General features: G+C 53.5%; 1 protein-coding gene across 1 annotated transcript; it reads left to right on the plus strand.

Annotated features, from left to right (window-relative positions):
• The first annotated feature begins 24,102 nt into the window (after positions 1-24,102).
• On the plus strand, positions 24,103-26,722 carry LOC148220690 (olfactory receptor 14J1-like). Its single transcript, XM_088154833.1, has 2 exons — positions 24,103-24,295; positions 25,101-26,722. Exon 2 carries the CDS (start codon positions 25,124-25,126, stop codon positions 26,174-26,176), a length of 1,053 nt encoding a protein of 350 aa, XP_088010959.1. The 5' UTR covers positions 24,103-24,295; positions 25,101-25,123; the 3' UTR covers positions 26,177-26,722.
• The last annotated feature ends 43,923 nt before the right edge of the window (positions 26,723-70,645 follow it).

The raw sequence follows: 70,645 nt of genomic DNA on the forward strand, positions 1-70,645 counted from the left end.
ACCACCATGCTGTAACAAAGAATACCTGCTTTCAGATATTCAAAATTGTGTTTAAAAGTTTCTATCCTGTGGGTTTCAGTATCAGTGGTGTTCCTGACTCCATAATGCCCCTTGCACAGTTTAACAATGGACCCTTGGTTCCATTTGGGTCTGTACTGTCAAAATGGCCTCCTTGGTTCTGCACTGCCACAATGCTCTCCTTGGTTCCACAAGGCCTTGGGGTGTCACAACAGCCCCTTGGTTCCATGAACTGCCATAGTGTCACCACGGTCTCTTGGATCTGCAGTATCACAATGGACAATTGGTTACAAGCAGCCCCGCTGTGTCACAATGAATATTTGGTTCCATGGGTCCCCACACTGTCACCATGGCCCCTTGGTTCCACGAGGCCTCGCTGTAGAACAATGGCCCCTCAGTTCCATGAGGTTTTGTACAGTCAATGCTCTCCTTGGGTCCACAGTGTGAAAATGGCTGCTTGGTTCCATAACGTTCCTCAGTGTCACAGTGGTCTCCTTGGTTCCTTGAGGCTCTGCAGTGTCACAATGTCCCAACATTTCCATGAGCTGCTGTCCTATCAACCATGTCCTTTATTCCAGTGAGGCCTCACAGTGTCACCATGGCCCCTTGGATCCATGAGGTTCCATAGCCTAACATGGTTTTCTTGATTCCAAGAGGTTCTGCTGTGTCACACTGGACTCTTTGTTCCATGAGGTTCTATAGCCTCACCATGGTCTCCTGGGATCCACATTGTCACAATGGACAATTGGTTCCATGGGACCCTGATGTGTCACAATAAGCCCTCAGTGCCATGAGGTTCTGGAATGTCACAGTGGTGTCCCTGGTTCAACATGGATTTGGAATGTCACAATATCTGCTTGGTTCCATGAGCTTCCATAGTGTCACAAAGGTCTCCTTCTTTCTTCTGTGTCATAGTGGACCCTCAGTTCCATAAGGTTCCTAAATGTCACAGGTCTCCTTGGTTCCATGTGGCCCTGCTGTGTCACCACAGCCCCTTGGTTCCAGGAGTTTCATGCTGTCAACAATGGCTCCTTTGTTCCAATGAGGCACCGCTGTGTCACACTGCACCCTGGCTTCCATGAAGTTCTTCAGTGTCACAGTGGCCCCTTGGATCCATGAGGTCTCACAGTGTCACCATGGCCTCCTTGGATCTGCATTGTCATAAGGGACCATTGGTTCCATGTGGCCTGGCTGTGTCACAGTGATGTGGATTCCGTAATTGCCTTCAGTGTCACAATGGAGCCTTGTTTCTGTGAGGCTCTCAACTGTCACAATTGTCTCCTTGGTTCCATCAGCCCCCGCTGTGTCACAAAGGTTTCCTTGGCTCCATGAGGATACAAAAGCTTTGAATAAACACTGAGCAACACCTGCCTCACAAACCTGGGAACATCTGTCTGTATTGAAAAGAGGGGTTAAAGGTGAGAATGGCACCAGCAGCTTCCATCCACAACAGAGACCAGGGAAAGAACAGGGACAGAGAATTCAGCTGAAAGACTCAGAGAATTCTGCTTACAGAGATCATTTCTGGTTACTCTGTCCCTTGTAGAAAGGTGATATAATTCCAGGCAGCCTGTACTGAGCATGTGGTTCCTCAGTGGGGTTTTTTGTTCAGAAAACCTGCTCAGGCTTTTCCATTCTATCCTTATAAGCAGGAAAATTTCTCCTGGGCCTGTGTGCAGGCAGAGCCCTGAGGAGAGCAGATGGGACATGGTGCAATGGGCTGGGACACCCAGCTGCAGAGCTCAGGGGACAAGGTTCTGCTGCAGGGCACAGGGATGTCAGTCCCAGGTGGGAGATGTCAGACATGGTGAGGCTGGGGGTGAGGAGCAGGTTGTCCAAACAGGGTCAGCCTGCAAGGGGCTCATTCTTCTGTGGGCCCAGACCTCCTAAGGAGACATTCAGCATCAAGACAACTTGGAGAATGATTCAATTACCTCTTCTCTGAGCTGAAAAGTAAAAAAAATTCCATTGATTAAAAACAAAAAATCATGAGGTGCACACTGAAATCTTCCTCATTAACAGAACTCTAAACTGACTCCAAACAGCTGCACAAGCCCTGGAGACTTGAAGACAATTGAAGGAAGACAAGGAGCTCCTGAGGGCTTTCTGTATTTTGATCAGTCCCATGGTGGATTTGAGGCTGAGTCCAAGACTCTTAGGCACTGAGAGAAGGTTGAAGAAGCTGCTCCAGGAGTCAGAAGCAAAACTCCAAGTCCCTTGGAGCATCACTGGCCCCACTGAGGGCAGGGAGTGCCAAAGGCTCCCCAGGGACTGGTGAGAGCAGATCCTTGAGGGCAGGATTGCAGGAGCCCGAGGCTGTGAGCAGGGAACTGCAATGCTGAGCAAGGCCTGGGCTGGGTGGAGGAAGCAGAAAGGCCAAGGCCTGAGCCCAGGCCTGGGCCAGCAGGGCCTGTCCCTCACGGGGGGCTCCTCGGGGCTGTTGCTGGGGCAGTGGGATGGCAGGGGCAGCAAGGACAAATGTCATCAGGCTGTGTGACACTCCAGATGCTCATGGAACCAAGGGCCAGTGTGACACAGCAGGGCCTGATGGAAACAAGAGGCCATGGTGAGCCTGCAGGGCTGGAACACCCCAGAACACTGAAATGCTGGCGGTGACCAAAGGTTCCTTTACTTGAGTTTGGTACAAAGGAGGAACCCCAGCCAGATATTCTCAAGAGGTCAAAATGACATAAAAATTTTGCTGGCAAAATATAGAAAATCAAGGAACTTTGGAAAAGGATTTAATACAACATCTAGTCAACATAAAACACTTATCATAGCAGTAACTTCATTAACTTTTCCCATTTTACCTTAGAAACATTTAAACACTTAAGATGTTGAGGTACCCAAAAGTCTTCTATATAAAGAGCATTAGAAGAAAAGAGAGAGACAGAAAGACAGAAGCTCTATAGAAAGACACACACATGGCTCCCAGCCCCTGGGGTTCCAGTGTGGGTGAGACACAGACCCCAGGAGCAGGCAGGGTATGGACCATGGGCTGAGCACCTGCTCCATGTTTTAAGCCCCTGGGCCTTCGTGGGCCTCCCCCAGGTGGGACTTGTGATTGCTGGGGCAATCAGAGCCTGGGTCAGCACCACCCCACTGTGTGACTGATTGACAGCTCATCCCCAGGTGTCTGGGACATTGATGTCATCCAGCCTCTGACAGCGACCATGGTGACACTGCAGAACCTCATGGAACCATGGGTCAGTTGTGACAATGCGGGCCCAAGGACACCATGGTGACACCATGGAACCTCATGGAACCAAAGAGACCATTGTGACACTCTGGTGCCTCATGGAATCAGGGCGACCAGTGTGAAAATCAGGACCCCTATGGAACCAAGGGTCAGTGATGAAGCTGTGGGGCCTGTAGAACCAAGGAGCCTTTGTTACACAGTGGGGCCACATGGAGCCCAGGGACCGTGGTGACACTGCAAGAAATTATGGAAGCACAGGGCCAATGTGAAGCAAGGAGAATATTGTGACACTAGAGGGACTCATGGAATCAAGGAGATCATGGTGGCACTGTGAGGCCACCATGGAACCAAGGGACCATGTAACAGGTCTGGCTGCTGTCACGATCCACTATTAATACAGAGCAGGGGTCGTGATGGTTCGTTTGATCTCAGAGGTGCAAACAGGCAAAATGCAGGGGACAAAATCAGTTTATTCAACAACAGCAATGCATTTTTATTAAATGCCGACAACTCAGTTGTGATAGAGGGGAGAGATATAGGAAACAAAGTAGAGAGAGAGAAAAAGAAAAAGAAGGGGATGGGAAAGTAGCTACCAACAGACGAAAGGGACATACTCACAGGCCAGCCAATAGATGAGTCTTCATCCATGGGGAGATCTCAAAGGGTGTTTTCCAGAGGGTCACTCTTTATAGTCCTTCTCCAAAGCGAGTGGCTTCTGGCCAGGAGGTGGGAAGATTTATGGACCATTGTGTGGTGCTGCAGGAGACAGGTGTGGTCATGCAGTACATGCAGTCTCCAGTTGGTACAACACAATCTCTGGTTGGTGCCACAACAGCACAGTCCAGTGAACACAATACACCAGCACACAGTCACGAGCATCCACCTTGGCCAGGCCAGTAAACCATTGTCCAGAGTCAGCCTGGGTGGGGGTCCTCAAGGTCTCCTTGTGATGGTTGGGAGGCAAAATCGAGGGGAACTTGGGACTGACCCTTACACCACCCCATGACTCACGATCGTCGTCAAGAGCTCTCCTTTGTAGAGTTGTGGTGAAGTCTTCAGTTGTGGCGTCTTCAGGACTTGTTCAAGTTGGTAGCATATCCCAGAAAACAGAGACACAAAAATAGGGGAAAAAAAAAGAAGGAAAGGAGAAAGAAAAGGAGAAAAAGAGGAAAACAAAGCAAATCAATTATATTCAATTTTTGATTGCTAACAGTTTTAAACAACTTGTTCAATTCTTTAATTTTTCATTTTTTTATTAGAAATAAATCAATCTTTCATTACAAAAAAGTAAATTTTTGATTAAACAATTTTAATTACAATTAAAAGATAATCAATTTTACTTAAAAATCATATTTTATCCTATTTAGAATCTTTTTTTCAATAACCCTAGGGATGTCAACAGTAACCGATCTGGATACATCTATCACAGATGCCAATTGTGCTAACTGTTTCATCATTCTCCAACTCATAATGTATAGGATTGCTGATAAAACAAAACCAATTAAAACCAAAATCAAGAGAACAATGGTGGGATGACACAATTTGTTCAGGACACCTGTAGCAGTAGGTGACCACCCAAATAGAGTATCCCAGCACCTGTGTTCAGCATCTGTCTTTACTCTTTCCAAAACACGATGTATTTTTTCCACATTGTGATGAACAGCTATTAGAGTTTTCTGTCTGTTTTTCTTGATCTTCTCCAAAATTTCGATCAGATCTTGGTGGAGCAACAATTGCTTCACCTGAGAGAGGATCATTCCAATTGGAGTGGGCAATAGATGGTGGATCAGTGTGTAATTTGACTGCAAAACATGGTAAGAAGTAACTGGGGCTACATAGGAGAAATCACAGCCTGCAATCCTGGTAAAGTTAGAAACACAAAGATTAGAATGATTTTTAGTATCCACTACCAAATTTTCTATAAAAACACTGTCACAAGCAGTTCTAAAGCATGCACATCCATTGCCTATACACACCAGTACAGTTTCAGGAATCTCGTTTGGATGAATTTCAAAATTACAAACATTCAGTTCTGTGTCCAAGCAGATATCTTGAGCTCTGATTGCATTACTTTCACAGATAAACCCTTCTTGTTCCAGGACAATGCAAGTTTCCAAACTGACAGTTTGCCATTTCTCACCAATTTGACAGGCCCATTCCCTGTGCTCGAAAGGATAGAGAATAGCTCCATCATGGTTCAGCCCTAATGCAATGATGGGGAATATTGAATGCACTGAAGCATTGTGTATGGTCAGTACAAAGGCTGTGGCTGTGTTTGTGCTGGGGTCATAGGTAAAATTCACTAAGTTCCACCAGGACTGGAATTCTCTTTCAAAATCGGTGCCACTGTCCCAGACTATTTTTCGAATTTCAGTGGGAAAAGTGCCTTCCTCACCTTCTCTTATAATTGAAGCAGCAACCAACTGCATCCACAACTGGGCCTGGATACAGCTGAGAGCCAGAGAGATATTATTTTGTGTAGCACAAATTGCATCGATTATCAATTTGTGGTCATTCACATTTACCTTTTCCCAGTTTGGCAATATGTTTGATAACAACAACTGTTGGGTTCCCAAAGCTGTTAAGGATGATTGCAAGGGGATGCTGTAATTTGGTTACATCTCCAGCTGTGGTAGCCAATTTATTCATTAGTACTTCTGAATCGATGCTATTCAAAATTCCCAATCCTGTTCCCACAACACCGGTTATGTCTCTTGCCATGCATTTTTTAGAAGGATTCTGTTTTCGTAACCAGGTTGTCCATCCCTCAAAAGAAGTCTGCAGAAAGGGTGAACAAGCTGGCTGAACTTCTGAGACATTATTTTGCATCAGCAATTTGATTTGTTTGAGAGACCATGCCGGATTAAACAATATTTGTTGTTGGCCAGTTTTTCTAATTACATATGGTCCAAATTGAAAAATCGTAGGACTCAACACAACCGGTGGTTGGGTGGTAGGTGTTACAACATTAACATCAAGTTCCCCCCAGTATTTTGTATTGTTTTTACCACACATGATTTTATAGGAAAAGTGTACAACAGTTAAGTTTAGCCAACAATTCTAATTTTGAATTTCACAATATAAAACATGGCCATCAAGTCCTGTGCCATAACTGTATGCAGGTTCGGTGAGCGATCCAGCCACTAATTTACAAGTTATTGTGACATCATCACGTTGTCACCATGAAAGGAGGAAAAACCTTGGTTTTGTTATCTAACATGAAGGGGGGGCTACTTCATGTCCCTCGGTGTTCTTCTGTGAAAAGTAAACACAACAGAGTCTGCCTCCAGGAGGCAGGAGATTAAAATGATGGAACCATCCAGCGTGTAGTGCAGACTGGAATTCTGTTAACTTCCCAATCATTTTGCTGCTGAAAAGGAAGCCACTCTGTACCTCCTTTAAACACAGCATAGGAGTCAGTGTAGATGTAAACAAGAGAGGTATTCTGTACCTCAAGTTGGAAAACACTCCAAACAACTGTCAGCTCCCCAGCCTGAGAGCTGCCTTCTCCCTCAGGAATAATTCGTTCACCAGCAGAAGTGGGGAGGGCTACTGCCCTGTATTTCCACACCTTTCCCTCTCGTTTGGCAGAAGCATCAGTGAACCAAGAATTTGCTGATTGTTCAGGGGAGAAAGGAGGGGCCACTTTAATTACCAAGGCAGGTTTGTCATGGCTATTTGCCAAGCTCTCAGTTTCTTGTATTGCCAGATTTTTTACAGCTCTTTCTATCACTGAGAAGATGTTACAGTCATGTTCTATCTGGGCATAGCACTGCCTACCTGAGGATCTCTGGGCCACCCCGTGAGGTGGAGGGGTCTCAATAGTGACTGTGATGTGTTTTCTCCAGAACACCAATAATTCTAGAGCCTGTTGGATCTCTTTCCTGGATTCAGGCAATTTAATTTGATCCAGGGAGGTTAGAGTATCAGGTGGAATACCTGTCATACTTCCTTTCCACCAAATTCCCAAAAACTTCACCTCCTGAGAAGGTTTTTGAATTTTCTCTGTGGGAATTTGTAAGTCAAGGCTTTCCAGATGAGAGATTATTTTTTGTTGGGTATCCCCCACTACTTTTATTTCATCCCTTCCCACCAGAATATCATCAATGTATTGATAGACATCTGTATTGTCATATTTGGGTATCTTTTCTAATTCCTGGGCTAAAGTGTGGTGAGCCAAAGCAGGGGAATATTTATGCCCTTGGGAAAGCCCAGGGCAGGTGAACTGCTTTGGCTCCACTCCCAGAGCCTGTGGAGGAGATTGATTTGGTACATTGTTCAGAACTTGTGGAGAAGTTTGCTCTGGTACACTGCTCAGAACCTGTGGAAAAGGTTGCTTGGGGGGTGCATCGTTGATATAATCATATTCTATTTTAATCACAGGTTTCAAGTTGGGGCAGCAGTGTTGCCCACAATTTTTCATCAAAATTAGGTCTTTTTGAGAGTGTATTGGATTAATGTGAACAGCTTCCTTCTCCTGTGTTTCTTTTGGTGTTACACCCTGTTTTGAATTTTTGTCCCATTCTTCTCTTAAGGCAGCTTTTAACAAATGATTTTCATCTAGCAACAAATGGTTCTCATGCCTTTCTTGATCTATTTGTTTTTGCAAAATTTGAACAAGATTTTGTAGAGAGTCTATAATTGTTCTTTCCTCATTTCTGCGCTCAGAGCGAGTTTCTATAGCTGCCATAAGACAAGATCCTAAACTGAGCAGAGTATGGTTTTATTTTTGCCCAGTTTCAACTTTGACTCATGTTGCAGAGAATATATTCTATCAATCACATTCTCCACATTAAACCAATTATTGTTCGACCATTCCTCCCCACCTTGGGACGGTCTGGCGCTATACTTAGCTAATAGAGCATAAAATGCAGCTTTATCTGTTAGAGTGGAATTCTCAGTCATTTTGTGAAGGGATAAATAAAAACCACAACAGGGAGGTCTATTGCTTAAGTTACCACACACAACGAAACAGCTTTCGCTGTGTGCCCCCCTTCGCTTCCCTGTGCGGGAGAAGAGACCAAACTACTTGGGAGGCACTCCTTAGTTACAAAACACCAGGATGTCTCTTCACTGCACCAAGTAGTCAAACATCATAAAACAGCAACAACAACAACAACACTGTCCCGCCTTTTGCACCAGTAGATCTTTTGTGAAATTCTGACGACAGAGCCCTCGAGTCTGGGGATGCTCCACACCAAGGTGTCTGCAGTCTGTGGGAAATCAGAAAAACCCCCCTTGCTTTCTAGACAGGCTCACTCTTTCAAGGTGGCCAGCTAGCTGCGGCTGGAGAGACAGACAAGGGCTCAGGAAGCACCTGGGTCACACAGGGCACAGCAGGACACTTTATTTTACTTCAATGCACAGTGATCATGGCTCCTTACTGTCTCTGCTTAACACAAGCCCACTAGATACTGATGTAGCAATACTGTGACTAATGGCATCCCTTTATGGAAAATATTATCAAAAGTTAAGAAAAAACAAAGAGGAAAAGTAGAACACACTAATTAGAATAGCAAAAACGACACATGGCACAAAGCAGTCTGGGCAGCCTGTAATGAGTTCCATTCTTAATGTCATGCAGGCAGGCACTTTATTGTTTCTGGAAAGCAGTAATAAAATACACCCTTAAAAACTGGAATGGATATTTCTTACACGGTCTTTGAAATATTTCTCCATAACTGGAGAAAGAAACCTTCCTCATGAACTGCACCAGACCAGAGGGAAGCCAAGGCAGAGCCATGGTTTGTCAGGACTTGCTTGACCCCAATCAGCCCCGTGGTGCATTTGGTGCTGAGCCCTTGAAGCTCAGGGCCTAAGAGGAGATTGCACAAACCCTTCCAGGAGTCCAATTCAGAAGAACCTTTCAGCTGCTGCACATCCCTGTGCCTTGGGCTGGCCCAGACTTCTTCTGGGGGATGTGTTGTACCACAGCCCTGCCCTGGGAGAGAGATTCCTTTCTCCTTGTTTCCAGTCTGGGCCTCCCCAGCTCTCCTTGGCATTAATTGTTTCTTTCTCTGGATATTCTCTACGATGTCAAAAGGATCCATCATCTCTGAAACTGCCTGTCAATCCCTCTCAGGGCTCTCCTCTGCTCTCCTCAGTCTCCAGCCCACTGAGCACAGAGCTCCTTTGACCACTATAAAGTGGTCATGTGCTTGAGGCCATGGGCACCTGGACATGAATGACAGTTCTTGTCTGTAGGAAGGAAAGCACAGAAGCCCAGGGTTTTGAAGGCAGATGAGAGGCAGTCACCAGAGGCCAAGGCAAGCCAGACCTGTTTGTCTTAGCTTGGGAGCAATCCTTGCAGAGATGGAATTTGGGAGGCCAAATCCCAGTTCTGTCCATGGGCGTCGGGACAAGAAGGACAATTCTTCTCCATAGGAAGGAAAGTAGGGAGCCCCAGGGTTTCAAAGGCAATGAGAGCTGGCCCTCAGGAAACCAAGGGAACCTACACAGTCCTGGCAGCTTTTGTCTGGGAGCTATCCTTGCATTGATAGGGAATTTTAGAGGCAGACTCCCAATTTTGGCCGTGGATGCCTGCACTTGAAAGATGATTCTTCCATGGGAAGAGAAGGTTCAGGGGGTGTCCCTGGGGCACGCGGGGCTTGGCACGGGCGTGAGCAGGGAACGGAAAAACGGACAAGGGGACAAACGGCCCCAGGGCTTCAGTTGCAGCGGCAGCAGCGGAGGCAGCAGCAGCGGCAGCAGCAAAACAAACAATTTTATCGACTCTCTGTTTCCCCTGTCCCTCTCCCGCTGTCCCACACCCTCTCTCGCAGTCCCGCACCCTCGCTGTCTCTCCCTTTCCCGGTGTCTCCCTCCTCTCCCAGTCTCCCTCTCCCCGTTCCAGGCCGGGCCATGCCCCTGGCCCGCCCCCGGGCGGGGCTGCTCCGTCCCCGGCCCCGTCCCCGTCCCCGGCCCCGGGCGTCCCGCCTGGGTCTCGCCTTCGCCTGGCTCTGGGCGTGCTGCCGGTGGCGCTGCTGGGCGGGCATCAGTGCCTGGGGCTGGGGCGGCATCGCCGCCCTTTGGCTCCACCTGGCCCGAGCCCGGCCCCGGCCCCAACGTGGGATCCGGCCCCGGCCCCGAGCCCGGCCCCGGCCCCGGCTCCTCCCGGGGCCCGCGGAGGACACACGCGGCGCGGCCGCTCCCGCCGCCTGCGCTGCGGCTCCCCCGGCCCGAGCTCCGCCGCTCGGCAGCGCGGCCGCCGGCCCCGAGCCGCCGCTGTCCCGTTCCGCAGAGAGAACGCCTGGGGCTGCCCGGCCCGGGGCGGCTGAGGGGCGCTCGGGGGCCGTTCCTGGCCCCGGGCCGAGCGCTGACAGCCGCGTCTCGCCGGCAGGGAAGGCCCAGGTGGGCCTGAAGGAGCGGTACCGGGTGGGTTCGCTGCTGGGGCGCGGCGGCTTCGGCAGCGTCTGGGCGGCGACGCGGCTCTCGGACGGCGCCCCGGTGAGTGGCGGGGCCGGCGGCGGGCACAGGACGAGGGGGCGCAGGAGGAGGAGGATGGGGCTCGGCAGAGCGGGCGGCGAGCTCAGCCCGCTGTTGGCCTTGGCTTGCAGGTGGCCATCAAAAGGGTGCCACGGAACCGCGTCCGGCACTGGGACGAGCTGGTGAGTGAGCGGGACCAGCGGGAGAAGCCGGGACGTGCCGGGCGGGGATGAGGCGAGGGCCGGCAGAGTGGAAGCCGTCAGGACCCTCGAGGGAGAGCGGGCGTGGGGCCAGCTGAGCATCCCGGGCTGCCTGAGGGCTTCCCGAGCCCTGGCACGGCATCAGCCCCGCTGACGGCATCGTGGTCTTCCCGCAGCCCGACGGCACCAGCGCACCCCTGGAGATCGTGCTGCTGGACAAGGTGTCCACCGGCTTCCCTGGTGTCATCAGGCTGCTGGAGTGGCTCGAGCTCCCCAACAACATCGTGATGGTGCTGGAGCGCCCGGAGCGGTGTCAGGACCTGCAGCATTTCATTCGGGCACGGGGGTTCCTGTCCGAGGAGGTGGCGCGGGAGCTGTTCCGCCAGGTACTGGAGGCCGTGCGGCACTGCACCAGCTGCGGGGTCCTGCACAGGGACATCAAACCACAGAATGTCCTGGTTGACCTGGCCACCGGGCAGGCAAAATTGATTGACTTTGGTTGTGGCACCTACCTGCAGGACACAGCCTACACTCACTTTGCAGGTAAGGCCACACAGCGGTGTGCTCCCGGTCCCAGCATCTCCTGGCCCAACATCCCCTGGCCCAGCCTGGGTGTGGCAGTGGGGATTCTCCCTTTTGCTGCCAGTCATGGCACTGAGCCTTCAGCCGAGTTGCTTTTGAGTTGGGGCAAGTGGAGGGCCAGCTTCCAGCCTTGCTGGCAGCCTTTGCCAGCCACTCTGCCCAGGACTGGGGCTGGGCCACCCAGCCCGACAGAAACACTTGTGGGTGGGGGTGGCAGAGAGGGGGGCCAGAACCTGTGCACCAGCTGGTTTGGTGTGCAGATGAGAAAGGGCTTGGACTGCTGTGCTCACCTTGTTTGCCTTGGCCTCATAATGTGTTTTGGGCCATGCAGACAGGGAGGATGAAAGCATGGATTTTCCCCTCCACTGAGTGGATTTTACTTTGTCATGGTCAGGCCTTGCCAGGGCTTCAGCTGCCCTCTTCCAATACCAGTGGCTTCTTTTCCAGCCCCATGTTTGTACACGAGTCCCACGTGCTGCAGAGAGGACAGCAGGTCACACCATGTGCCACTGGGGCAGCCCCCAGATGGCCAAGGATGCTGGGACCAGGCTCTGGGAGCAGCAGCATCCCCCTGATAAACGCCATCTGTATTCTATAGGAACCCTGTCCTACAGCCCCCCGGAATGGACCAAGTTTGGCTGGTACTATGGCAAGCCAGCTACCATCTGGTCCCTGGGCATCCTGCTGCACCAGATGGTCTGCGGGGAGCACCCTTTCAGGAGGGGCCAGAACATCAGCTGGGACCATCAGCTCTCACTGCCACAACGGCTCTCTCAAGGTGGATCCTCTCCTCTGGGCACGGGGGAAATACCAGTGCTGGGAGACAGCAGCAGGCTCGTGAGCATCCTGCTCTGGCAGCTGGTGAGGGGCTGGCACATGTCCTGCTCTCCTCCAAAACAAAGAACTGATGGGAAGGTTTAGGCCCAGCTCTGAGCACATGCAGCATGGCCTGGGCATGGGAAGAGTGGGGCAAAGCGGACTGGAGACTTCTCCAACTGACCAGCGGTTTGTGGTTTCTCCCCCCAGCGTGCCAAGGTCTGATCAGGAGGTGTTTATCCATGCTCGACACGGAAAGGCCCTCATTAGAAGATCTGTTCAGTGATCCTTGGATGCAGAATATTCATCTGCCATAGAAGAAGGGAGAGAGCCACAGGCACGCTTTGATGCAGGGTCCTGGTAAGTTAGAGCTCCACAGATGCCCTGGCAATCAGAAGCAAAGAACCCCAGACGTTTTTGTCCTGCCTGTGTCACTGCACGGGGGTCATCAGATGGGAACACACAGCCCTTGTGCTGGAGCTGAGCTGCTCTGCCCAGCACTGGTGGCCCCCATCTGAGCTGGTTTGGCTTGTCCTGGTTCACTGGCAGCTGGGGCCCTGGGCAGAACACTGACAGCCTGGTCTCACCCCCAGGGAAGGAGAAGGAGCCCCTGGAGTAGCTGTACCAGGTGGGGCTGCTGCTGCTGCTGGGGACAGCAAGGAAGACATCAAGGATGACAGCCTCTTCCTCCACCTGGCCACTGGCAAGCTGAAGATGATGGACTTGGATTCTGGCACCTTCTTCAAAGCCAGGCTCCACAGCGAATTTGCAGATGAGTCCAGACCCAGGGGGATGCTCCCAGATTTGGGCATTGCACAGCTTGGCCGGGAACCAAAGGTTCCCCCTTTGCTGGGGAGGATAAAACGGATTCTTCCGTCGGCTGCCAAGCTGCTTTTTGGCAGGGCTGGGGGGATGGGCTGGGCTGGGTACGAAATGGGAGTTGGCTCCTGGCCCTGCCAACAGCCCCCAGCACCCACCGTGCCCTGGGCTGGGGCTGGAGCTGGGGCAGCCAGCCTGACACAAACAAAGCCCATGGCAGGAGCAGAGGTGGGACTCCAGAACTGTGCATGGCTGCTTTGCTTTGCAGGCAAGGAAGGGCTTGGGCTGCTCCACTGCCCTTGTTTGCTTTGAGATCACCATTACTTTTGGGGGCAGTGCAGGGGGAAAGGGAAAAACCATGGGCTTCCCTCACCCCTGAGTTATTTTCCCCATGGCATGTAGAGGTTGGGACTTCCTCCAGCCCCTGACAGAGATAAGATTTTTTACCTTTTCTCGAGTCTCCCCTTTCTGTCTGTAATCTATTTTCATTCATTTGTCGTTTGTTTCTCTAAAGGAAGCGTTCTAGGTGGTGTCCAGTGTGGATCAGGAAGTGCTTGGGCCCAGCTGCAGCGTGGATGGGCCGTGTCCTTGGAGAAGGCTGAGGACATCGTTTGGGACCAGCTTTTCTTCGGGCAGCGATGGCGTGAGGCGGGTCCCCGTCTCCTTGGCAGGGTGAGATAAGAGCTTTTGGGAGATGGCAGCGAGCACAGGAGCATCCTGCTGTGGCAGCTGCTGAGGGGCTGGATGTGCCATGGCTGGCTGCAGGCTGGGCACAGTCCTGCCCTCCTGCTCTGTGCCCAAGGCAGCAATGATGGGCAGCTTTGGGCACTGCTCTGGGCACGGCCAGCACGGCCTGGGCACGGCGGGAGCTGGGACAAGGGGGACAGGAGCCTTCAGCTGACGGGCGGTTTCTGGTTTCTCTCCTTGCAGCCGGGCTCTGTGGATGCTGAGGCTGCTCTGGGCTCTGCCAGGGCTCAGCTGCAGCTCAGCACCGGGCCGGAATCAGCCAAAGGAGAAATGGTGTGACCTGCAGCAGAGACTTGCTTGAGCATTTCGGGAAATGCAGCTCAAGTTTGCAGAGCGTACACCTGCAGGGGAAAACATGACATCCACCAAAATTAAACTTGTTCAATACCTTCTGAAATGAAAGCAATCTGGGATGACCCCAAATGACATTTTTCAGCTTGCTCAAGCTGTAGCTCAGCCCTTCTCTGAACAGTTCTCTCCCCCACCTGCCTTTTACTTCACAGCTGTTCCCTCCTTTCCCCCAGGGAGTTCCCAGCCCATCGCAGTCTCCATCACACTGGTGCCTTCCTTGATGCCCCTCACCACGAGGGAGGCCGAGCCCCAGGCTTAGGGACACATCCTGTCACTGGCTGAAGAGCAGCAATGTCTCAGAGGCCTGATGAGATTTTAGTGTCATTCAGAGCTGCTCTCCAGCCCTCAGCTCTCCTCACTGCTGAGTTCCCACTCCCTTTTCCTCATCCTTCCAGCAGGATGAGCTCTGTGACTCCCCTTGAGCCTCCCCACTCCTCCCAGCCCACCCACCCAGCTCAGTTAGGCTTAAGCTGAAGCTTCTTTGTTTCCCCTGGCACTTCAGTCCAGTCCCCTCTGCAGGGAGCCCCAGCCCCAGAGCACAGCACACAACAGTGCAGTCCGGGCTGGACCAGCTCCCCTCCAGCCCTGGCTTGGCTCTTTGTGGCAGCTGAATGCTCCCTGTTTGCAGCTGTCACTGCAGGATGGCCCCAGGGCAGAGCCCAGCCAGGCTCCCACTGCATCCCCTGAAGCTTGGGGCACACGGTGGTCCCAGGGCTTAGCTTCATGGGGAGCACCCAGAGCTGTGGCTTGCAGGCAGTGTTTGCAAGTGTTGTGTTCTCATCTCCTGCAGCCTGTGGGGAAAACAACCTGTGCTGCAGGTCAGCACTGCCCCTCTGGGCAGGGACAAGGCTGAAGGGCTTTCCCATTCCAGAGGAGCCAGCATTGAGCCTTGGTAGGGTCTGGCATGGCTGGAGCTGGGTCTGGTTCCCGTTTGGGACTCGCTGCCCACTCACCCCCATTGCCCTCCCTCACCCGTGGGCAGAAGGGTCTGTCTGTGCCAGGGCCAGAAGCGTTTTGGTAAGCTGTATGAGAGCGTGCAGCAAAACTGCACAGCCCCAGGTATATTGCAGCCCAGGTGGTGGAGCCAGGACACCTGGCAAAAGACCACAGGATGGGATGGGACGTGGTACAAGGATCTGAGAAGGATGCACGACTTTCCAGCTTTGCTCTCACAGCCACAGGAACCAGATACACCAGGGACTTTGTCTGCTTAATACCAGCAATTGGTACTGCTCAGGCTTTGGCTTCTTTAAACAAGCTTGGCTGCTGGCTTGCAAAGGAAGCTAATACCACTAGTGCTGCTCTTTCAGCAATGCTAATTGATGTTAAATTGGTGTGACATGCAACACTGCCAGAGCAGCCATTGATTTCATGCTGTTGGCTCAAGGCCATGGGTGCAAAGATTTTGATGGATGTGCTGCATGAACTGAAGGGATCATTCAGAGTCCATTCACAAGAGTATTGGTAACCTTGAGCTGTTCACTAAACAGCCACAGCAACATGATGAGGGTGATTGGTGGGGGCTGTCTTCATGTCTCAAACACCTCAGCTTCGGGACACTACTTAAACATTTATTAATGTGTGGCATAGTTATCCTTGGTGTTTTCTTAATGATTGTGATATGCATCCCATGTATTTTATCTTGTGTGGCACAAATGATCAATAATAGCCTTAATGAGATAATGGCTTTGTTGGCACAAACAGTTTTAGCTGTGCAATACACAAAGAAGGGAGAAATATTACCAATAAGTAAAACTTGAACAAAAGGAAGGCCTTGTAAAATCATGGCTCAGGCCTGTTACTTCAGCTAAGTAGAAAAGGACTGTGGGAAAGAAACTCAACTGAATTAGGGCTAGAAAATCATGTTACATAAACCTTGCGTGTTTTTATCATGGTGTGGGGTGGTTGGTTGAATTATGTTTGTTATGTTTTAGAACAGTGTAACTGATAATGGCTAATTGCTTAAAAAGGCCTGGTTCTTGCAATAAAGCTTCTCTTTTTTGTACATACCTGAGGACTCTGTTTCACTACAGACCCTCCCCCACATCAGCCCAAAGCTCTACTTTGACCAAGTGGGGCCTCATGGCACACAGGTGCCACTGGGACATTGCCAGGCCTAGTGGGAACAAGGCTCCATTATTGCACAGCAGGGCCTCAGGGCACCCAGGAGAGCACTGTGACACAATGGGATCTCATGGAACAGTGTCCATTGTGACACAGCAGGGCCTGATGGCACCCATGTGCCACTGGGACTGTGCCAAGGCTTGTGCAAGCAAGGCTCCACTGTGACAATGAACAGCCTCATGGCACCCAGGAGACCATTGTGGCACAATGGAATCTCATGGAACCAAGGCCCCATCGTGACAAAGCGTGGCCTGATGGAAACCTGGTGCCACTGGGACATCTCCAGCCTTGGAGGAAGCAAGTGTCCATTGTGACACAGCACAGCTTTGTGAATCACATGAGAGCACAGTGACACCTTGGAATCTTGGGGAGCCAAGTGTCAATTGTAAACACAGTGGGGACTCACAAAACCCAGGAGACCATTGTGACACCGTGGAATTTCATGGAAGCAAATGTCCATTGTTTCATGTTTCATGTTGCAGCCTCATAGAGCGCTGGAGACCATTGTGACAGAATAGAAAAATGTGGAGCAAAGGCTCCTGTAAGAGTCAGTCTGGAGTTCCCTCATTTGCCTCACAACCATCACGAGGATAGAGGCTGTCCCAAGGACCCCCACCCGCTTCTGGACAGGAGTTCTGGCCTGGCCGAGGTGGATGCTGGCCAAGGGACTGTTTGCTGGTGCTCTGTGCTTGCTGTGCTGTCCACAGTACAGAGCCTTTGAACAGGTACTGCACCTACAGCTGCTTCTCGGAGCACCACTGCATGTTCTGTCTCGAGCACCTCACAATGGCCCATAAATCTCCCAGCTCTTGGCCAGACTCCACTCGCTTTGGAAAAGGACTATAAGAAAGCGACCCTCTGGAGAAGCCTTTGAGATCTCCCCACAGAAGGCGAGTCTATTGGCTGGGACCACGAGGACACTGGACTCCATTGGGCCAGACCACGAGGACATCGGCCTCATCTGTTGGTAGCTGTTCCCTATTCCCCTCTTTGTCTCTCTCTCTGTCTTTACTTTGTTTCCTTTAACTCTCCCTCTGTTGCAAAACTGAGTTGTTGGCACTCAATAAAAGTGCATTTCTGCTTTGAGCAAACTGACTTGTCCCCTGTTGTTGTCTTTTGCACCTTTGAGATCAAAAACGAACCATCATGAATCTCGGATGTATTAAAGGAGGATCGTGACACCAACCCAAACTATACTGTGACTCTAGAAGATGGGTGGATGTGTAACTTAACTTGAAAATATTAATAAAATCATGATTATCATCATACCTTTATTATTTTTATTATAATTATTTACTACTACTTCTATTTCTTCCACTCCTCCTCCTCTTCTTCTTCTTCTTCTTCTTCTTCTTCTTCTTCTTCTTCTTCTTCTTCTTCTTCTTCTTCTTCTTCTTCTTCTTCTTCTATATTATTCTCCTTATGTCTATACTTAAAATTATTATTACAATTACTACTACCGCTATTTCCTCATCTTAATATTTCTATTCTTCTTCTTCCTTTTATTATTTTCTTCTTATTATAACTATTTCTTCTTCTGTGCTTCTTGTTCCTCTACTTCTACTTGTACTTGTACTTCTACTTATTTATTCTTATATTATTATTCTTATTCTAAATTCCTATTGTTTTTCCTATTCTCATTCTAATTCTTCATATCATTCTTTCTGTTTCTTTTTTTCTTATTCTAACTCCTTTTTCTTAGCCCTGCTCCTGGGGCAGTGGAGCCAGGCAGGGGCAGGGCAGAGTCTGCACAGCCCCCGCAGTGCCCGCCGCAGCCGGGATCGATGTTTCTTGATGGGGGCCGGCGCTTCCAGACGGGCAGGGGAGGCACAGCACGGGCCTGGGGAGCTCGGCTCAGGTGGGCCCGGCTCAACCCAGGCCTGGCAAAGGGCAGCCAAGGGGAACCCACCTGCTGACAGACCTGCCCATCTGTGCTCTCTCTCTGCCCACTCTTCACACAGCTCGAGGACGCTCACTCCATCCCCCTCATCCTCTTCTGGTGGGGAGAGCTCCTGCCCAGTGCATGCTTCCTCATGGCACTCTTGATGGTACATGCTGGTTTCTGTGGGGGACAGCTCCTGCTCAATGCAGGCTTCCCCTTGGGATCCCTCATGGCAGCTGTTGCTAAGGTTGCTGCATGGTTGCAGGCCTGAGCCGTCGCCTCCTCCCAGCCCCTGCCCGCTGAGGGCCTGCTCTTCCAGCCTGCTGGGCATGGGGCTGGCTGCTTTGGAGTTGGGCTTCCCCCTTTCCTCCTCCATGTGCAATGCAGAACGTCTGGCACACAGAGATCCCGGGAGCTGCTTCCTCCTGAGCCAGTGGCACTCCTGGCACGGGGCAGCGCAGGGCCCTGTGCCCCGTATATACCCCTGCAGGGCAGGGCTGTGCCATGTCACCAGGACAACAGAATGGCCAACAGCACCCAGGAACCCGATAGAACGGCCCTGTGTCACAAAGGGCCCAGCCCAGCAGCCCTTCAGCAGCCCAAGCCCCTGGAAGTGGCATGGAGCAGCAGCCAGACTGGAGGGCTTCCAGCCCCTTGTTCTGATCCACTGATTCCAATGATGATAAATGGCTCTGCCTCGATTAGGGTGCAAATGAGACCATGTGCCAAAGTCAATAGGATGGGTTTTACTGAAGAGTAAATGAGGGAAAGACAGAATGACAAAGAGAGAAAAATAGGCATGGAATAGAGGTGGGAGGAGAGAAAGAGAGTGTCAGAGCCAGATTAAGTAGTAAGCCTCACCACTCTGTGGATCCCAATGGCTTCCTGTGGATGCTCTACATCTCTGTCTTCTTGGTGCTCAGGGTCCCCCACAAACACGGAGTTCAGGGGGTCCATACACACTTGGGCCAGGGGGGGAGGCCCAGGTACCTCCCCTGGCAGGGTCAAGTCTGACACAGGCTCTGGCAGCAGCCTCGGGCTCTGCTGCATCCCTTTGCATCAGGAGCAGTGCTCTGCTGCAAGGCCTCAGCAGTGAGTCTGGGCAGCGCTTTGGGGCTCTTGGATGGATTCTGGCACCTCCTCAGCTGCCCCTCATGGCAATGTGCCCTGGATGTGGCCTTCTTGGGGTGGGGATTTTCCAGCTGAGCCAGTTTGTGTGAGGGAGGATGGGTGTTCACTGCCTGTGAGCAGAGGCTCCACCACAGCCCCAGATCTCTCCTCCTCCCTCACAGGACTTGTGTTCCACACCCCTCACCAGCCTTGTTGCCCTTCTCTGCACACACTCCAGCCCCTCCCTGTCCTTCCTAAATTGGGGTGCCCAGAACTGGGCACAGCATGTGAGGTTCTGTCCAACCAGTGCTGATTGCAGGGGAAGAATCACTTCCCTGCTCTTATTGGCCACACCATTCCTGATCCATAGGAGTCCTAGGGTTTGGATGAGGGAAATGCTGGGAAGGAAGTGGGGACAAAATGTTATTGATTGTCAGCCTTGAAGGGTCTTGATTGTCATATCTATTCAGACTGCATTAGATGGTGCTGGGGGCCAATATCAATTAGACGTGGCTCTTATCAATCTATAAACAGGAAAAGAAAACAGAACAAAGGAGTTCTCTCTGCATTTTTTTCATTATCATATACTCATTTTAAATGGACTTCTGAAATCTATCTAATTAACCACAGAAGAATTGAAACTTCAGTTATTCCCAGGGGCTTTTCTTGTTTAGGTGTTTTGAACAAATGTTTATGAGAATTTGTCTCTGGATTTCTCAGCTGAAGAGCTCAACAAAGAAGAGGCCTCTGGAGTAGGAAAATTCATCTGCATCTTCCAAGTGTGGGAGGATCCATCCTCATCAGAGCAGGAATGAACAGAAATGGGCACAGCTTTCTGGCTGCCCCAGCTCTGGGATGGGCCCTGGGCCGGGAGCAGGAGTAGCTCTGGAGGGCCCCAAGGCCAGGGCTGTTGTGCTGGCCTGGGCAGATGGGATGGCAGGAGGGGCTGCAGAGCTCTCAGGAGCTCAGGGAGAGGGGAGCAGGGCACACAGGCAGCCTCCTTTTGCCTTGGCCAAGCACCTTCCCCCATGGCTGGGGCTGAGTCCTCTCTGAGCTGCAGCTGCTGCTGTGCCCTTGGCAGGGGCTGAGGCCGTGGGGCCACTGCCCAGAGCCCCCTGGCCTGAGCAGAGCTGTGGGGCCAGAGCCGGCTGGGCTGTGCTGGGGAGAGGCCCTTGGTGCTGCACAGAGCTCAGGGCAGCTGGCACAGCTTGCAGGGAGCTGGGCTGGCCTGAGAGAGCCTGCCAGAGAAAGCAGCAGTGTCCATCTCAGCCTGGCTGAGCGGGCAGGGGCAGGACTCAGCCCAGGCCTTGTGGGGCAGGGCCAGCGCCTGGGGAAGGCATTGCAAACAGGCAAGTGGCCCAGAGAGGAGGCTGCTCTGTGCCCTTGGTGGCACGCACAGAGCAGGGAGGGGGTCCAGGACATTTGTCACCACCAGCCTCTGTCCCCAGCCCTTGCCAGCCCTGGCTGCTGAGCCCAGGTTTGGCCTGGGCTGAGTTTGGCTGTGGCCCAGCTCCATCCTCCTGCAGGGCTCAGGGCCTGTTCCCAGCCATGGCCAGCCCTGCCTGGCCTCTGTGCTGGCCCAGAGCCCGGCAGAGCCCGGGGCAGGGCTGTCAGTGCAGGCCCACAGGTGCCACGGGCTGTGCAGGAGCTGGCAGAGGCTGCCCAGCAGGGAGGCCATGGGGCACAGAGCCCCAGGGCTGCTGTGGGCACCACGGCTGCACCTTCAGCTCCATAGGAGATGGGACAGATTGGAGCAGGGACAAATAATCCCTGCTGGATTCTTTAGTGTGTTTGCTTATACAGGTGATGTCCATCCACATGTCGAGGAGGTGTTTTGTGTCAGATAACACTGGCAGAGTGATAAGTATAATATTATTCATCTGAAAAATTGTTCATGCATAATACACAATGAGGAAAATAAAGACACATATAATCAGAAGAGCACCTGACTTTTGCAGATGATGAGAGAGTCATTGATCTTCCAGTAGTCAAACCTGTTTAAATACTTTCTCCAGGGCTTCCTTGAGATGAGAGCTGACCACCAGAGGCCATGGGAAGCCAGAACTCTATGCCATAGCAGCCTTTGACTGGGACTAACCCTTGCATATAGGGAATTGTTCAGGGGGAGTATGAATTTTGGCTGTGGGCACCTGGAAAGAGGGATGGTTCTTTTCCACAGGAAGGAAAGCTCAAAGCCCCAGTGGTCCGGAGACTGATGAGAGGCCGACCTCAACATTCCAAGGTTAGCTGGATCTTTCAGGTGGCCCCTGGGAGGCCAAACCAGCCATATCTGTTTCATCTCGCCTTGGTTCCATGAGGCCCCACAGTGTCACAATGGTCTCCACAGGAAGGAAACCACAGAGCCCCAGTGTTTCAGGGGCTGATGGGCAGCAGGCACCAGATGCCAAGGCCTGCCAGACCTGTCTGTCCTGGCAGCTTTGTCTGGGAGCAGTCCCTGGATATACAGAATTTTGAATGTGGAATCCTAATTTCAGCCATTTGTGCCTGGAGGAGAAGGCTGTTCTTTTCCACAGAAAGGAAAGCACACAGCCCCTGTGTTTGGAAGGCAGGGGAGAGCCGGCCCTCAGGAGGCTAAGGCCAGTTAGACCTGTCTGTAATGGCAGCTTTTGTGTAGGAGCAATCTTTAGATGTAGGACTTTTGAAGGTGGAATCCCAGTTTTGGCCATGGGCAAATGGAGAAGGAAAGTTCTTTTCCACTGGAAGGAAAGCATAGAGCCCAGATATTTCAGGGGCAGATGAGCAGTAGCCACCAGAGGCCAAGACCAGCCAGACCCATCTGTCCTGGTATCTTTTGTCTTGGAACAATCCTTGATTACATAGAATTTTGGAGGCAGAATCCCAATTTCAGCCATGAGTACTTGGGGAAGGATGGTTCTTTTCTGTAGGAAGGAAAGCAAGGAGCCCCAGTGTCTCAGGGCAGATTAGAGGCGACCACCAGAGGCCAAGGCCAGCCAGGCCTGTCTGTCCTGGCAGCTTTTGTTTGGGAGAAACCCTTGCACATAAGGAATTTTGGAGCAGAAATACCAATTTTGGCCTTGGGTGTCTGTTCAGGAGAGACAGTTCTTTTCCATAGGAAGGAAAGCACAGAGCCCCAGTGTTTGGGGGCAGGCGAGACCCAGCTCTCAGGAATACAGGGGCAGCCAGACTTGCTGGTAATGACTGCTTTTGTCTGAGAGCAATCCCTGGATATTGGAAATTTGGGAGAGGGAATCCCATTTTGGCCATGGATGCTTGAGTGAGAAGGACAGTTCTTTTCCATCTGAAGGAAAGCCCAGAGCCCCAGTGTTTCAGGGACACATGAGAAGAGACCCTTGACCTGCCAAGGGCACTGGACCAGTCAGGCCAAGTCAACCTTTTACCTTTTTCCTTGGTTCCATTGGACCCTGCAATGTCACAATGGTCCCTTTCTTCCATGATCCCTTGCAGTATCAAAATGGTTTCCTTGGTTCCATGGGACTGGACAATGACACGATGGCCCCTTGGTTCCATGAGGCCCCACAGTGTCACAATGGTCTCTGTGATTCCATGCAGTCCTGCAGTGTCACAAGGGTCCCTTGGTTCCATTGGGCTCCTCAGGATTACAGTGGCCCTGTGGCTGCACAAGGCTGAGCTGTGTCACACTGGTCCCTGGTTTCCATGGGGCCCCACAGTGTGACAACTATCCCTTGCTTCCATGGGGCCTTGCAGTGTCACAATGGTCTCCTTGCTTCCACAGGGTTCTGCAGAGCCCCTTAAATCAACGAGGCCTTGTGTCCCTGTGGTCTCCAGTATTCCATGAAACCCCACGATGTCACATTCAACCTTTGGTTCCATGGGGTCCAGCACTGTCACATGAACCCTTAGGTCCATGGGCCCTGCAGTGTCACAATGGACTCCTTGGTTCCGTAGGGCCACAAAGTGTCACAATGGCCCCTGTGTTCAATGAGGCCTGTTGTGTCACAGTAGTCCCCATGATTCCATAAGGCTCTGCAATGTCACAATAGACCATTGGTTCCATGAGACCCCACAGGGTCATAGTGGACCTTTGGTCCCATTGAACCCCACAGTGTCACTCTGGTTCTCATTGGTTTCACAAGGCCTTGAAGTGCCACAATGGCCCTTTGCTTACACAAGGCCACAAGCTTTTAAAATGGCCTCCATGCTTTCATGAGGCCCTGCTGTGTCACAATGGACCCTTGGCTCTGCAGTGTCAGAATGCCCCCTTGGTCCCTTGGTTCCATGAGTCCCTGAAGTGCCACAATGCTCCTTAGGTTAGCTGAAGCCTCAAAGTGTCATCATGGTCTCCATGGTGCCATGAGGCCTTGCAATGTCAAAATGGACATTTGGTTCCATGAAGTCCCACCATCACTATTGGGCCCCTGGTTCAAAAGGCCTGGAACAATCAGAATGGCCCCTTTCTTTCATGGGACACGGTCCCTTGCATTCCTGAAACACATCCAGGTTTGCTCAGCATCAGAGACACCTTTCCCTTGCTTGTCCCCACCTGTCATCACTGCCTTCAGTGTTGTGCTGTAACTGGAACCTGGGGACACTTTCTCAGTTGTGACCCTCATTGGGACCCATTAAAACTTCAAGAAACTTCAGTGTTTCAATCTTTGAGTTCTTTGAGTTCTTGAGAAGTTTTTTGAACACACTCTGAGGGACTGAGTCTGATGCAAACACCACCAAAGCCCTGAGAGGGTCATTAAAATGCTTGTGCTGTGTCTGTGCTGCTGAACTGCGCCGGGCTCCTGGCGCAGAGGCAGCTCCTGGCAACCAAGAAGAGCTTCAAAAACATTTCTCTTCATGAGCAGCTCTTCTCCCAGCCCACTGCAGCCACCCCGGGCACAGCACAGAGGCACAGAGAGCTTCAATCAGTCAGGGCTGGGAAGATGCTCAGAAGTGCCTGGGGCAGAATCACTCCCAGCCCTTGACACAGGAAGCCTCTGGCTGCAGGACAATGCAGCTGCAGCTCCTGCAGTGATCTCCTAAAGCTGCAACATCCCAATGCCTGCAGACTGTGTGAGTACATTCTCTGATGATCTCTTGTGTAGAGCAGCCAGGGGTGCCCAGGGCTGTGGTGCAGAGCAGGGTCCTGCAGCCCAGGGCGCTGTGCTGGGGCAGGGACTCTGCTGCCTGCCAGGGACAGCTCTCAGCCAGCCCTGGCAGCTGCTCCCAGCACTGGGGGACAAGGTCTGGGTGGAAGGAGACAGCTGGTAATGCTTGGAAGTGTTGTCCTTGTGTGGTGAAGATGCTGCATTGTTCAGGACTGCTCCCAGCATGACATTTAACTGCAGAACATTTCCAGGTAGATTATATAGGGAGCACAGCTAGACAGGGGCTGCAAAAAAAGGAAAACCCAGGTTTTTAAATCGACTGTTCTTGGTTCTTTCGATGGGAAATTGCATACTGATATTCGCCTCTCAGTTCAGATGGAGAAAAATAGAAAAAAAAATCTCTCCAATCTTAATAAAGCAGGCAGTCACAGAAATCAGCACAAGGTCCCTTACAGTCAGCATCAGTGTTGCATTTCCAGCCTCCTCAGGGTTGCTGTGACGTTGCCATCAGAGTCTGCAGAGGCAGAACTGGCCCTGGGCAGTGTCCTGTGCTGGGAGGGGTCTGCAGGGCAGAGCTGAGACCCCAGGGCTGGGCTGGGCTCTGGCAGCAATGGCAGGGCCCAGCCCTGGGCACAGGGAAGCAGCTGCTGGCAGGGACAGCTCCAGGCACAGAGCCCTGGGCAGGCAGTGGGGGAAAGTGCCACCAAGCTGGGTTGGGATATCTAAAGTCCTCTCTAAACCAAACTATTTCATGATTACTTTTTTTATAGATCCCCATGCCGAGACACAGCAAATGTCCAACAGCAGCTCCATCAGCCACTTCCTCCTGCTGCCATTGGCAGACTCGCGGCAGCTGCAGCTCCTGCACTTCTGCCTCTTCCTGGCCATCTCCCTGGCTGCCCTCCTGGCCAACGGCCTCATCATCAGCGCCGTAGCCTGCGGCCACCACCTGCACACCCCCATGTTCTTCTTCCTGCTCAACCTGGCCCTCACTGACCTGGGCTCCATCTGCACCACTGTCCCCAAAGCCATGCACAATTCCCTCTGGAACACCAGACACATCTCCTATGAAGGATGTGCTGTTCAGCTCTTTTTCTTTATGTTCTTCCTTGGAGCAGAGTATTTCCTCCTGACCATCATGTGCTACGACCGCTACGTGTCCATCTGCAAACCCCTGCACTACGGGACCCTCCTGGGCAGCAGAGCTTGTGCCCACATGGCAGCAGCTGCCTGGGCCAGTGGCTTTCTCAATTCTCTGCTTCTCACAGCCAATACATTTTCCCTGCCCCTGTGCCATGGCAATGCCCTGGGCCAGTTCTTCTGTGAAATCCCACATATCCTCAAGCTCTCCTGCTCACACTCCAACCTCAGAGAACATGGGCTCATTGTGTTTAGTCTCTGTTTTGTATTGTGCTGTTTTGTGTTCATTGTTTTCTCCTATGTGCAGATCTTCAGGGCTGTGCTGAGGATCCCCTCAGAGCAGGGACGGCACAAAGCCTTTTCCACCTGCCTCCCTCACCTGGCTGTGGTCTCCCTGTTTGTTACCACTTCAGTGTTTGCCTACCTAAAGCCCCCTTCCATCTCCTCCCCATCCCTGGATCTGTCCCTGTCAGTTCTGTACTCGGTAGTGCCTCCAACCCTGAACCCCCTGATCTACAGCCTAAGGAACCAGGAGCTCAAGGCTACCCTGAGGAAAATGATGACAGTATCTATCTTCAGGAGCAATAAATTTTCTTTTCTGCTTCAGAGCCTTCAGAATTTAACTCTTTACAATTTTAGATTTTTTTTTCTCCTATTTGTCCATTTTTTCATTGTCTTATTGTTTTTCTATAGTTGTAATGTGTGATAATTGATAAAAGATTCGTGTTAATCACAAAAGCATTAGGGTTTGTATAAACCAGAATACTAAGCTCTATAGTGAAGCATGGACACTAGATAAAGTAAATTATATGATTAAATAATTCTGTTTAAAATCACCTTGTTATGTTATATTATGTTGTATTATGTTACATTATAATATGTTATGCTATGTTTTTCAAATAAGTTGTATCGGCCGCCAGCTTGCAAAATTGGACTTCCCAAAAAGCCCTTCCTGCCTTTGTCTGATCAATACTGCCTATCCCAAAAACCAGACTCCCAGAACTTTTCTAGTGGTTATCTACAAAGACCAGACCTCCAGAACTTCCCTGGTGGTCATCTACAAGGACCGGATGGCAATCTGTGACTAATTATCACCCAAAGGCTTTGTGAATTTGTGAACAACGAGAACCCACAGTATAAGAAGAGGCTGCAAACCAAGGTTGGGTGGAGCGTGGAGTGGGCCGTGACCCCTCACGTTCCCCAGCGCTGCTTGCTCTGTCTATATCAAATAAAGCAATCTAAATTTGTTAAATATCGAGACTTTTGTCTCTCATTTATAACAGCCCTAAAGCGGGGACCCGCTTAGCGGGTGGAATTTTTCAGGGTTGGCAGTGGTGGCGGTGGCCCGAACCCGGCAGAGAGTCCCCGGGAATGCCGTGGGCGAGGCTGGAGAGTGAGAGATGTCGATGGAGGGGCTGGGGGGAGTGAGAGGCGCGGGCCTCGCCCCCAGCCCTGGCCCGTGGCCCCCGTGGCTAACACGGGTTGTATGAGGCACCCTGTGCTTTTTATTTGTTTGGGGTTTTTGGTCACTGGTTGCCGTCCCCCGGCTTTTCCGGAGGGAAGCCGATCGCTGCGGGGTGGGCAAAAGCCGCTGGCCCGTGGCATGGTCGGTGGCAGCTTGTCCCACGCTTGCTGGATGGGTTCCCTGGGGGCGGTGAAACGCGGCTGCCACGGCCGTCCCCTCCCCATTGTGCACTTTTCTCACTAGGCAAACATCCTTCCATGTCGGCTCTCCCAATCATTGTGAAGCAGAATTCACCAGGCCTTGGATTGTTCACCCACTGATAGGGAACGTGAGCTGGGTTTACACCGTTGTGAGACAGGTCAGTTTTACCCTACTGATGATGTGTTGTTGCAACAGGCTGCTCCTGCTCCTTCTAAATTACTTTCTTGAAGTGTGTCTATCCTTCCTGGAACCCTTTGTTCAGAAGGACTGTTCCCCTTAAATTATCAGTACCTGATTTGGTACTCTCCAAAACTGTATCCTGAATAGACCAAAGTGTGCCCTCCATAATTCCAGTGTAGAAGTTTTATTGATGCCTCTCCTTATTTCACAGAATATTGAAAACTGGATTATTTCATGGTCACTGTACCCTAGGAAGCCTCTGACCACCACATCTCCCACCAGCCCTTCTCTGTTTGTGAACAGCAGGAGACAGAGCTTTCCTTGGGAGAGAGAGTGTTACCAAAAATTTGTTCAAATTAAAAACTCCTTAACACCAACGCAGCATAAAAAGCAGCATTATTTATTTGGCTGGATACACAGGGGGACAGCTCCTCCCAAAGCTGTGCATGCTGAGTACAGGAAAGTTTCTGTTTATATTCTGTACTTTGCAAACATATTCATCGATTGTCCTGGAGTAAACACACATATGATAATCATTTCACCAAAATCATTAACATCTTTCCCCTCCCCTTTACCCGTGGGTTCTTCTGTCCTGGGGGTTTCTCTGGTGGTCCCTGGTGGTCATTAACCCCAATGTTCCAGTTGGCCTGGCTGAGTTGGCAGGACACTGAGGCTGGGGAACTTCCAGTTCCCCTTCTTAGACAAGGGGCATTGTGAAGATTCCAGAGGCCAGTGGTTTTGGAGAACAGGAATTGGGTTAGTTCACCTGGGGTGGGCAATTTATCATCTGGGAACATGAGGTCACAGAGTGGGCTATGACATCACAGAGTGGGTTATGACATCACAGAGTGGGTGATGTGAGGTCATTGAACATCACAGGCTGTCCCTGTGACATCACAGGACAGAGGTCTGACATCACAGAGCAGGCTGTGACATCACAGGGGGATGTGTGACGTCACAGCAGGGCTGTGTGAGGTCACTGGGTTGGTCACTCTGTCCCAGACCCCCCTCACAGTTTCCCCAGACAAGTCCAATGCTGTTCATGCCCAGCAGGGTCCCCTGTCCCCCGGGATCCCCCTGCTCCACCTGGAGCCACAGCCTCCCCCAAGGATGTTCCACAAATCAACCCCAGAGCCTGACACGGGGACAAGGGGCCAGGGCTGTGTGACCAGGACATCAAGGACGTGGATTATCCAGGTCACTGGGGCCTGGTTTGGGCTCCCCAGGGCAGGAAAGATGTCTGGCAGCTGGAGCAGGGTGAGGGAAGGGCCTCCAAGGTGGGCCTGGAGCCCTTTGGCTGAGAGGAGAGGCTGAGGGAGCTGGGCTTGTCCAGCCTGGGGCAGGGAAGGCTGAGGGGCTCCTCATGCCAGCCTGGCAGTGCCACCCAGGAGCTGATGGAGAACACAGAGCCAGGCTCTGCACTGGGGGGGCTGGGGGGGACAAAAGACAATGGGTGGAAGGGGAATGAGGGGAGATCAGACAGGACATGTGGAAAACCTTTGTTCCCATGGGCTCAGACAGGTTCTGAGATGCTGCCCCATCCCTGGCCTTTGGGATTTTCCAATCCACACCAAATCAAGCCTTGAATCACTTGGTCTGACCCAGTTTCTGACACATTGGGCTGCAGACTTGCTGAGATCCCTTCCAGCCTCACCTCCCTGATGATCCCTGGACGATGCTGCTCCCGATTTTGGAATGGGCTGGAGCAGATGTTTATGGGACAGGAGCCCTCTGGGGCTGTAGGGGACCTGCAGCTTTCAAGGTGCACGAGCACATCTCATTAGCTGGGGCATTTGAGTACCTTAAGAAATGTCAAAGTTTTCCAGCCAGGGGAGAGCAGGAATTTCCTGGAATTGTACAATGGTGAGAGAAGAAATATTGATCTTTCCCTCTATTTGTGTCACCAATATTCTGTCTATTATTTTATGTCCTTCTTCATTCAGGAGTTTCCACCTCTCCTGTTTAAATGCCCATGTCTAAGGACATCTCTTAACTAGAGCAGCTGGATCTATGTCCTCCCCATTGCTCCCAGATTTCATCCTCTAGCTGCACTCTGGCCATTCCAAAGCCTCTCAATTGAGTGTCTTCACACTTTGAGCTTCAGGGAGTTGCCCAGTCTTTCATAACTTTAAATAACTCAATAGTCAATATCTTGTGTTTATGTCTTCTACAATTACCTTTGTCTTTATCCAAAAATGTTGATGTATGGATATCCCTTGTGGATTATGGGCATGTCAGATGCTGCTGAGTCATCTCACATTGCTGAGGGAGGACTTTTGATGTTTTTAAAATTTTATGATGATTACAATTCTTTGACCATGAAGAGAAGCCTTTCTGTGCCTCTGAGTCTCACCAGTTCCTGATCCCCAAAGAACACAAACTGCAGACTTTCTAAAGTCCCTTCCAACCTCAGCTCCTGGATGATCTTGGGACCATGCTGCACCCGATTTTGGAATGGGCTGGAGCAGATGTTTATGGGACAGGAGCCCTCTGGGGCTGTAGGGGACCTGCAGCTTTCAAGGTGCACGAGCACATCTCATTAGCTGGGGCATTTGAGTACTTTAAGAAATGTCAAAAATTTCCCACCAGAAGAGAAATTTCCTGGGTGTGTACTGATGGCAGGACAAGAAATAATGATCTTCCCCTGTACCTGTGTTACCACTATACTTTCTATTATTTCATGTCCCTCTTCATTTGGGTGTTTCCACCTCTCCTGTTTAAATGACCATGTCTAAGGACATTTCTTCCCTAGACCAGCTGGTCTTACGGCCTTGCCATTGCTCCCAGATTTCCTCCTCCAGTTGTTCTCTGGTCATTCCACATTAGTCAACATCTTAATTGTGTCTACATCTATCACAGAATCACCCTTTCTAATGTGTCTAAAACTGTTCCTGTATGGAAATACCTTGTGCATGGTGGATACATCAGATACTGCTTTGACATTGAACAGAGCTGAGGGAAGAATTTTGAAGTTTATTGAATTTTATCATGGGTACTTTTTTTATGTTGGCCACGAAGAGAAACCTTCTGTGCCTCTGAGTCTCACCAGTTGCTGACCCCCAAAGGACACAAACCTGATGAGTTGTGGTTCCCACTGCAGTGCTGGCACTTGCACCTCCCTCCATCCCCACAGCAGAGCTCCCTTGGCCCACAAAGTCCCTGGCAATGCAGGGATGAAGGAAACAGGACAGGCTGTGGGGATCAGGGGCAGGGCACAGCCAGGGATTTGGGGTGGTTGTGAGCCCAGGGCAGGAGCCAGCCCTTGGCCTTGGTGAACCCCATCCAATTGTCCTGGGCCCATGGCTCCAGCCTGTCCAGATCCCTCTGCAGAGCTTCCTGCCCTGCAGCACAGCCACACTCCCACCCAGCTTGGGCTCACCTGGACACTGACTGAGGGTGCCCTCCATGGCCTCGTCCAGATCAGCAATAAAGAGATTGAACTGCCCTGGCCTCAATCCTGAGCCCTGGGGACACCCCTGGATGTGGCTCCACTGCCCAGCACTCCTTGGGCTGGACTTCTGATTTTTATGGAGCTGTGCCTGCCTTTGGTATTGTTTGCTGACCATAAATGAACATCCCTCTGTGTCTCAGGCAGCTCCTTCTCCAAGGAAAGCAGGTGGGAGTTGGTGCCAAGGAGCTGAAAGCTGCAGGCACAGCCTGGAGGGGAGGAAGCTCAGATTTGCACAAGGCTGCTCTGAGTGCCAGAGGTTGGATGGGGGAAATGGTGGGGTGGGGGTAGGGACAGAGTGTGACTGATTGTCAGCCATAAAGGGTCTTGATTTTCATCTCTATTCAGACTGCATGAGGAGGTGCTTGGGATCAATATCAACTGGAGATTGCTGATATCAATCTATAAACAGGAAAACAAAACTAAATAGGACCAAAAAAACCCGGATTCAAAAAAAAATATATAGCATATTCTCTTTGAATACACTTCTGAAATGTGTATAATTAACCAGAAAATAATTGAAGACTTTAAATTAAATTATTCCCAGAGGCTTGTCTTGTTAAGGTGTTTTGCAATATTAATGAGCCTTTGTCACTGAATTCCTGAACTGAAGAGCTGAAGACTGAATAAGTCTCTGGACAGTTAAAATCCATCAGGGAACCTCCAAGTTGCTGTTGTTCCATCCTCAGCAGAGCAGGAATGAACAGATTCCAGGGGTTTCCAGGCTGCTCAAGAGCTGTGAGCTCACGTGCAGGCTCAGGGGCTCCATGGGGACATCTGAGGGGTCTCTGGGCTCCTGAAGATCTGTTTGGTCACACTCAGTCACAGGGGTTCCATGGGGACATCCCAGGGGTGCTTAATCTTCCTAAGGCTCATGAGGTGACAGTCACAGGGCTCCAGAGTGACAACAGAGGTGTCTCTGCCCTGCCAAGGAGCCAATTTGTCACAGGCAGTGGCAGGAGTGCAGTGGGGACATCCCTGTGCTCCTAAAGAACAGTGAGGGCACCGACACTCACAGGGGTTCCAGGGTGACACCCCAGGAGTGCCCAGGCTGCCAAAGAGCCGGGATGTCACAGACACTCACAGGGGTTCCAGGGTGACATCCCAGGAGTGCCCAGGCTGCCAAAGGGCCGGGATGTCACAGACACTCACAGGGGTTCCAGGGTGACATCCCAGGAGTGCCCAGGATGCCAAAGAGCCGGGATGTCACAGACACTCACAGGGGTTCCAGGGTGACACCCCAGGAGTGCCCAGGCTGCCAAAGAGCCGGGATGTCACAGACACTCACAGGGGTTCCAGGGTGACATCCCAGGAGTGCCCAGGCTGCCAAAGGGCCGGGATGTCACAGACACTCACAGGGGTTCCAGGGTGACATCCCAGGAGTGCCCAGGCTGCCAAAGGGCTGGGATGTCACAGACACTCACAGGGGTTCCAGGGTGACATCCCAGGAGTGCCCAGGCTGCCAAAGGGCCGGGATGTCACAGACACTCACAGGGGTTCCAGGGTGACACCCCAGGAGTGCCCAGGCTGCCAAAGAGCCGGGATGTCACAGACACTCACAGGGGTTCCTGTCATGGGCACAGTGGGAGTTCACACAAAGTTTATTAGAGAAGCTCCTGTTGGGTCACGAGGTGCAGAAAGTACCCCCAACACCCCAATTACACCCCCAAGCTGCCCCAAACCGGGACCCCCAGGCTTTCTAAACTCCTTTTGTGAGAGGAGCCTGGGAGTGCCTGGATCCAATCCCAGCCCCAGACTTTGTCAAGGATTTATGTTAAAGGATTATACAGGTGGAATTGAACCTTTGTACAACTTTGTCCCTCAGCATTAAAGATGGCAAATCAGAAGTATTTATATACATAGAGATATGATTGATTATGATCATGATTAGACACAAAGGTCTTAATCAAATTATTTACTCCACAGTACGGGAGCTGTAACATCTATTTTAATATAGTGCTCTAGGAAGCAATTTGATCAAAGCAGAATTAAGTAGAGATGGGTGTCACTCCCCCAGACCAACGACCCTGGGCAAATCTCTTTAGCTCAGCCTCAAGCAGTGACCCTGAGGGGAGTCTCCACTCCAGGGAGGAATCTCCACACTCCCCCAAGAAGGGAAATGACAGGAGATGCTGCCACTAAAATTTGAGACGGGGCTTTTCTAGTCTGAAGTGCTGCCCTGTCAGTCAGATGTGCCCAGACTCCCAGCACAGCAGCACAGATGCAGATGGCTGTCAACTCCACTTCCTGCCTAGAAATCCTGAAACTGCTTCTAAATGCTGCTCCTTTCATCTCTTGGACACCTACTCACACAGAGCTGGGAAAAAAAATCCTCTGGCCACTGCCTTACAAGGTGAGTCATGCCGAAGTTAGAGCTCTGTGGGAAATCTCTATCCAGCCCTATCCTTTTAATATATCTGTATGTGGGGGTGTGCATGGATGTGTCTTGTGTACAAAGGAAGGAGTGTGCAAGCAACGTGACTGACACTTTCACTCTCCGTGTTCATTCCATACCCATGGGTACAAAGACATTATGGAAACCCTGGCACAGATAAACCCTTCTGTCCATGGATACAGAGAGATCCAAGAGCCCCTGGCACAGACAGACCCTCCTGTCCATGGATACAGAGACATCCAAGAGCCCCTGGCACAGACAGACCCTTCTGCCCACGGGTGAGGGAGGGCAATGGGGGTGAGTGGGCAGCGAGTCCCAAACGGGAACCAGACCCAGCTCCAGCCATGCCAGACCCTACCAAGGCTCAATGCTGGCTCCTCTGGAATGGGAAAGCCCTTCAGCCTTGTCCCTGCCCAGAGGGGCAGTGCTGAGCTGCAGCACAGGTTGTTTTCCCCACAGGCTGCAGGAGATGAGAACACAACACTTGCAAACACTGCCTGCAAGCCACAGCTCTGGGTGCTCCCCATGAAGCTCAGCCCTGGGACCACCGTGTGCCCCAAGCTTCAGGGGATGCAGTGGGAGCCTGGCTGGGCTCTGCCCTGGGGCCATCCTGCAGTGACAGCTGCAAACAGGGAGCATTCAGCTGCCACAAACAGCCAAGCCAGGGCTGGAGGGGAGCTGGTCCAGCCCAGACCGCACTGTTGTGTGCTGTGCTCTGGGGCTGGGGCTCCCTGCAGAGGGGACTGGACTGAAGTGCCAGGGGAAACAAAGAAGCTCCAGCTTAAGCCTAACTGAGCTGGGTGGGTGGGCTGGGAGGAGTGGGGAGGCTCAAGGGGAGTCACAGAGCTCATCCTGCTGGAAGCATGAGGAAAAGGGAGTGGGAACTCAGCAGTGAGGAGAGCTGAGGGCTGGAGAGCAGCTCTGAATGACACTAAAATCTCATCAGGCCTCTGAGACATTGCTGCTCTTCAGCCAGTGACAGGATGTGTCCCTAAGACTGGGGCTCAGCCTCCCTCGTGGTGAGGGGCATCGAGCAAGGCACCAGTGTGATGGAGACTGCGATGGGCTGGGAACTCCCTGGGGGAAAGGAGGGAACAGCTGTGAAGTAAAAGGCAGGTGGGGGAGAGAACTGTTCAGAGAAGGGCTGAGCTACAGCTTGAGCAAGCTGAAAAATGTCATTTGGGGTCATCCCAGATTGATTTCATTTCAGAAGGTATTGAACAAGTTTAATTTTTGGGGGGTGTCATGTTTTCCCCTGCAGGTGCACAATCTGCAAACTTGAGCTGCATTTCCCGAAATGCTCAAGCAAGTCTCTGCTGCAGGTCACACCATTTCTCCTTCGGCTGATTCCGGCCCGGTGCTGAGCTGCAGCTGAGCCCTGGCAGAGCCCAGAGCAGCCTCAGCATCCACAGAGCCCGGCTGCAAGGAGAGAAACCAGAAACCGCCCGTCAGCTGAAGGCTCCTGTCCCCCTTGTCCCAGCTCCCGCCGTGCCCAGGCCGTGCTGGCCGTGCCCAGAGCGGTGCCCAAAGCTGCCCATCATTGCTGCCTTGGGCACAGAGCAGGAGGGCAGGACTGTGCCCAGCCTGCAGCCAGCCATGGCACATCCAGCCCCTCAGCAGCTGCCACAGCAGGATGCTCCTGTGCTCGCTGCCATCTCCCAAAAGCTCTTATCTCACCCTGCCAAGGAGACGGGGACCCGCCTCACGCCATTGCTGCCCGAAGAAAAGCTGGTCCCAAACGATGTCCTCAGCCTTCTCCAAGGACACGGCCCATCCACGCTGCAGCTGGGCCCAAGCACTTCCTGATCCACACTGGACACCACCTAGAACGCTTCCTTTAGAGAAACAAATGACAAATGAATGAAAATAGATTACAGACAAAAATGGGAGACACGAGAAAAGGTAAAAATTTTATCTCTGTCAGGGGCTGGAGGAAGGCCCAACCACTACATGCCAGGGAAAAAATAACTCAGGGGTGAGGGAAGCCCATGGTTTTTCCCTTTCCCCCTGCACTGCCCCCAAAAGTAATGGTGATCTCAAAGCAAACAAGGGCAGTGGAGCAGCCCAAGCCCTTCCTTGCCTGCAAAGCAAAGCAGCCATGCACAGTTCTGGAGTCCCACCTCTGCTCCTGCCATGGGCTTTGTTTGTGTCAGGCTGGCTGCCCCAGCTCCAGCCCCAGCCCAGGGCACGGTGGGTGCTGGGGGCTGTTGCCAGGGCCAGGAGCCAACTCCCATTTCGTACCCAGCCCAGCCCATCCCCCCAGCCCTGCCAAAAAGCATCTTGGCAGCCGACGGAAGAATCCTTTTTATCCTCCCCAGCAAAGGGGGAACCTTTGGTTCCCGGCCAAGCTGTGCAATGCCCGAATCTGGGAGCATCCCCCTGGGTCTGGACTCATCTGCAAATTCGCTGTGGAGCCTGGCTTTGAAGAAGGTGCCAGAATCCAAGTCCATCATCTTCAGCTTGCCGGTGGCCAGGTGGAGGAAGAGGCTGTCATCCTTGATGCCTTCCTTGCTGTCCCCAGCAGCAGCAGCAGCCCCACCTGGTACAGCTACTCCAGGGGCTCCTTCTCCTTCCCTGGGGGTGAGACCAGGCTGTCAGTGTTCTGCCCAGGGCCCCAGCTGCCAGTGAACCAGGACAAGCCAAACCAGCTCAGATGGGGGCCACCAGTGCTGGGCAGAGCAGCTCAGCTCCAGCACAAGGGCTGTGTGTTCCCATCTGATGACCCCCGTGCAGTGACACAGGCAGGACAAAAACGTCTGGGGTTCTTTGCTTCTGATTGCCAGGGCATCTGTGGAGCTGTAACTTACCAGGACCCTGCATCAAAGCCTGCCTGTGGCTCTCTCCCTTCTTCTATGGCAGATGAATATTCTGCATCCAAGGATCACTGAACAGATCTTCTAATGAAGGCCTTTCCATGTCGAGCATGGATAAACACCTCCTGATCAGACCTTGGCACTCTGGGGAGAGAAACCACAAACCGCTGGTCAGTTGGAGAAGTCTCCAGTCCGCTTTGCCCCACTCCTCCCATGCCCTGGCCATGCTGCATGTGCTCAGAGCTGGGCCTAAACCTTCCCATCAGTTCTTTGTTTTGGAGGAGAGCAGGACGTGCCAGCCCCTCAGCAGCTGCCAGAGCAGGATGCTCACGAGCCTGCTGCTGTCTCCCAGCACTGGTATTTCCCCCGTGCCCAGAGATGAGGATGCACCTTGAGAGAGCCGTTGTGGCAGTGAGAGCTGATGGTCCCAGCTGATGTTCTGGCCCCTCCTGAAAGGGTGCTCCCCGCAGACCATCTGGTGCAGCAGGATGCCCAGGGACCAGATGGTAGCTGGCTTGCCATAGTACCAGCCAAACTTGGTCCATTCTGGAGGGCTGTAGGACAGGGTTCCTATGGAATACAGATGGCGTTTATCAGGGGGATGCTGCTGCTCCCAGAGCCTGGTCCCACCATCCCTGGGCATGTGGGGGCTGCCCCAGTGGCACATGGTGTGACCTGCTGTCCTCTCTGCAGCACCTGGGACTTGTGTACAAACATGGGGTTGGAAAAGAAGCCACTGGTATTGGAAGAGGGCAGCTGAAGCCCTGGCAAGGCCTGACCATGACAAGGTAAAACCCATGCAAGGAAAATCCATGCTTTCATCCTCCATGCCTGCATGGCCCAAAACACATTATGAAGTCAAGGCAAACAAGGTGAGCACAGCAGTCCAAGCCCTTTCTCATCTGCACACCAAACCAGCTGGTGCACAGGTTCTGGCCCCCCCTCTCTGCCAGCCCCACCCACAAGTGTTTCTGTCGGGCTGGGTGGCCCAGCCCCAGTCCTGGGCAGAGTGGCTGGCAAAGGCTGCCAGCAAGGCTGGAAGCTGGCCCTCCACTTGCCCCAACTCAAAAGCAACTCGGCTGAAGGTTCAGTGCCATGACTGGCAGCAAAAGGGAGAATCCCCACTACCACACAAAGGCTGGGCCAGGAGATGTTGGGCCAGGAGATGCTGGGACCGGGAGCACACCACTGTGTGGGCTTACCTGCAAAGTGAGTGTAGGCTGTGTCCTGCAGGTAGGTGCCACAGCCAAAGTCAATCAGTTTTGCCTGCCCGGTGGCCAGGTCAACCAGGACATTCTGTGGTTTGATGTCCCTGTGCAGGACCCCGCAGCTGGTGCAGTGCCGCACGGCCTCCAGCACCTGGCGGAACAGCTCCCGCGCCACCTCCTCGGACAGGAACCCCCGTGCCCGAATGAAATGCTGCAGGTCCTGACACCGCTCCGGGCGCTCCAGCACCATCACGATGTTGTTGGGGAGCTCGAGCCACTCCAGCAGCTGGATGACACCAGGGAAGCCGGTGGACACCTTGTCCAGCAGCACGATCTCGAGGGGTGCGCTGGTGCCGTCGGGCTGCGGGAAGACCACGATGCCGTCAGCGGGGCTGATGCCGTGCCAGGGCTCGGGAAGCCCTCATGCAGCCCGGGATGCTCTGCTGGCCCCACGCCCGCTCTCCCTCGAGGGTCCTGACGGCTTCCACTCTGCCGGCCCTCGCCTCATCCCCGCCCGGCACGTCCCGGCTTCTCCCGCTGGTCCCGCTCACTCACCAGCTCGCCCCAGTGCCGGACGCGGTTCCGTGGCACCCTTTTGATGGCCACCTGCAAGCCAAGGCCAACAGCGGGCTGAGCTCGCCGCCCGCTCCGCCGAGCCCCATCCTCCTCCTCCTGCGCCCCCTCGTCCTGTGCCCGCCGCCGGCCCCGCCACTCACCGGGGCGCCGTCCGAGAGCCGCGTCGCCGCCCAGACGCTGCCGAAGCCGCCGCGCCCCAGCAGCGAACCCACCCGGTACCGCTCCTTCAGGCCCACCTGGGCCTTCCCTGCCGGCGAGACGCGGCTGTCAGCGCTCGGCCCGGGGCCAGGAACGGCCCCCGAGCGCCCCTCAGCCGCCCCGGGCCGGGCAGCCCCAGGCGTTCTCTCTGCGGAACGGGACAGCGGCGGCTCGGGGCCGGCGGCCGCGCTGCCGAGCGGCGGAGCTCGGGCCGGGGGAGCCGCAGCGCAGGCGGCGGGAGCGGCCGCGCCGCGTGTGTCCTCCGCGGGCCCCGGGAGGAGCCGGGGCCGGGGCCGGGCTCGGGGCCGGGGCCGGATCCCACGTTGGGGCCGGGGCCGGGCTCGGGCCAGGTGGAGCCAAAGGGCGGCGATGCCGCCCCAGCCCCAGGCACTGATGCCCGCCCAGCAGCGCCACCGGCAGCACGCCCAGAGCCAGGCGAAGGCGAGACCCAGGCGGGACGCCCGGGGCCGGGGACGGGGACGGGGACGGGGACGGGGACGGAGCAGCCCCGCCCGGGGGCGGGCCAGGGGCATGGCCCGGCCTGGAACGGGGAGAGGGAGACTGGGAGAGGAGGGGGACACCGGGAAAGGGAGAGACAGCGAGGGTGCGGGACTGCGAGAGAGGGTGCGGGACAGCTGGAGAGGGACAGGGGAAACAGAGAGTCGATAAAATTGTTTGTTTTGCTGCTGCCGCTTCTGCCGCTGCTGCCGCTGCAACTGAAGCCCTGGGGCCGTTTGTCCCCGTGTCCGTTTTTCCGTTCCCTGCTCGCGCCCGTGCCAAGCCCCGCGTGCCCCAGGGACACCCCCTGAACCTTCTCTTCCCATGGAAGAATCATCTTTCAACTGCAGGCATCCACGGCCAAAATTGGGAGTCTGCCTCCAAAATTCCCTATCTATGCAAGGATAGCTCCCAGACAAAAGCTGCCAGGACTGTGTAGGTTCTCTTGGCTTCCTGAGGGCCAGCTCTCATTGCCTTTGAAACCCTGGGGCTCCCCACTTTCCTTCCCATGGAAAAGAACTGTCCTTCTTGTCCTGACGCCCATGGACAGAACTGGGATTTGGCCTCCCAAATTCCATCTCTGCAAGGATTGCTCCCAGACTAAGACAAACAGGTCTGGCTTGCCTTGGCCTCTGGTGACTGCCTCTCATCTGCCTTCAAAACCCTGGGCTTCTGTGCTTTCCTTCCTACAGACAAGAACTGTCATTCATGTCCAGGTGCCCATGGCCTCAAGCACATGACCACTTTATAGTGGTCAAAGGAGCTCTGTGCTCAGTGGGCTGGAGACTGAGGAGAGCAGAGGAGAGCCCTGAGAGGGATGGACAGGCAGTTTCAGAGATGATGGATCCTTTTGACATCGTAGAGAATATCCAGAGAAAGAAACAATTAATGCCAAGGGCAGCTGGGGAGGCCCAGACTGGAAACAAGGAGAAAGGAATCTCTCTCCCAGGGCAGGGCTGTGGTACAACACATCCCCCAGAAGAAGTCTGGGCCAGCCCAAGGCACAGGGATGTGCAGCAGCTGAAAGGTTCTTCTGTATTGGACTCCTGGAAGGGTTTGTGCAATCTCCTCTTAGGCCCTGAGCTTCAAGGGCTCAGCACCAAATGCACCACGGGGCTGATTGGGGTCAAGCAAGTCCTGACAAACCATGGCTCTGCCTTGGCTTCCCTCTGGTCTGGTGCAGTTCATGAGGAAGGTTTCTTTCTCCAGTTATGGAGAAATATTTCAAAGACTGTGTAAGAAATATCCATTCCAGTTTTTAAGGGTGTATTTTATTACTGCTTTCCAGAAACAAGAAAGTGCCTGTCTGCATGACATGAAGAATGGAACTCATTACAGGCTGCCCAGACTGCTTTGTGCCATGTGTCTTTTTTTGCTATTCTAATTAGTGTGTTGTACTTTTCCTCTTTTTTTCTTTTTTAACTTTTGATAATATTTTCCATAAAGGGATGCCATTAGTCACAGTATTGCTACATCAGTATCTAGTGGGCTTGTGTTAAGCAGAGACAGTAAGGAGCCATGATCACTGTGCATTGAAGTAAAATAAAGTGTCCTGCTGTGCCCTGTGTGACCCAGGTGCTTCCTGAGCCCTTGTCTGTCTCTGCAGGGCAGTGCCTGTGAGCAGAGGTGGAGGGAAGAGACTCCCAGCACAGCAGCACAGATGCAGGTGGTTGTCAGCTCCACTTCCTGCCTAGAAATCCTGAAACTGCTTCTAAATGCTGCTCTGCTCTGATGCCTTGAGGAGCTGGAACAGAGGCTACACACAGAGTTCAGGGGAATAAAATGGGTATTTATTGAGAGGCCACGAAAGGCCTCCAAAAGCCACACCCTAGCAGGATGAGTGCTACAGGTGTGACCCCTGCCTGGATGGCTCCAAGATGGAAGCAAAGGAGGGCTTGGTCACAAAATCTTACACTTTTATCGGTTTTGGTTCATTTGCATGAACCCACTCTCCACATTTCCGTGTTGTTTGTGCTTAGGGCCTGAAGTCTGGAGAAACTGTCCTTGAGTTCTTAACTGGAATAGGACTGTTTTGTCTTCATCACCCTAGCACATCAGAAAAGCACATCCAAGGAGAATAGGGAAACTTGAAACTAAAGGCCTCATTTCCCCCCTTTAGAGGCTCTACAAGGCCTCTACCTTGTCGAATCTCTATTCTAAATATTACTAACAACAAGTATTTAATTACAGCTAAATGACCATTAATAATAAATACCAAACATTAAATAAATACCTAGTAGTAAATACATACTTAATAATAAATGTAAACATAAACCTAATAATAATGAACCTCTAACACGAGCAATATCTTAACCAATCAAATGTTATATTAAAGAAATTAGACACAGAAGAAAAACGATGATTTCTACCAGTCTTTGTTGTTACAGTTGTTCAGAAGCTGAAGCTTTCTTAATTCTGGAGTAGTGAATCCAGGGTCCTCTGTCAGCAACTTTGACTAGAGTGAAGGTAGTCAGCAGGACTTTAAATTGTTCTTTCCACTTGGCTTGCAGAGGATCACTGTCCCACCACTTCACATAGACCCAGTCTCCAGGCTGGAACAGATGTGCAGGGGTGTCCAGTCCTGTGGGTCTGGATAGCACGATGTAACTCTGAAGCTTTTGGAGCTTCTGCAAAGTGAAACTTAGAGCCATTAAATAACCCTGTAAATCACGTTTCCTCTTCATGTAAATTAATTTCACCTGGAATATGTGGGGTTTTACATGGTCTACCATATGTTAACTTTTGCTTCAATCAAACAATCAAACATATTTGCTTGGAGAGGTTGTGGGGTCTCCATGTGTGGAGATGGTCCAAGTCCAGCTGAATGCAGTTCTGGGCAATCAGTTCTAGGTGCCCTGACTTGAGCAGGTTGGTTCAGACTAACTGCAGGCTGGTTGGCCTGTCTTCCCCTCCCTTTCATCAAGGTCTGGCATGGCGTGTGTCCCCTCCACCCAACACCTGCTGGGTTGCAGCCAACAGTGGAGCCATGAGATCTTCTTGGTGGCAAACACAGAGGCCAACCCAGGCTTGCCCCTGATTATTTCATGAGGGTCTTGGCCAGCCCTGCTCCTTTCACCTGGTTATCAAAGCAGAGTTTCACCTGCCTCATCCAGCAACAAGTGGCTACCAAAGCACACAAATTTGCATTCACAGTGTAGCTACAATGGGGTGCAGCAGCTCGTTGAAAATGCCAGTGGCCATGGGGAACCAGCCAAAAGGAACTTCCCACCAGTGGTGTTCTCCTGTCCTCCTAATTTGTTCCATTCCCTGTTTTAGAACTTTACCATCATGCTGAACTGTTATTAGGATCTTTTTAGCTTTGGCCTTGGCTTTTTATGCCAGCTGCTGCAGATTTGCATGATCTAACATTTCTTTCACAATTGTTTGTGTTTATACACAAAACCACAGTCCCTAATTGTAGTTACATTACAAATCCACGTATTTAAGTTACTAAACACAGTCTGGTTACAAGCTTCCAAGCTTCCAATTCTTCTCCCCAGCAATGGTTTTGGTGAGTTAGGCATGTAAAGGAATTGATGCTTCTCCAATTTGAATTCCAAAGGTAGAAGAAAAACTGTGTTTCTCTTACCCCAGTTACCCCAATAACATGTACAGTGTTGTGACTCAGTTTCCCTTCAAAGGTATTTAACATAGAATGTGCTGCTCCAGAATCTACAAAAATTACTTGATGTCAACTTTCCCCAGCTTAGTTATAATCAAGGGCTCTGCTGGGGGAATAGCCCTTGGTCACCATCCCTCAGAGCCTGAGCCACTTGAGGTTTGTGCTACTGAGAGTTGGGGAACTGAGGATTTATCTTTTAACACTGGACAGTCCTTTTTCCAATGCCCCCACTTTCTACAGTATGCACACTGGTCCTTCTGTGTAGGGGAAGCTTTGTTGGGTGACTTTTCCTGAGTTGCCTTCTTACTAGGTTGGGATTTAACTCTTTCAGTAGAACCTCTATCTCAAAACACTTTCCACTCCAAAAAGGAGACAGAGCAGTCCGTCAACTTTATTTGAATAAAGGGAGAGAGTTCACCAGGGCACATGCCTGCAGGGTTTTCTCTCTCGAGGTTTCAGAGGGTGCAGCCTCCTTTTATCCTGAACTCCCGGCTGCACGTTGCCCTCTTCCTTTCCCCACTGGTCGAGGCACTAGGAAGGTAAAGCCTTCCTGAACATCCTGCCCCATATCCCCCCTTGAACCTGGCATTTCCCCCCAAAGTTCAGGAGTTCGGCCTTATGCAGACCCTTGTCTGTTTGAGGAGCCAAAGTCAGTAGAAATGTTACAACCCATTTCAAAGACATTAACACCCATCCCTTCACACACCAAATGATTTGTAAAGACATGAGCACACATCTTTCCTCTCACATTGATGGTTCCTGTGCTGGTGACAGTCTTTTAAACCCAGCCTTCAGCCTGAGCTCTCTGCTGTTGTAGTTCCATGCACAGAGGTTGTTGTCTCTCAGCCCTTCCATGGGCAGGCCGGTGTTCAGCCATCTCCAGGACAGCAGGGCCCCACCCCACGTCACTGTGCCCTGGGAAGACAAAAACCATCATTCCAAATGTCCTCCCCTCCTTCTTCCCAGGCATTTGGCCCTGCTGGTTACCACAGGGAAAAGGAGACCCCTGTGACAGTGTGGAGTACATGGAACCAAACATCCATTGTGACACTGCAGAACATCACAGAACCAAGGAAACCCCTGTGACACTGGGGGGCCCCATGGAACCAAGAGTTCATTGTGACACAATGGGGGACATGAAGCCAAAGAACCATTGTGACACTGCAGATCCAAGGAGACCATTGTCACACAATGAAAACTCATGGGACCAAGGGTCCACTGTGACATTGTGGGGCCCCATGGAACCTGTGAGCCATTGTGACACTGCCTGGCCTTGTGGACCCAACGAGACCATGGTGACACTTTGGGGCCCCATGCAATCAAGGATTCCATTTTGACACTGAGGAATCTCATGGAACCAAGGGTCCATTGTGACACTTTGGAACTACAGAGACCATTGTTGAGAATAAGGACACCCAAGGAACCAAAAGTCCATGTGAAAGAACAGAACCTCACAGAACCAAGACTGCATGGTGGCACAGCAAGGCCTCATAGAAGCAATGAGTCCAAAGGCCCAAAAGAGTTCTTGCATGGTTCTTCCTTGGGGAAGGGGAACTTCAATGGTTTCAGCTTGGGCTGACACACACTAATCAAAGGTGTCTCTTTTCAATGAGGAAATTTGGGGGTTTTAGATTTAAAAAAAAAAAAAAAAAAAAAAAAAAAGGAAAACCATCTTTTTCCTGAATGTAGCCAGTTCTCCAAGCAAAGCAGGTCCCAGGTGAGTGAGGACAGACAGAATGGGCTTGGGGAATGTGGAGCAAGGTTGTGCACACTGGCTCAGACCTCAAGGCACAGCTTCTCTGAGCAGGCCAGACCTCCTGAGGAGAGACCCTGGATCAATATCAATCACAGAACGCTGCAATCACCTCTGCTCTAAAGACAAAGCAATGAAATACACCCTTCAAAATAGGAATGGGTATTTCTTAGAAGCTCTTGGAAATATTTCACCATAACTGGATTTGAAAATCTTCCTAATAAATGGCACCAGAGCAGAGGGAAATCAAGGCACAGCCATGGTTTCTCAGGATTTGCTTGATCCCAATCAGCCCCTTGGTGCATTTGGTGCTGAACCCTTGAACCTCAGAGCCTGAGAGGAGATTGCAGAAACCTTTCCAGGAGTCCAAGTCAAAAGAAAACCCCAAAGTGTCTCAAAGCATTAATGGGTCCCACTGAGGTCCATCCCCAACACAGGCTCCTCATGGACTGCTTGGAGGAGAGAATGGGAGGCCAGGATTACCCAAAAACCTCTGAGAGACTGAGAGAAGAAAGGAAAAAAGAAAGTACCTTAAAAAACTGAAGAACCTTGAAGCATTAATGAGCTCCACTGAGTGTTGTTACTGACAAAGGCCCTCAAGAGACTAATTAAAGCAGATAATTGGAGGCCATGATTGCACAAAGTTCTCAGAGACTCCAATGCAAAAGCAAAACCCAAAGTCCTCTGAAAAACCTGCAGTCCCTGGGAGCATGAAGGAGCCCCCAGGGCCATTCCTGACCAAGGCTCCCCAGGGACTCGTCCCAGCAGATCCCTGAGGCCACTGGGATGTGGGGGGATGCTGAGGGCAGGACAAGGGGTGACAGTGCCCAGCCTTGCTGGGGCTGTGCCAGGAGGCCCCAGTGGCTCAGGACAAGGTGTCTCCTCCCAGCCCTTGGTGGCACAGACCCTGCTGTGCCCCAGGGCACCAAGACTTGGCTTCTCTTTGTCCCCACCTGTCATCTCTGCCTCCAATTTCCTGCTCTGACTGGAATCTGGAGATACTTTCTCAGTTTTGTCTCTCAGTGGGACCCATTAAAACTTTAGGAAATTTTGGAGTTTGATTCTGACTTGGAGTTCTTGAGAGGTTTCTTCAGCTCCCTCTCAGGGACTGATGTTCAGGGCCTCAGCACAAACCCCAAGAGGGTCATTAAAGTCCTTGTGCTGTGTCTGTGCTGATGAGCTGGGCTGGGCTCCGGGCACAGAGGGAGATCCTGGCAACCAAGAAGAGCTTCAAAAACACCTTTCTCTTCATGAGCAGCTCTTCTCCCAGCCCAGCAGGGCTGGGGCACTGCCTGCAGCCACCCCAGGCACAGCACAGAGGCACAGAGAGCTTCAATCAGTCAGGGCTGGGAAGATGCTCAGAAGTGCCTGGGGCAGAATCACTCCCAGCCCTTGACACAGGAAGCCTCTGGCTGCAGGACAATGCAGCTGCAGCTCCTGCAGTCATCTCCTAAAGCTGGAACATCCCAATGCCTGCAGACTCGGTGAGTACATTCTCTGATGATCTCTTGTGTAGAGCAGCCAGGGGTGCCCAGGGCTGTGGTGCAGAGCAGGGTCCTGCAGCCCAGGGCGCTGTGCTGGGGCAGGGACTCTGCTGCCTGCCAGGGACAGCTCTCAGCCAGCCCTGGCAGCTGCTCCCAGCACTGGGGGACAAGGTCTGGGTGGAAGGAGACAGCTGGTAATGCTTGGAAGTGTTGTCCTTGTGTGTTGAGGATGCTGCATTGTTCAGGACTGCTCCCAGCATGACATTTAACTCCAGAACATTTCCAAGTAGATTATATAGGGAGCACAGCAATTCAGGGGCTACATAAAAAGGAAAATTCTGCTTTTTTAGCCTACTGCTCTGGGTTGCCTAGATGGGAAATTGCATATAGATATTTATCTCTCAGTTCAGGTAGGGAGGAATAAGAAATTTATTTCTCAGATTTTAATAAAGCAGTCAGTCACAGAGATCAGCAAAAGGTCCCTTACAGGCAGCATTAGTGTGACTTTTCCAGCCTCCTCAGGGTTGCTGTGACGTTGCATCAGAGTCTGCAGAGGCAGAGATGGCCCTGGGCAGTGTCCTGTGCTGGGAGGGATCTGCAGGGCAGAGCTGAGACCCCAGGGCTGGGCTGGGCTCTGGCAGCAATGGCAGGGCCCAGCCCTGGGCACAGGGAAGCAGCTGCTGGCAGGGACAGCTCCAGGCACAGAGCCCTAGGCAGGCAGTGGGGGGAAAATGCCACCAAGCTGGGCTGGGATATTTCAAGTCCTCTCCATACTGAACTATGCCATGATTACTTTTCTTACAGATCCCCATGCCGAGACACAGCAAATGTCCAACAGCACCTCCTTCAGCCACTTCCTCCTGCTGCCATTGGCAGACTCGCGGCAGCTGCAGCTCCTGCACTTCTGCCTCTTCCTGGCCATCTCCCTGGCTGCCCTCCTGGCCAACGGCCTCATCATCAGTGCCGTAGCCTGTGGCCACCACCTGCACACCCCCATGTTCTTCTTCCTGCTCAACCTGGCCCTCAGCGACCTGGGCTTCATCTGCACCACTGTCCCCAAAGCCATGCACAATTCCCTCTGGGACACCAGACACATCTCCTACTCAGGATGTGCAGCTCAGCTCTTTTTCTTTCTCTTCTTCCTTGGAGCAGAGTATTTCCTCCTGACCATCATGTGCTACGACCGCTACGTGTCCATCTGCAAACCCCTGCACTACGGGACCCTCCTGGGCAGCAGAGCTTGTGCCCACATGGCAGCAGCTGCCTGGGCCAGTGGGTTTCTCAATGCTCTGCTGCACACGGCCAATACATTTTCCCTGCCCCTGTGCCATGGCAATGCCCTGGCTCAGTTCTTCTGTGAAATCCCCCAGATCCTCAAACTCTCCTGCTCACACTCTAGCCACAGGGAACTTGGGCTTCTTGCTGTTACTGCCTGTTTAGGAGTCGGATGTTTTGTGTTCATTGTTTTCTCCTATGTGCATATCTTCAGGGCTGTGCTGAGGATCCCCTCAGAGCAGGGACGGCACAAAGCCTTTTCCACCTGCCTCCCTCACCTGGCTGTGCTCTCCCTGTTCCTCAGCACTGCAGTGTTTGCGAACCTGAAGCCCCCCTCCATCTCCTCCCCATCCCTGGATCTGTCCCTGTCAGTGCTGTACTCGGTGGTGCCTCCAGCCCTGAACCCTCTCATCTACAGCCTCAGGAACCAGGAGCTCAAGGCTGCAGTGTGGAGATTGATGACTGGATGGTTTCAGGAACATTAAACTGCTGGCCAATTTATGCAATCACTTGTAATCGAAGTCATATTTGATTGTTCTTGTTGGTTTAGTTGTTGTTTTGTTCTTTCTTTTTCTTTGTTTTAGTTTTTCAATATATTCCACAAAGAAATGCCATTGCTTGTGCCATATTTCATTTTAAATTTTCCACCTTTACTGTGACCCACAGACAGTGTCAATGAGGAGCTGTACCCTCTATGGCATTAAATGAACTAAAGAATCTTACAGCAAAGTTTTCTCCAGAGATGCCCCTTTTGTTCCCTTCTCTGGAGCCGCAGCAGCAATGTCTGTGTGCAGAGCTGGGGGCAGATCAGTGCTGGCACAGCAGCTGTGCCCAGCAGCAGCAGCAGCACTTGGTGTTACCAGTGCTGCTCCCGTGCCACTGCCCCGCTGCCCTCCTGGCCCTCGTGTTGCTGCAGGGCCTGAGTGCTCGGGGCCGGGCACAGCCCTGGGGGTGGCAGTGCAGGGGCTGCAGCAGGGACAGGCCATGGGCACTGCTGGGGCAGCGCTGACACCTCAGGACAGGGCCTGGGGGCTCCAGGCTCCTTGGCCAGGCTCTCTCCACAACACTTGGCCAGCCCAATGCTGAGTACAGAAAAGCCCCAGGAGCAGTCCCAGGCTGGCCGTGGGCAGGCTGGGGGCAAACAGCATGGCTGGTGCTCTGCAAGGTGCCTGCAAGGGGGACACCCTGGCAAGGAACAGCAGAGCAGGGGCTGATCCATCCCCACTGCACTGGACACCCCAGGGCAGCGTCCCAGAGCGTCCTCATGCACCTGCCAACAACATCCCCCCCTCTGCAGCCCTGGCCTCTCCCCCAGCTCACACAGGAGCCGCATCCTTGCAGGCACACACACGGCAGCACTGGCTCAGGAGCCCCTGTTTGCATTGCACACAGCAGGGTCAGCACCCCCATGGTGCTGCTGTGGGGACATGGAGCTGAGTGAGCACAAATGCCATCAGCCCCTGGGCCAGCAAGGGCTGGGGACGGCAGGGAAACCACTCAGGTTTGTTGTGGCCTCTGAAGTCAGCCAGAAAGTTTGTTCCCATCAGCTGTGAGTTTCCTGTCCTAATGCAGATGTTGTTGCTCAGAGGCAGGGCTGCCTGGCAGCCATCCCCAAACTGCCCTGAACATTTCCTTGGCTTCACCTTTGCTTTCTTTACTCTTTCTTTGTGCAGATTTCCTCCTCTTGCCCATCCTATCTCCTCCTCTGCAAACAGTCCATCCCTGTTTTCCTTTCCTCTCTGGCCCCACTCCCCATTTCAGTTCCTCAGTTGGCACCATGGGAACATCCCGTGGGGAGCAGGATCATCCTCCAAGTGCTTCAGGAATTGTCTGCAGGGTCCTGCAGTGTCTCGTGCTGCTCCCTTGCCAGAGGCACCGCAGGCCAAGGGGGCACATCTGGGCTGCTGTGTCTGGGTGTGGGGCTCTCTGTTCTGGGCATTGAGGAGGTGCTGGAGACGCTCTGCAGGACTGACAGGATGGGCTTTGGGGCCTGTATGGAGAAGCTGAGGGACCTGAGCTGCTGGACCTTGTGAAGAGGAGGCCCAGGGCTCATCCTGCACCTGCTCCAAGGGTGGTTTCAGACAATCACAGAATCAGCAAGGCTGGAAAAGATCCTGGAGATCATCAAGTCCAACCTGTGGCCTGACACCACCTTGTCTCCCGGAGCCTCCTCTTTTCCAGGATAAACATCCCCAGCAACCTCAGCCACTCCTCACAGGACTTGTGTTCCAGACTCCTCACCAGCCTTGGTGCCCTTCTCTGGACACTCTCCAGACCCTCCATGTCCTTCCTAAATTGGGGGACCTGGAACCAGCCACAACATTAGAGGCTCTGCCCAACCACTACCGAATACAGGGGAAGAATCACTGCCCTGCTCCTGCTGGCCACACCATTCCTGATCCAGGCCAGGAGCCATTGGCCTTCTTGGCCACCTGGGCACACTGCTGGCTCATGTCCAGCCTGCTGTCCATCAGTGCCCCCAGGTCCCTTTCTGCCTGGCTGCTGTCCAGCCACTCTGTCCCCAGCCTGTAGCACTGCAGGGCTTGTTGTAGCCAAATTGCAGGGCCCAGCACTTGGTCTTGTTAAACCTCACCTTGTTGGATTTGGGTCCTGGATCCAGCCTGTCCAGGTCCCTGTGCAGAGCCCTCCAACCCTCCAGAACATCCACTATGCCTGCCAACTTCATGTCACCATGGTTCTTTGAGCTCCTGGATAGTTACAATAGTCTCCATGATTCCATGAGGCCTCCCAGTGTCACAATGTCTCTTTGGTTCCATGGGACCCCAGGGTGTCACAAAGTCCCATGGATCCTTGGGCCCTGCAGTGTCACAATGGATCCTTGGTTCCATGAGGTCTCACAGTGCAGTAATGCTCTCCTTGGTTCCAGTGTCACAATGGACTCTTGGTCCCAAGGGTCACCATGGTGTCAAACATGTTTCCTTCATTCCAGGAGTCCCTGAGGATCAACACTGGCCCCTTGGTTCCATGGGCCCTGCAGTGTCACAGTGGCCTCTGTTGTTCCACCAGGACCCAGACTCTCACAATGGACTCCTTGCTTCCATGTGGCCCCACAGTGTCACAGTGGCCCCTTGGCTCTGTGGTGCCATGTTGTACACAGTGTCACTATGGTCCTCTCAGTCCCATGAGGCCCTGCAGTGTCACAATGGCCCCTTGGTTCCCCAGGGCCCTGCAGTGTCACAATCATCACAGAAACACCCAGGCTGGAAAAGACCTCAGAGAGCATCAAGTGCAACCTGTGACCCAACACCACCTTGTCACCCAGACCATGGCACTCAGTGCCACATCCAGTCTATCCTGAAACACTTCCAGGGATGGTGACTCACCCACCTACCTGGGCATCCCATTCCAATGCCCAACCACCCTTTTTCCTAATTTCCTAATGTCCAGCCTAAACATCCCCTTGGTGCAGCTTTAAGGCTGTGTCCTCTTATCCTTTCACTCTTCTCTGGGAATAGACCCCAACATCCACCTGGCTGCACCCTCCTGTCAGGGAGTTTTAGGGAGTGATGGGGTCTTGCCTGAGCCTCCTCTTCTCCAGGATAAACAACTCCAGCTCCCTCAGGCACTCCTCACAGGACTTGTGTTCCAGACCCCTCACCAGCCTTGTTGTCTGTCTCTGGACACGCTCCAGCCCCTCCATGTCCTTCCTAAATTGGGGGCCCAGAACTGGACACAGCATTCGAGGTGCTGCCCAACCAGTGCTGAGCACAGGAGAAGAGTCACTGCCCTGCTCCTGCTGGCCACACCATTCCTGATCCATAGGAGTCACAGTTTTTGGATGAGGGAAATGCAGGGGAGGGGGTGAGGACAAAGTGTGATTGATTGTCAGCCATGACGGGTCTTGATTTTCATATCTATACAAACTGCATTAGACGGTTTCTGAGGGTCAATATAATTGGGACATTGTATATATCCATCTAGAAACAGGAAAAGAAATCTTTACAGGACAAACTGTTCTCTCTGCACTGTTTTCAATATAGTATAGTCACTTGGAATACACTTCTGAAATCTGTCTAATTAACCACAGAAGAATTGATAACGTAAATGATTCCCAGGGACTTTTCTTGTTTGGGTGTTTTGAACAAAAGTTTGTCTTTGTCACTGAATTTGTGAACTGAAGAGCTCAAGAAAGAAGAGGCCTCTGGAGTAGTAAAATTCATCAGCAACCTCCAAGTATCTGAGGAACCATCCTCATCAGAGCAGGAATGAACAGAAATGGGCACAGCTTTCTGGCTGCCCCAGTTTTGGGATGGGCCCTGGGCCGGGAGCAGGAGCAGCTCTGGAGGGCCCCAAGGCCAGGGCTGTTGTGCTGGCCTGGGCAGATGGGATGGCAGGAGGGGCTGCAGAGCTCTCAGGAGCTCAGGGAGAGGGGAGCAGGGCACACAGGGAGCCTCCTTTTGCCTTGGCCAAGCACCTTCCCCCATGGCTGGGGCTGAGTCCTCTCTGAGCTGCAGCTGCTGCTGTGCCCTTGGCAGGGGCTGAGGCCGTGGGGCCACTGCCCAGAGCCCCCTGGCCTGAGCAGAGCTGTGGGGCCAGAGCCGGCTGGGCTGTGCTGGGGAGAGGCCCTTGGTGCTGCACAGAGCTCAGGGCAGCTGGCACAGCTTGCAGGGAGCTGGGCTGGCCTGAGAGAGCCTGCCAGAGAAAGCAGCAGTGTCCATCTCAGCCTGGCTGAGCGGGCAGGGGCAGGACTCAGCCCAGGCCTTGTGGGGCAGGGCCAGCGCCTGGGGAAGGCATTGCAAACAGGCAAGTGGCCCAGAGAGGAGGCTGCTCTGTGCCCTTGGTGGCACGCACAAAGCAGGGAGGGGGTCCAGGACATTTGTCACTGCCAGCCTCTGTCCCCAGCCCTTGCCAGCCCTGGCTGCTGAGCCCAGGTTTGCCCTGGGCTGAGTTTGGCTGTGGCCCAGCTCCATCCTCCTGCAGGGCTCAGGGCCTGTTCCTGGCCATGGCCAGCCCTGCCTGGCCTCTGTGCTGGCCCAGAGCCCGGCAGAGTCCGGGGCAGGGCTGTCAGTGCAGGCCCACAGGTGCCACGGGCTGTGCAGGAGCTGGCAGAGGCTGCCCAGCAGGGAGGCCATGGGGCACAGAGCCCCAGGGCTGTTATGGGCACCAGGCAGAGGGGCCGTTCCCACCTGCAATGCTCCTGTCCTGGGCTGGGCCTGCACAGGGGCTGGGCCACCATGGCTGGGCCAGCGTGGCACAATGGGGCCACGGAGCCGCTGCTGGGGCTGACAGCAAGGCCGGGCACACACAAGGAATTGCTGAGCATGGCCTGCGCTGGGCAGGGCTGGCTGTGGCAAGGGCAGAGCTCAGCTGGCCTTGGTGGCTGCTGGAAAAGTCAAGAGCCCAAAGAGCCTCCATGGCTGTGCTGGAGACCAAGGCTGGAGGAGGGAAAGGCAGGGCTGCTGTGGGATGGGGAGGGGATTGAATTCCAGCAGACACTGATATGAGGCTTAAGAAGGGTTGAAGAGAAAAGAAGCTTCACAAGCCTCAAAGGGGGAGATTCTTCTAGATGAAAAACCATCTCCAGTGGGGAACACACACTATGCCTGTTCTTCAAAACCCACCAGCTTCCCCTGTGTCGCAAGGGTTCCTTGATTCCAGGAGCCATTGCAGTGCCACAATGCTCTCCTTGGTTCCAAGAGGTCCTGATGCGTCACAGTGGCCCCTTGGTTTTATGGGGCCCCAGAGTGTCACAATGGCCTCTTGGATCCACAGCATCACAAAGGACACTTGATTCCATGAGGCCCCATTGTATAACAATGGCCCCTTGGTCCAAGGGGATCTGCAGTGTCACCATGGACATTTGGTTCTGTAAGATGCCACATGTCACAATGCTCTCCTTGTGTTCCCAGCGTCACAACACTCTCTTTGGGTCCATTGGGCTCTGCTGTGTCACAATGGACCCTTGTTTCCATGGGGCACCCCAGGGTCACAAGGGTCTCCGTGGTTCCACAGTGTGACAATGAACCCTTGGTTCCATGAAGCCCTGCAGTGTCACAATGGACATTTGCAGGGCTGGAACCCCTCTGCCCTGCAACCAGGCTGAGAGAGCTGGAGCTGTTCAGCCTGGGCATGAAAAGGCTCAGGGAGACATTAGAGCCCATTTCAGCACCTAAAGGGGCTTTGAGAGATCTGGAGAGGGACTTTGGAAAACAGGCCTGGAGTGACAGGACAGGGGGGAATGGCCATGAGATGAAGGAGGGCAGGTTTAGATGGGATATTGGGAAGAAATCTTCCCAGTGAGGGTGGTGAGGCCCTGGCACAGGCTCCCCAGAGAGGCTGTAGACTCCCCACCTCTGGAGGTGTTCAAGGCTGGGTTGGACGGAGCAGTCTGGTGCAGTGGAAGGTGTCCCTGCCCATGGCAGGAGATTGGAACTGGATAATCTTCAGGATTTCAACCCAAGTCATTCTATGATCCCAGATTTGCCACTCCCTATCCTCATTTAACAGCAGGTTAACATGTTCCTTTTGTAGCCAGGTACTGCAAACACAGTGACTGAATTGACTTTGCTATGAATGTTGCCTGCAGCCTCCATCAGCTCCAGATGAGCTTTGCCTTTCCTAAACACATGATCACACACTCAGGGCAGATTTCTGAATTCCTCCTCTGTACCTTGTCCTCACTTCCACCTCCTGGTCGTTGTGCTGTGGCTCATGCCTGTCATTTGTCCCTGAGGCAGCACAGCCCCCCTGGCCAGCACAGGCCCCACATCCCCTCATCAGACACGGCACAGCACAGGGAGTGTTTTGGGTGGGCAAATGTTCCCCACCAGAGTGTCCACTCCACACATCAGTGTCCAGTCCCAGCACCCACATCCCGTGCCAGGGTTCACAGAGAGCCCTGCTCTGGGCTCTGCCAAGGGCTGGGTGAGGAGGGAGCCCGGGCAGGGCTGATGCTGCCCCTAGAGCAGTGCTGAAATCGGCAGGAGTAAGGAGATGAGCACAGAACAAATAGACCAAGAAACTGGGGTGAGTGCCCAGGTGTGGAAGTGGCTGATGGAAGAGGCTGGAGAGATGCTCAGAGCCCTGGGGCACCTTCTCACACTGGCCATGCCACCAAGGCCACAGACCAAGCTCCTCAGTGCAGGACCGTCCTGGAGGGACCCCAACTTCGGCTCGCTCACTGTGGAGACAGACAACGACCTGCTGGCAGTGCGGATAAAACGGTCTGTATTAAATATCTATAACAGGGCTGCTGGTGAGTCGTACAGAGACGTCTGACACTCAGCACAGTCCCGGTGGGCTTGCAAGCAGCCGGCCGGGGGGGCAGAGACAGAAGGAGAGGGATCGATCCTGGCCAATAGCGCGGCTGACGGAGGGGTCTCACTGAGCTGATAGAGCAGCCCGCTAGTGACTCTGGGGGTGAGTCGAGTGAACCCTTGTTTTTGCTGCTTTTTGTGTGACTGCCAAGTCCAGACACGTTGGGTCGTTGAGTGTGTCAGTGAGTGAGGGGGTGAGATGTACCTCTGGTATGGAGCGAGTGCGGAGCTCTATCCGCGTTTCCGACCTCGGGCGACTGAGGCGGCCGGAGAAAAGAGAAGCCACTGGGGTCAGTGTGGGGGAGTGCAAGTGTGAACAGAGGAGTGTTGTGCTTGAACACGGAGCGGTTAGCATTTGTTTTAACCGTGTACAGACAGATTGAAGGAGTGTCTCCTCAGCAGTGGTCTGGACTTGATCCCTGGAAATTTGTTGTTCCAATAATTCACTGGATAGACAAAGGGAACAAACGGGTCTGTCTAGGTGGGATATACGGTACCTCTGCAGGGAAATTGGGAGCCCTGGACTGGGAACAACCTGCAGTAGAGACTCTGGGTATTCCAGAGGAGGTGAACAGAATAGCTTGTCTTTGTGGGAGATTTAGAGCCTTCAGAGGATCAAGGGGTTGGCATTTGGAGTGGGTTTTATTACAGTGTGGAGATTGTGAAATATATTGGTATTGTTGCTCTAGTAACCAGCCGGGCGTATGCCCCAAGTGTAAATTGGAAAACTATCCTCATCAAGTCAATGTTGAATCTAAAATTCTGAAGCTAGTGTGTGGAAAGTTAGATTGGGTGCCTGTGAATTGGGTTGTGTGTGGGAAGAAAACTGGGAAAGAACAGTAAAACTGTATAAGGAAAAGTTTGGGTGAAAACAAGACAAGACAAAAAGGAGAAGAAAATGGGAACTGGACAAAGCAAAGAAATCCCTAAGGCCAGTCCATTAGGCTGTATTATTGCACATTGGAAATATTGCTGTTTCTCAGGAGAGAAAGGAAGTGGACAAAGGTAGCATATGCAGATATGTTTTTCTCTCTGCCCGAATGGCAGAGGCATTGTGGGCTCAGGGCTCCATCTGACCCTCTGGTATTGGCCTTAGAGAAGAAGAATAAGACTAAGAGAGGAAAACTTAAGCAGTGTTGTTCAGAGTGGAGCATAGGGCAAAGGTGCACAAAATCTGATCAAGTTTACCAAACTGTGGCCCAGGAACAAGATCTGTCAGACGATTTGCTCAGGTCTCCACACATAAGACAAGAAAGGGATGAGGATGAGGATGCAGACCCAGAGGTACCATCAGCCCCAGCCCATTCATCCCCTCCAATTGCACACCAGACTAGACAGCAGACACACATATTCCAGGCACCTCTGTGAGAGGCAGGGGGAGCAGAGGGAGAAAGGGTATTGGTTAAATCTCCCTTCTCCTCAATCGACCTGGAGGCATGGGAAAACATTGCTAAAAATTACTGCAGTGATCCAGTTAGCACGGCTAACAATCTGTGATATATAATAAAACAACATAATCCAGATTGGAACAATAGGCAATTATTATTGGATGCACTGACCGAGATGGAAAGACTATTAATTATAAAAACAGCAGGGGATTTGACAGAAGATTATCATAAAATCCAACAATTGGATGTTAAAGATTATTTCCCACTCCAAAATCCACAGTGGGACCCAAACAAATCAGCAGAATTAAAAAGTTGGAAAGCTATCAGGAGTGGGTCGTAAAGGGGGTAGAAAGGCCATTCCCAAAACTATAAATTGGTCAGCATTGTATGAAATTAAGCAGGGGCCCTCTGAGCCACCATGGGAATTTCTCAATCGATGAAGGGATGCAATGCGCTGCCACACACCACTGGAGCCTGGGTCTGACACAGGGACACAGCAGCCAGTCAGTTTATTCCTGGGGCAACCTACGGGGCACATAAGATGGAAACTTCAAAAGATACGGGGACTGGATGGGAGGGACTCAGAGACTCCGGTGGATGAGGCATGGAGAGTCTTTAGGAACAGGGAAGAAGAAAAGAGGGAGCATGCAGCTGTTATAAGTGAGAGGAAAAAAGAAAGAGTGGACAAAGAGCACCTAGACAAGGCCCAGCCCGGCTGGGCAGAGACCAGTGTGTGATCTATAAAAAATATAGTCAGTAAAAAAATCAAAGCCCAGAACAAAGACGTAGTGGCCCATACGTGTCCCCCAGACCCTCCAGGATCCCTAAGTGCCCCCTCAGCGCCCACTTGGGACCCCCCAAGAACGTCCCCAGATCCCCTGAATGTTCCCAACCCCATCGATGCCCGTTACAGCCATTTCTGGGAATTCATCTCCTGCCATCCCCCGCGAGCTCACAGCACCCCATAACCCAGTTCCGTGCCTAAAACTCCTGCCGTGCCCCGCGCCCCGGCTCTCTGCGGAGCGGGCGGCCAATCGCCAATTGCCGGCTCCTGCAGCCGCTGTCAGGGCCGTGTCTCCTGCAGCCGCTGTCGCTGCACCTGCAGGGCCGCGTCCGGCTCTGCTGGGCTCCCCAGCACGGCCCGCAAGGACAGGGACGCGCTGGAGCAGGTGCCCAGGAGGGACAGCGAGATGCTGCGAGGGCTGGAGCAGCTCTCCTGCAAGGAAAGCCTGAGACAGCTGGGCTTCTTCAGCCTGGAAAAGACACTGAGGCTTAGGCTTAGGCTTTACTGAACTGTGGCCTTCCAGTACCTGATGGCAAGCTACAAGAAAGCCGGACAGGGATTTTTACAAGGGCAGGCAGAGACAGCACAAGAGAGTATGGATTCAAACTGAAAGAGAGTAGATTTAAAAGAGGAATTCAGAAAAAAAGACTTTCCTGGAACACGTGGCCCAGAGAATCAATCTGTGGATGCCCCATCCCTGACAGTGTACGAGGCCAGGCTGGATGGAGCTCCAGACAAGCCGGTCTAGAGCAAGGGGTTCCCAGCCACAGCAGGGGGCTGCAGCGATGTGATCTTTCAGGTCCCTTCCCAGCCAAACCATGCCATGACTCCATGATTCTGGGATGCCTCCCCTCCTCATCCTCTGGCAGAAAAAGAAACTTGGGACCAAGTTCCACATTGCAGATGATGTCGTTTGGCAGCCTGCAACTGTCTCAACAGAGAATGAAAAGAGATGACAATACTGACACGATTTCTCTTTTCTGCTTGAAATTTAAATGCTCTGCTCCTGTCCACACTGGCAAAACTGTAAGAAGAGGCAATTCTTCCCCACGAAATGCTTCGTCTCACCCAAAGAAGAAAGCCACAAACCAACAGTCTTCTTTATTCTTGCGTTGCTTTATTTGGTTATTTCTCTAATATGAATTAGCTTCATTTTGTTATGAATGGTTTTCTATTTTTCCAATTAAACAAACAACAAAGATTAAAAGTAACAACAAATTTTTAATAGTAACAATTATAAATGAATACAATCAAAAGTATTAAAGATGATTACAAAAATTATTGAAACTGAATACAATCCAAGTAAAGTATTACAGTTGTATAATTTGGGATGGATAAAATTTGAGAGTAAGTGTTTTAGTATAATTGAGGTTCATATAAAGAATAAACAAAACCCACCGGGGGTACGGGGAGGGGCCTGCCCTTCCTCTCGTACCAAAGCATTCGGGCCAACAATCCCACTTATATACTATAGGCTACAAAAGTTTCTAGAAAGCTCCTCCTAGTTTCTATTCCTAAAATCTACGTAACTATACTGCACGGCGCATGCTCTACTAATGGGTTAGGGGGTCTCTCATCCTTTTGAGGGTCTTATTTCTGATGAAGGCTCATCATCTTCATCAGTGACCGAGGTGTGACCTGCAGGTAGCGCAGGCGCCCTGTGTGACTGAGCAGATGTTTTCCATAACATGACTCTAATTAAGTCCCATGCTTGGAATCATTCCATTTTTGCCCATTTCAAGGTTGAAGCTCTATTTCTAAATGCTGCTTATCAGACCTACGTCCTTCTACTATTCTTATTTGACTTTCTTCCAACCTTCTTCTTCGACTCCCAACATCTGGAAGATGTCCTTTGCCCTGTCTCACCCATCTCCCCCCTCACTCTGTAACAATTGACTTCTATTGATCTAAATACAATTTTGGTAATATACTTACAATTTAATTAGCACGAATCACATTTATCACAGTTTTTTATTTCTTTGTTTCGTTCCGTGGGGCGCGCGGCCGCTCCTCCGCTGGGCTCGCTCCGGAGGCTCCGCAGCAGCGGCAGCAGCGGCAGCAGCAGCGCTTCTCTCGATTGGTTTTCCGTTCGACTTCTAGCTCGCTCATCCGTCGCCTTCTCTCTTTCACACTTCCTCTACTCCTGTCCCGTCCTGTCCGTGTTCCGCCTCTCCCAGCCCGGCTCATGCCGCGCCCCGCAAGGCGGCCGTGGGTGAGCTGGAACCCTGCCCGCCTCTGTCCGCACTGGCTGCGGCGCCTTTTGAAGAGCCTCTGGAGGAGCTCCTCACTCTGCTGCTGGTGGTGCTGGAGCATCATCGCCTTTTGGCTCCGCCTGCCGCGGGCCCTGGCCCGGCCCCGGCCCCGAACGAGGCCCCTCCCGCGGTTCCGCCCGGAGCCGCCCCGCAGCCGCCCGGCTCCCGCCCCGTCGCCGGCAGCTTCCCCGGTACGAGCCCCGCCGCCCGTCAGCTCGGCCGCCGGCCCCGAGCCGCCGGAGCCCGGGACAGCTCGGCAAGCAGCAGCGCCCGGGGCGAGTGGGTGCCCCGGGCAGAATGCCGAGAGCGCGGTGCCCTCCGCACGGGCGGAGAAGCCTCCCCTGGAGCAGCTCTACCGGGAGGGCCCGCTGCTGGGGAGGGGCGGCTGCGGCAGCGTTTACGCCGGGACCCGGCTCGCCGACGGCGCTCCGGTAAGAGACGGGGCCGGCTCGGAGCGGGGAGGGGAGGATCGGCGGGCGGCAAGCTCAGCCCGCCGCTTGTCTTGGCTTGCAGGTGGCCATCAAGCGAGTGGGCCGGGATCGCATCTGGGAGTGGGCGCGGCTGGTGAGTGAGCGGGGCCAGCGGGAGCAGCCGGCGGGGCGTGCCGGGCGGGGCTGAGGCCAGGCCCGGCAGGGTGGGAGCCGGGACGCTGCGAGGGGAGCCAGCGTGGAGTGAGCGGGGGCCGCGCAGCGTCCCGGGCCGGGCAATGCGAGCTGCGGTGGCGCCGGGCAGGGGGTGCCGAAGGCGCGGCGCAGCATCGGCCCCGCTGACGGCATCGCGGTCCCCCCGCAGCACAACGGCGCCCTGGTGCCACTGGAGCTGGTGCTGCTCTGGATGGTGTCGTGCCCTGGCTTCCGCGGCGTCGTGCGGCTCCTGGACTGGTTTGAGCTGCCCGACGGCTTCGCGCTGGTCATGGAGCGTCCGGAGCGCTGTCGGGACCTCTGGCACTTGCTGGACGCGGGGGGTTCCTGCCAGAGCCCGTGGCGCGGGGGCTGTTCCGCCAGGTGCTGCAGGCCGTGCGGCACTGCACCAGCCGCGGCGTCCTGCACCGCGACATCAAGGCCGAGAACATCCTCGTTGACCTGGCCACGGGCGAGGCGAAGCTCATTGACTTTGGCTGCGGCACCATCCTCCAGGACACGTTCTACACCCACATGGCAGGTGAGCCCAAAGCCGGGGCACAGCTGGGCAGCAGAGGTTCTCCCCTTTGCTGGCACAGGGGAAGACGGAGGGAGAGAGGGGGAATCCTTCTTCAGCCGGCTGCAGCCAAGTTGTTTTTTGGCGGGGGCAGGGGCTGGTTGTTGTGGAGCTGGCTGGGAGGGAGGGAGCATCATCGGCCTCATGAGCTGTGCCCATGTCCCATAGGAACACCGCAGTACAACCCGCCAGAGTGGATCCTCTTCGGCTGCTACCATGGCCAGCCAGCCACCATCTGTCCCTGGGCATCCTGCTCTATGACCTGGTCTGCGGGCTCCTTCCTTTCAAAACACCTGAGGACATTGTCCAGGGCAAGTTCTTCTTGCCACCCCGGGTGTCTCAAGGTGGGGATATGCTTTCAAGGCATGGGAGCAAGAATGGGCTTGAGAGATGGCCTCTGGCATATAAGGGTCCTGCTCTTGCAGCTAGGGAGGAGGTTGATCTCCTGGGTTTAGGTGGAGGAGGTAGAATGTGTGCTGCTCTGCTCCAAAAGGGAGGATGGATGGGAAGCTTTGGGTGCAGCTCTGAGCACTCCTAGTGTGGGGTGGGCACTGTGGAATCTGGGAGAGCCTGGACAGGAGGTGACCAGCGATTTCTGGTTTCTCTCTGCAGAGTGCCAGCACCTGATCAGGTGGTGTTTATCCATGGACCCCGCAGACAGGCCATGCCTGGAAGACCTTTTTGAGCATTCTTGGCTACAGGACCCCCAGCTGGCCCAGGAGACAGCAGAGATCCATCCCTCTGCACAGTAGGATCCAGGAGCCCAGCAAGTCCCAGTTGCTCGTGTCTCATGGTGCTCAGAGCAAACCCCAGAGCGTTTCCCTGTGGCCGTGGCACGGAGCAGAGAGCGCGGCCGAGGAGACGCTTCCGTGGGTCCCCGGCGAGTTGTGGAGGGAGCGGCTCAGGGCTCCCCGTCCTATTGGAGAAGTGGTGGCACAGTGCAGTGAAGTCTCCACAGACTGGAAAAGGGGAAACATCCCCCTGCAGCTCAATGGCATCGTGATGTCCCCACAAGCCGAGGCACAGCTGGCGTGTTCTTCTGGAGCATGACGCGGAGCCGGAGAACACCATCCTCGAGCTGGCCGCTGGCGGGGCAAAGCCCACGGGCTTTGGCTGCGGCCCCTCCCTGGAGGACAGGAGAGGCTCTGTGCCCCGACGAAATCAAGATGAGTCCCCAGGCGGTGCAGGGGCGGGGGGATGCTCGTGCTCCCAGGCATGCCAGGGCTCGGCCTGGCCACGCGCCGGAGGTTCCCCGCTCGGCGGCAATGGGGAATATTCATCTTTGTGCCGCCCGCCCAGCTGCTTTTTGGCGGGACAGGGCACGGATGTTGTGCAAGGGGAGCCGGCTCCTGGCCTCGCCGACAGCTTCTGCCAGCCAGCCTGGTGCGGGCTGGGGTGGGGGCAGCCTGCCTGACAAAAGCATCCATCCATGAGGATGGGGGGCAGCAGAGGGGGGTGGGTTCCAAAGCCATGCCTCAGCTGGTCTGCTTTTCAGGCCCTTGAGGAAAGGGTGGGCTTACAGGCAGGAAAGGTGGGGTTTTTCCCCACCTGTGGTGAGGTTTAATTCTTGCATGGAGTGGTCAGACCCTCCTCATGCCCGTAAAACATTGATAGCCGTGTTTCCAGGTCTCGTTTTGAATTGGCTTTCATGCAATTGTTCTTTGTTTTTTCCAGGAAGATTGCACCCGGTGCCCAGACCGGGTGGGGAAGTGCCGGCACTGGACGCACTCCATGGAGGTGCCAGCACTACCCGGGGCAGCCACGGTGTGCAGGGACATCCCCCTCAAGAAGGACGAGGACCTTGTGTGGGATCAGCTCCTCTCCTGGCAGCAGCTCTGCAGAGGTGGGTACCCAGCTCCACAGCACAGGTGGCACAGGGGCAGATGGGAGTGGGCACACGAGAATCTCGCTCTTGCAGCTGCTGAGGAGGTTGCTGTGCCGTGCTTAAGCAGAAGAGGTGGAGCGTGGCCTGCCCTGCTGCTCTCCTCTAAAAATGGGAGAATGGGTTGGGAGGTTTGGGCTCTGGGCACAGCCAGCAGCCTGGGCCACGCACAGGCCCTGGTGGGACAGGGGGGACAGGAGCCTTCTGTGACTGACCGTGGCTTTCTGGTTTCTCTCCCCAGGCTCCCAGCACCTCATGCCATGGAAACGGCACCGCTGGGCCTGCCCATCTGGGAGGGCTGGAGGGCAGCAGGTGTTCATTTGCTGCCAAAAATAAATCTTTTTCTTGTTATTACCATCATCATCAGAGCATTTCTTTCATCCTTTTCCAAGCTTTTGTCCTCCCTTCTTCCATGGAAATCTTTTTCTGTCCTTCCTCTTGGTGGCATTTGGGATGGGGGGTTAAGCAAGGTGAAAAATTCAACAGCAGCTCCTGTTGCCAACTGCAGCAGCCCCTTCACGAACCCTGAGCTTCCAGCAAGGTCTGCGTGTGCCTTGCAAAAGGGAGTGGTTTGCAGGGATGGAGCTGTCACCCCTCTGCAGAAGCTGGGAGGAAATCAGAAGTGGCAAAAGGCCATTTTGGCTCAAACGTTGCCCAAATTCTTCATCCTTCCCCTTCCATGCAATTGATCAAACTACCCAGGGAAAACAGCTCCATGTCCTCCAAGAGCCCATTTTGACATGGAAGTTAACGAGTTCAATGTTGGTCATATGCCTTTTTCTGGGCACCAGATGTTACCCCCTCCATCACCATGCAGGCATCCTGCCTTGCTCCTGGTCCCAGACACAGCAGCCCCACCCCTCCCTATGGCCTGGTGCCCTGCCCTCTTTGCCAGCCCTCCCCACACCCTCTCACTGTTCCCTGAACTGCCCAGGAAGGAAAAGCCACTTGGCATGGCAGACTGTGTGGCCTGCCTGAGGATTCCAAAGCCACACTAATTTCACAAATAACTCCTGGGATTAGCACATCCAGGTCACATCCTCACTTGAAGATATCCTGCTCTCCCTTCACTCCCCTGTTCCCCACAGACAAGAAGAAGGCTTGTGCTAGAAGAAAACTGTTCATTTTTTAAAATAGAACTTGTTTTTCAAACCTCAGGGTTTTCATTCTTTTTTTGCAAAGATACAGTATTATCCGAACAACCTCTGCATATATATCTATATAAAATATATGCGTGCGCATATATTGATAAACTTAAACAATTCTGCAACCTTGTGTCATTCACAGCAGCCCTTCCTGCTTGATAAGAGAGAAGAAAACTCCAAAAAGGGCAAAAATGCAGCCCCTCTCAACCAGAGGAACTGAAGCACATCCATCTGTGGCTGGAGAGCATCCCACCAGCTCCAGCTGGGAGGCTTGAACTTGAGTGTAAATGCATCTTCTTACAGCATTTCTAGACACTGGCCATTGCTAGACAGGGCCGTGCTGGGACACATGCCACCCTGCCCTGTGCCCATCCCTTGGGGAGGGCACACCAAGCACAAGGAGCAGCCCTTGAACAGGTGGCAAGTGGTCCTCACTCTGCAGGTGGGCTGTGACTTTCTAACTCCAATACCTACAGGCAGAACTGGAGAAAAGGGAAAAAGGCAAGGAGATGCCTTTCTGAGAGAGGTGGCCACAGTAACACAGACCAGCTGCCCGGCCTTGGGCTCCTTTGTCCTCCATAAGGTTCGGCAGCTCAGGGCTCTCGCTTTGTTTCATTGCTGCTTTTAGTAAATTGTTCTTAACTCAACCTGTGACCTTTCATTTTTTTGCCTGCAGTTCTCTTCTCCATCCCCCAGCCGAGGGAAGGGGAGGGAGAGTGGGAGAAGGGAGCAGTGCGTGGTTTGGAATGTTTCAGTGGGAGCATCACACTGGGGATAACCGGGGTGTCACAAAGGGCTCCCTGCCACCTGCCACCTGCCCCTGGCAACAGCCCCCAGGCTTTGTTGGCATGGACCCAGCCCCCAGGCTGCAGTGTCCGGCAGGACAGCGACGGGACAGGACGGGAGCACGCAGCTGGCGACAAGCCCGCGAGCACAGCTCACATCTTGTCCCGCAGAAGGGAGACAGATATTTCACCCAGCCTTCCCCTTACCGATCTTTATACATTTTCTCTATTCCATAAGATGGAGAAGAGGCCTCCAAGAAAGCCCAGGGTGGCCTGGGAGGAGGTGGCGGCTCCTCAGGAGAGCAGCTCTGCAGCGGAGCCCCCCGAGGTGACCTTGGTGCAGCCACTGCAGCCCAGTGAGTGAGGGGCCCTGTGGGACTGGGCAGGGCTGGGTCCCCGTGCTGGGATCAGGTTTCCCTGGCACAAGGGCAGCGGGGCTTGCAGGGCTGGGAGTGATGCTGGAGTGCCAGGGCTGCTCAGGGTAGGACACCTGCCCTGGCACAGGCTCTGCTGAGGAGGGGGACAGCAGAGGGGCCCCAGCTCCTGCTCCTTCCTCTGCTCTGTCCTGTCACAGCAGCCTCTGCAGCTCTCCCTTCTGTGAAAAACTAGGTTCAGTTTCCTGGTAGATTCTAATAAGTTTAATAAAAGACAGTAAGAGACAATAAAGCAAAAGGTTACAAGTGTCAGGTGCTTGGCATTCCGCCAAGAACACACCATAACTCACACATTCATAGACCTTTCATGCATTATTCAAGATCCACCCCCAACCTGAAGATCAGCATTTTCACTTTTTAATTTTTTTCCTTGTGGCTCCTTCTTGTTGGTGCACTCCTTAATAACGGTGATCAATAAACCCTTTCCCTGGAGTTCTGGTGTTCGTCACCCCGTCCTCATCCAGATAGGATAATCCAAGAATGTGAAGAATTTCCTGATTATCTTTTTACCATTCTCTGTTAGTTACATGAACAAAAGCTTTTACATCACCGTGTTCAAGCCCAAGAAAAATATTTATCACATTACTGTTTCTAAGTTTTTTTAATAGCAGAACTAAAAGAAACTATATTAATTCAGCAAAGTTTTCATTTAAATTCATTTTCCATTCATCCATTTGAATATTTGTGAAAAGTACATAATACGTACTTATAACACTTCTCTCCCCCTCCATTAGATGCCAGCTGGGTACCTGTTCATGTACAGGGAGCCATGGACTTCATCCAGGCCTTTGTCAGCAGCCCCGAGCAGGTAGCCAAGGCCCGTTGGGTGGTGGCTGTGCCTGGCCAGGGGTGCTGGCTCTGCCGAGCAGCTGCTCCCACAGGGCTCTGCAGCCCAGGGCTCTGGTCCCACTGCCTGGCTCTCCTCACTTCACGCTGCCCCATTGTCTCTGTCCCCCAGCTCCAGGACAATGACCTGAAGCTGAAGTTCCTTGAAAGCATCTGCACCCTGTGCAGAGATGTCGAGGACAGTGGCTTCTCCCAGGACCTGAATGATTTCTGTAGCAGATACGAGCTGGGACAGATGATCCAGGTGAGGAGGCACGCAGCGCTCTGGGGAAGGGGGCAAGGACCCCCACAGCCTGTGAGGGCTCCACTCGGGCAGGGCAAAGCTCTGCTGGCTGTGGGTGCTGGCAGCTGCCAGGTTCCAGCCCAGCTGTGCCCTGCAGGTGCTGCTGAAATTGGAGCCCAAGTACGAGATCTGTACCCAGGTGCGGCAGCTCGCCATGCTCGCCCTCGCTGGACTGAGGTACTGGCCCAAGGGCCTGCAGAGCCCTCCCAATGCTCCGTGCCCACCTGCCCATCCCTGCTGGCAGCCCTGCCCCAGAGCTGCAGGAGACCTTGAGGCCCTGCTCCCAGCACCAGTGTCCAACGGGGCCCCTCTCTCTTTGCAGCACCATCGGGACAGTGCTGGAGAAGAAGAGAAAACTCTTAAGACTCTGCTTTGACAGCATCTTTTTCCTTCCTCCAAAGAGGGAAATGCAGAGACTGGAAGCAACCCTCTTTTCTTCGGTAAGTGCTGCATGAACTGGAGGAGCCTCCAGTCCCTCTGGGCTGCTCCTGGCCACCCCATGCTGCCTTAGCACCAAAGATCCGGGGCAGGCCATTGTCTAAGCTTCTGAGCTTTCCTACCCTCATCCCTTCATCCCTTGCCAGGCCCCAGCCACATCCAGCAATGCTGGCTGCTCTGCCCCCAGCACAAAGCCTGCTCCTGTGTCCCTCCCCTCACCCTGGGAGTTCAGATCAGTCTTCTGGGGATGGGAGGGACAGCAGAATCACAGCCACTGCTCTGTGTCATCCTTGCAGACTCTGCATTCCATGGACACCATGCTGGAGGTGATGGTGCTCAGCTCTCCTGCCTCCAAAATCATCTGGATTCTTCAGCACATCTTGGAGGTCTGGCCCGTGCACAGAGTCGGGGGTCAGGGGACTGTTCCTCACTCTGGAGAGGAAGGAGCCCGAGATTGTGTCCAGTCTTGTCCTGCCTCCTGCCAAAGGAACCCAGTCCCAGCCAGAACCAGGACACCCCCAGTGCCTGCAGGCAGAGCACGCTGCAGGGAGGGTGCCCAGCTGCCCTGGGGAAGCAGGGGGTGGCCCAGAGGCAGGAGCCCCCTGGCAGGCTTTGCTTGAGGGCACAGGAAGCCTGGAGGGACGGTGCAAGTGTGTCTCAGGAGTGGGGCCAAGCTCCTGCTGCTGCTGGAGTGGGTGTGTGCTTGAGGAGCTCACCTGCAGCTGCTCTCTTCTCTCTTCCCAGGAGCTGCTGGACTACATTGACAGAGTGGCAGTGCAGGAGAGGGTCATGGGCAGGGTTAGGCAGCTGAGCCAATTGCTTGCCCACTCCTCTTCCCATGTGTTGGTAAGGACCTGCTACCCTCCAGCCAGGCCATTTCCCCTTCCCTTTGCTGGGGTACAGCCACAGCTCTGAGATGCCTGCAAGGCCTCAGCTGCCCACCCTCAGCCCTTCTCTTCTGCCTGCCTCCCCCAGGCTGGTCAAAATGAGGACAGTGCTGCTGCCTGTGGAGAGATCCAGATCCCAGTCCTTGGGAAGCTGCTGGGACATCTCCTGTTCAAGTCCTTCAGGACAGAAAAGACAAGCTCTATGGCTCTGGATAGTCTCTGCTCTCTCTTCACATTCATCTGTCATCAGAAAGGTCAGAGAAGCTGTGGTGGGCTGCATCCCCATGCACGGCCACATCCCCAGATACACCTGCTTGTCTTCCTGGGCCTTGTGACAGCCCCTTGTTGTCCTTGGTGCAGGTGCCATCATGTCCCCAGTGCTGCTGTCCCCTCTGCTCCTGCCAGGCTCTGGATGGTTCTGTGTAGCTGAGCTGCTCCTCCATGCAGGACTCAGCCCCACTCTGCCCCTTCCCCATGGCCTCTGCCAAGCTCATGTCCCACCCTGCCACATTCCAGCCCTGCCAGCCCTTCCCCTGACCAGTCCAGCAGCCACGGTGTAACTGGGGGCTGCATGCAGAGCTCCAGGGGCTCAGAGCTTCCCGGGCCAGCAGCAGTGGGTACAGACACTGGAGACAGGTCCCCCTTGCCACCAGTGCCCAGCACCTCTTCCCGTGACCAACTGCTCCCCAGCCATTCCTGCATCCCAACTCTTGTCAGGGTGGGGTCCCCTGCTGGCCCAGTGGCTGTGACTCACCTATGGGTCCGTGTTTCCCCTCTCTTTAGATGCCACACTGCCAGAGGGTCATGCCCAGTCCCCAGCACACTGGAAATCTGAGATCATCTCCTTGTTGAATACGCCCAGCACCTGGACAGTTAAGGTAAGGAGCCTTCCCCCTTGCTGGGACTCTCACCTGTGGCATCAGCAGGGCATTTGTGTGTGCAAAGGGTGCAGAACCAGTGGGGCTGTCCCTGGTGAGAAGGTTCCCACTGTCCCCGAGCAGGGAACACTGTGGTGTCCAGGCAGCAGCAGCAGCTCCCCAGCCCTGCTGGCCACCAGCGAGCCCTGGGTCTCTGCAGGGCCTGCGCCCCATGCCCGAGAGCCCAGCCCTCCTCCCTGTCTCGGGGCCATCCTCATCCTCCCCTGCATGGGGACTGTGGCCACTGCTGCCAGCTTCCCTGTGGCCACTGCTGCCAGCACTGCCCAGCACCTCTGGCCAGGGCTGCTGACACTGCCCAGCCAAGCAGCACCTCGGGACACTGGCTGGCACTGGCCTCTGATCCCTTCCTTCCTGCCACAGGCCTTTGGGAGATACCTCAGGCCTGCTGAGAGGACAGGCGTTGTCCTTGCAGCCATCGAGATCTTGGGACGCTCCAGCCTCTTGGACAAGAAAGCTCCAACGGAGTTTCTGGAGGTGGCCATGAAATCCCCTGAGCTGTGGCTGATGGATGTAAGTGGCCTGGGGCTGGATTGCCCTGCCCTTGAGCCCTGTCAGGTTCCTGCCTCCTGCCCTCCCAAAGCCAGCTGTGTGAGGCTCCTGAAGCCACCTTGAGGCAGCAGAGAGGGTGTTAGGATCCCACTTCTGACATCCAAATAATGTTAGGATCTGGTCATTTTAAGATACCTAAACCACAGTTAAGGTACGAAAAAGACCATATGCCAAGGTCAATAGTGCAGATTAAATATAAGAATAAATGGGATGTAGAGAGAGGGGGAAGGTGAAGAGAGACAGCCACACAAACACAGATTACAAACACAGATAATCACCAGCACATGGTGACATTGCACTGGGCCTTCTGATCTTCACGGTGGCAGGGATTCCCCCAGCTGTTCTCAAGGTACCACTTCTATCTGTCCGAGTCCTGGGTATCCACAAGGCACCTGTGCTCTTGGCACAACTGGGGCTGGCCTTCTGTAAGCAGTTCCTTCCTTCTCCCACAGTTTGCCAGGGTAGGAATTTTTGTCCAGACAGGTAACCCAGATCTGCCCCACCAGGCGTGGCGTCCTGCTGTGCTTGCTGTCTGAGCTTTTCCCACAATCTGCACAGTGGCATTTTGTCCACTGTGCTAATTCCAATCCTCCGTTTAGTCCTGGAATTAACGCCTCCCTTTTTGCCATCTGTGCCTGCTGTGGTTGCTTATCTTATGTGAACTTCCTTCTTTGTCAGCGCTTTGAGATGAGTTAACTGCGTCCTTTAGGTCCTGACAGAGGGATGGGCAGGGCAGCCCAAGACACGGCTGCACTGCAGTGGCAGCACCAGCCTCACCTGTATTCCCTCCAGGTGCCAAAGATTGTGAGACACATCTTTGCCTACTGCGATGAGAAAAACACACCAGCAGCTCACAGCTTTTACTCACTGCTTGCCCTGATGGCGAATAAGTGGCCTGGGAGAGTCGTTGCAACAGCTCTGGACGTTGCACCAAGAATCAGGTACTGGCCCTGAGAGCCTGGAGGGCTTCATCCCTGTGGGGAGAGACAGCCGAGACACTCTGGCTGCCAGAGCCAAGGAATACTGCAGGATCACCAAAGGGAGCAGTGCCCTCCATCATAGCACACTTCCCAGCCCAGGCCCGCAGCAGCCAAAGCTGGCCAGGCAGCCCAGAGCCAGCTCGCTGCTCCCAGCCCCATGGGGAACACCCTGGCAGCCGTGCCCACCTGCCCGGGCAGGGTCCCTGGGCAGCAGGGCCAGCCCAGGCTGTGCTGCAGTGGCCGGGGCAGCCCTGCTGACAGCGCTGTGCCTTGCAGTGACAAAGTCTGTCTGTGGAAGGCCATGTTCTCTGTGCGCCAGACTCTGGAGAAGGTTCTGAAGGAGCTGCAAATCCAACTGCAGCACTGGCATAATGACATCATCACTGAGAAGCACAAGTCCTGCCTCACGTTCCTGGCAGTGAGTTATCAGGAAAAGCCCACATGCTCTTGGCCTCAGCTGCTGGTGGGAAGCAGGAGCTGTGCCAGGGAGCCCTGCCAGCTCTGCCTGGGCTCTCTGCTGCTTCCTTCCAGATGCTGGCCTCTGATAATGTGGATGAAGAGGACCTGGATCCATTTTATACCGACTTGAGATCTCTGAGGTATTCAGGAAGAGAAATGGTCCCTCTGGTGCTCAGGGCCCTGGTGACACTGTCGGAGAGAGCTGAGACGGTGAGCAGGCCGCTGTGGGGGGCAGACATGTGGCACCTGGACTCTGAGGTCTCAGGGAAGGTGGTGGCTCAGCCTGGGCTGGGAGTCAGGTGCTGTGGTGACTGCTCCAAATGCCCTGCCTGCCATGGTGTGGCCTGGTGGCTGCCTAGGGACCAACCAGCCACAGGAGTTCTCACAGAATGGAAACTGTTTTCAAAAAGGCAAGAAAAATGAAGCGCGTTCTCCGAGAGCTCCTGAAAATCCGGTGGCGATTTTCTTGGGACTGTGCGGTGATGGTCATGGACATCTTCCAAAACGTTCTGGGGCACCTAAAGAAGAGTGAGGCCAGCCCCATGGCTGTGAAGGTGGTGCAGAAGCTCTGGCACTTCTTTGATGAGGTAAGGCTGATGTGGGAGCCTGAGCCCCGCAGAGGGACCCTGGGCAATGACCCCTGCCCTACAGCCCAGCCCTGCGAGCAGCACTGGGAGCAGGCCCCGCTCCCCTGGGCTCTCCTGGGATGGATTCCGGGCCTTGCAGCCCAGAGCTGCTTCTGCCCTCTCTGGGCTGGGACCCTGCAGCATCAGCCACCTCAGCTCAGCCACCTCAGCTCAGCCACCTCAGCTCAGCCCCTCCTGGCCGTGGGCAGGGAGCTGCTGTGTGCAAAGCTCAGCTTTCCTCCTTCCTACCAGAAGGAAGAGTGTGTACGGGAGCGCTCCATCTGCCTCTTCAGAGACGTGCTGGGCAAAACCGTGTGGAGGGACAAGAAGGCCATGAGGAGGAACTCCTGGAAGGCCCTGGTCCGGCTTATCCTTCACATGAGTGACCAGGCCCCTGGCGTGGCCAAGGTACTGATGTTCAGGCTGGGCATTGATACAGAGAGGGGAGGCTGACACCCCCTGGGGCTCTTGGGCATTGTGGCGAGGCCTCCTTCCACAGCCCCTGGTGCCACCTCCCAGCTTCTGTCCCACAGGCCTCCAAGGAAGCCGTCCTGGCTATAGCAGAGCTCCTCAAGTGGAAAGAGCTCGAGCACCTGGCACAGACAGAGCAGACATGGAGGATGGGCGAGTGCTTGGTGAGGATGAGCCCCAGGCTGGGCAAGGACTGCCCAGCACACTGTGCTGGGGCTGTGAGCTCTGCAGCTGGGCCCAAAGCCTGGAGCTGCACCCTTGCCCCTGTCTCAAGTAGAGCAGCCTCCTCCAGGCCCATGTCCCCTCCATGGCCCCAGCATGAGGAAGGGCTCTGAGACACAGGGGTGCTGGCAGGAGGGGCTGCTGTGGCCACCTGGGGGCCTCCTAGAAATGCCCACAGCCCTGTGCTGTCTGCAGCTGGCCAAGGACAGGAGCAGG

This window comes from Sturnus vulgaris, chromosome 32, assembly GCF_052056855.1.
Source record: "Sturnus vulgaris isolate bStuVul1 chromosome 32, bStuVul1.hap1, whole genome shotgun sequence".
Classification (NCBI taxonomy): domain Eukaryota; kingdom Metazoa; phylum Chordata; class Aves; order Passeriformes; family Sturnidae; genus Sturnus; species Sturnus vulgaris.

What these genes read in the sequence shown, in the direction of transcription:
- LOC148220690 (XM_088154833.1), top strand. Translation starts at nt 25,124, where the DNA reads ATGTCCAACAGCAGCTCCATCAGCCACTTCCTCCTGCTGCCATTGGCA.